Source organism: Vipera ursinii (genome assembly GCF_947247035.1).
Source record: "Vipera ursinii genome assembly, chromosome: 12".
Lineage (NCBI taxonomy): Eukaryota > Metazoa > Chordata > Lepidosauria > Squamata > Viperidae > Vipera > Vipera ursinii.
In genome coordinates, this window is record NC_139525.1 from 18,309,382 (window position 1) to 18,379,933 (window position 70,552).

At 46.7% G+C, this 70,552-nt stretch overlaps 2 protein-coding genes across 3 annotated transcripts; both read left to right on the top strand.

The window, feature by feature from the left end:
* The first annotated feature begins 17,885 nt into the window (after positions 1-17,885).
* Positions 17,886-33,094, top strand: EDA2R (ectodysplasin A2 receptor). Its single transcript, XM_083371847.1, has 8 exons — positions 17,886-18,117; positions 22,437-22,521; positions 24,597-24,713; positions 25,326-25,504; positions 27,206-27,291; positions 28,672-28,830; positions 29,928-30,068; positions 31,690-33,094. The coding sequence occupies exons 2-8, from the start codon at positions 22,474-22,476 to the stop codon at positions 32,178-32,180; spliced, it is 1,221 nt and encodes a 406-aa protein (XP_083227973.1). The 5' UTR covers positions 17,886-18,117; positions 22,437-22,473; the 3' UTR covers positions 32,181-33,094.
* A 3,662-nt stretch (positions 33,095-36,756) lies between these two features.
* YIPF6 (Yip1 domain family member 6) lies at positions 36,757-49,165 on the top strand. 2 transcript variants are annotated; one of them, XM_083371836.1, is made up of 8 exons: positions 36,757-36,859; positions 37,800-37,928; positions 38,553-38,631; positions 38,806-38,848; positions 39,487-39,612; positions 41,268-41,425; positions 44,289-44,409; positions 46,965-49,165. In XM_083371836.1, the coding sequence occupies exons 1-7, from the start codon at positions 36,803-36,805 to the stop codon at positions 44,402-44,404; spliced, it is 708 nt and encodes a 235-aa protein (XP_083227962.1). In that variant the 5' UTR covers positions 36,757-36,802; the 3' UTR covers positions 44,405-44,409; positions 46,965-49,165. The 2 variants fall into 2 exon arrangements, with proteins under 2 accessions (XP_083227962.1, XP_083227961.1); XM_083371835.1 differs by lacking the exon at positions 46,965-49,165 and having other exon boundaries at positions 44,289-45,496.
* The last annotated feature ends 21,387 nt before the right edge of the window (positions 49,166-70,552 follow it).

Consider the following 70,552-nt stretch of genomic DNA (forward strand, 5'->3'; position numbering starts at 1 on the left):
AATGGAACAGATCGCCTTCAGAAGTTGTGGGAGCTTCATCACTGGAAGCTTTCAAAAAGAGACTGGACTGCCATCTGTCAGAAATGGTATGTCAGGGTCTCCTGCTTGGATGGAGGGTTGGGCTACATGACCTCCAAGGTCCCTTCCAATTTTGTTATTCTAATCTAATGCTGGTGTGAATGAAAAAGTCCGTCCCTCTCAGGAGAAGGGGAAACCTACCTAAATATGGAAATGCAGATCAAATAAAGGAGCCCAATTTTCTAGCTGCTGCAAAGTAGCTCTGATTTGTGTGCTTGCAAATGTCTAACAGAAGAATGTGGACTCTGAGAAGATCCCATGCAAAGGACAGGCACAGAGCAGCCTTCCTCAAAATATGGTCCCAGGATGCCTTGGGGGCCACAAGACATTCTTGGGAGGTCCGTGAAATCAAAATCATTTCTATTTAGAGGTTTAAGTTGTTAGATTTTGTTTCAGTAAATATCAGTAACTATAACCCGTACAAACAAAAGATCTTTTGGGGTTCTCCATAATTTTTAAAAGTGGTGTTGTGTAGTGAGTTCGTTGTGCAGGAATGAAGACGAAGTAAGTGAGTTCAGCAATGGTCATGTTTATTTGCTTGTAGGATCTGAACTGAGGAACTGAGCTGCAGCCTGAAGCAATTTATAGCCTGGCCCCTAGGCGGCAGCCAATAGGTTTAAAGCAACCCATTGCCGCCTAGAGGCAGCCAATAGCAGCACTGGAGACGGGGTGTCTGAGCTGCTGGGAGCCGTTAGCTAGCTCCAGCTTACCACATGGTGTTACACTTAAGCCAATACCTAACACCCCTCCCCTCTTAGAACGAACAACATCATAGCAACAATAAGCATAACAATACAACTTACAAGATTTAACACCAGTATGAATGTGCTCCCATTATCAGTACAATAAGACAATTAACAACATTATAGCTCCATCATTGTTTCAGTACAGTATCAAAGTCATCAATTTAACACAAGTACATACAACATTATAGTTCTTTATTTTACTATGTAATCTGCTAAATAAGCAGGAGGCTTGCGTGCCCTTGTAGAACGCCTCAGGGGTTCAGTCACTTTCTGGTCTACCAGCTTACCCATCGGGCCGGGCAGACCAGTGTCCTTTGATGCACTTGAGCCAGAAGGATTTGGTGCTCTCTGGCTGGCCTCTCCACATTGGCCCACCCCAGAGTCAACTTGTTCAGCAGAGTTAGCACAGCAGCTGTGGAAATCAGGTTGGCTTGCTCCGTCAGGGGATCCATGTTGCACTTCCGGACCCCCCTCCTCTATGGCCAACTTCTCATTGCTTGTGCTGTGATAGTCTTCTGAGTCTTTGCAAGGGCCGGCTTGGTTGCCAGTTTGGGGACCTTGGGAGGGACTTATGACGCAGTCTTGCTTAGTGGCCGTTCTTATTTATTTTATTTTTATTTTAATTCCATTTATATCTCACCCTTCTCCGAAGACTCAGGGCGGAAATCACTTTCTAAGTTGATCAATGTGGCATCTGACAACTCGCCCACCCTCCAGCCCCACTTCATAACAGAGGGGACCACATGATTTAGTTATTTTTCCAGGAACCCACAGATTCCCATGACCATAGTTCCTAGCCCACACCCCATCACCCACTTGCAGCCCCCTTGGGGGTTTTGGTCAAGAGGCTTCTGCTGCCACTCTATCTGGATGCAATCTGTCTAGTTTCGTGATCAGGCGTCTCCCCCAATGTAGTTCTGCAGGGCTGTTCCCAGTGGCAGTGCAGGGCGTAGAATGCTGACAAAGTAAAAAATCTGCCAGTATGTGATGCCAGTCTCCAGTTACTATGCGTTTAAGTGACTCCTTTGTGGTCCTTACCATACGTTCAGCTTGACCGTTACTGGACGGATGAAAGGGGGCAGACATTGCATGTCTGATGAGGTTTGCCCTTAGGAAAACCTGAAATTCAGCATCTGTGAATTGAGCCCCATTGTCTGAAACTAGGACATCTGGCAGCCCATGTGTGGCAAAGAGTTTTCTCAGCACCTGGATGGTCCTAGCAATAGTCATGTTTGCAACCGGGATTACTTCAAGCCATTTAGAATGGCTGTCTACCACTATGAGGAAGAGCTGTCCCTGAAAGGGCCCAGCGAAGTCTATGTGAATTCTAGACCAGGGAGTGTGCGTTTCCTCCCACCGGTGAACTGGAGCATGTGGCATTTCAGGCCTCGATTGCTGGCATGTATAACATCCATGCACCTGTACCTCGATGGCCTTGTCTAGGCCAGGCCACCATAGGTAGCTTCTTGCTAAAGCTTTCATTCAGACAATACCTGGATGGCCTTCATGTAGTGAAGTGGGAAATATGACCCTGTTCCCCCATAAGATGCAACCCTTGTGAGCTGATAGCTCATGTCTTCTAACAAAGTAACTCTGGAAATCAGAGCCTGGGCTTTTATCTAACCACCCTGTGTGCACCCATGGAAGCACTCTATTAAGTGTTTTATCAGTAGCTGTTTCTGCAGCTATGTCCCCTGCGTGTAGGGGAAATTCTGGCAAATCCTAAATGGACAGGATTCTGGCCGCTGGGGCTGGATCTGGTTCAATTAGTGTCAGTGCGAGTCTGCTCAGGCCATCAGCATGGCCCATTTATTTGCTGGGTTTGTGAACCAGTTTAAACGTGTAGGCTGATAGAAAAATAGACCATCTCAACATTCTTGGGGAAAATATGTGGGGTGTTTGTCTGTTGTAAAGAGTCCCAGTAGTGGTTTTTGGTCTGTGAAGACCGTGAAGTCCCTGCCGTATAAATAGTCATGGAATTTTTTAATTCCTGCTACAATGGCTAAGGCCTCTTTGTCAATTTAAGCGTAGTTACACTCAGCAAAGTACAGTGTCCTTGAATAAAATGCAATAGGAACTTGTGTTCCATTCTTCTCTAAATGACTCAAGACTGCCCCCACCCCATAAGGGTGCTAAACAGACTGGTTTAGACTCCCTAAAATGAGTGACAGTAGATTTAACTGACAAAAGTGCCTTTAGGTCTTGGAAACTTTTCTCATGAATGCTGGTCCATTTCCATGAAGCTTTTTTTATCTAAGAGCCTGTGAAGTGGCTCTGCCAATGCGGCCTTGTTAGGCAGAAACACATGGTAGAAGTTGAGGAGGCCCAAGAATGCTTGTAGCTCTCCTTTTGATTTAGGGCTAGGTGCCAAATGAATGGCCTTCACTTTGGACTCAGCTGGGTGAATGCCATTAGCATCAATGCGAAATCCCAAAAATTCAGTTAAAGAAACGCCAATACTACATTTACTCTTTTTTAATTTGAGGCCTGCTTCACGCAGCCTCTGACCGCTCTGAGCCTGCTGGCTAACACATCTATGGATTCCCCTGCAATAAGCACATCATCAAAATAAGGGCAAACACCCTGAATGCCTTTAAACATGCGTTCCATGATTCCCTGAAAAATGCCTGGTGCAACACTAACCCCAAATTATAAATGCTTCACTTTAAAAGCCCCCGTGAGTCATGATCATTTGAGCAGCGGCTGTGGCCTCATCAACCAGCAGTTGCTGATAGGCCTGTGCCAAATCTAACTTTGCGAAAATGGTGCCCCCTTGCAAAGATGCCAAGATGTGGTTCACCACTGGGACAAGGTATGCGTGTTGCTTAAGGGCTTTGTTAATTGTGCATTTGTAGTCTGCACATATTCTAATTTCTCCGTTGGCCTTAAGTGGTGTTACTATAGGAGTTTCCCACTCCCCACCATCAACTGGGGATGGGACAGGGATACCGATCCCCACAGTAATTGGGAATGGCAGCAGATGGAGGAGCAGAGGGCCATATCGTATTCTGAGATCACGCCCACGCTATCTTCTTGCTGTGGCGCGCTCTGACCCTCTGGCTCTCGCTTGCTGCCCTGGGGAAGAGGGAGGTCTGACTCCTGAGCTCAGGCTGATCTATTTTAATGCCAGGTCTGTTGTGAATAAAGCTCCCCTCATCCATGACTTGATCGAGGAGGAAGACGCAGACCTGGCATGCATCACGGAAACCTGGCTGGGCCCAGAGGGAGGGGTCCCTCTGACTGATTTATCCCCTCCAGGTTTCCGTGTGCTACATCAACCTCGAGCTCAGGGCAGGGGAGGTGGCGTGGCGGTCGTTATCAGAGAGACCCTCCATCCGCGGGAGGCCACTGCCCCTCAGATAGACGGATGTGAATCCCTCCTCTTAAGATGGGGTCCTGGTGGTCAGTTGGGCCTACTTCTGGTATACCTCTCTCCAAGCTGCACAGCAACGGTTCTACCCAAGCTACCTGACGCCATCTCAGGATTGGCGGTCGAATTTCCAAAGCTTATGGTACTGGGAGACTTTAATCTACCTTCCCTGGGCAGTGCATCAGAGGTGGCCCGAGAGTTCATGGCCTCCATGACGGCCATGGACCTTACTCAAATTACTCAGGACCCAACTCACGAGGGAGGAAACATGCCGGATCTAATTTTTGTCTCTGGGCAGTGGCTAAATGGGCTGGGTGGGGTTACTCCAACATCACAACCCCTTTCATGGACAGACCACTACCTCCTGCGGTTGGGCCTCCGTCACGTCACCCCCCGATGTCAGGAGGCGGAACCGACCAGGTGGTTCCGCCCCAGGCGCCTGATGGACCCAGATAAATTCCAGATGGCGCTTGGACCGATTCCCACCTCCCTCTCCCACAACCCGGTCGAGTCCTTAGTTAATGCCTGGCAACAGGCTGCTTCGGAGGCGCTCGACCGCGTTGTCCCTTTGCGGCCTCTGACCCGGCGCAAGTCCCGACTCGCTCCTTGGTTCTCCAAGGACCTGCGGGAGATGAAGCGCCAGAGAAGGGGCCTAGAGAGCATTTGGAGAGCCAGTCGGTCTGAGTCTGACCGAACACAGTTAAGATCCTTTTCTAGATCCTATCTTGTGGCAATGAGGGTGGCAAAGCGCACCTACTTCACCACCCTCATTGCGCCCGCAGATAATCGCCCGGCCGCCCTATTTAGAGTGGTCCGCTCCCTTTTAAGTCAAGAGACGGGAGAGGACCCCCTACATGGACGAGCTGAGGAATTTAGTAAATATCTGGTGGACAAAATTGCTCAGATTCGGGCTGGTCTGGACTCTGACTGGGCAGTATCTAACGAGAGGAAAACGATGAAGTTGGCCGAGTACATTTGGGAAGAGTTCGATCCTGTGACTCCGGATGAAGTGGACAAGATCATGGGGAAACTAAGTGCCGCGACATGTTTGTTGGACCCGTGTCCCTCCTGGCTAGTCTATGCATCTCGGGAGGTTACACGAGGCTGGCTCCTAGCAGTTATCAATGCCTCACTGAGTGAAGGGTACTTCCCTGCTGCCTTGAAAGAGGCGGTGGTAAGGCCCCTCCTCAAGAAACCGGCACTGGACCCAGCTGTTTTAAACAACTTCCGTCCTGTCTCCAACCTTCGCTTCCTTGCGAAGGTCGTTGAGAGCGTGGTGGCACGACAGCTCCCTTTGAACCTGGAGGAAGCTGAATATCTAGATCCGTACCAATCGGGTTTCAGACCAGGGCACAGCACGGAGACAGCATTGGTCGCGCTGGTGAATGATCTCTGGCGGGCCCGAGATAGAGGTTATTCTTCTGTCCTGGTCCTATTAGATCTATCAGCGGCTTTTGATACCATCGACCATGGTATCTTACTGCGTCGTCTTGAGGGGCTGGGAGTGGGAGGCACCGTTCTGCGTTGGTTCTCCTCCTACCTCTCAGACCGTTCGCAGACGGTGTTGGCAGGAGGGCAGAGGTCAAGCCCTAGGCCTCTTAATTGTGGAGTGCCTCAGGGTTCGGTGCTCTCGCCCCTCCTGTTCAACATCTATATGAAGCCGCTGGGAGAGATCATCCGTAGCTTCGGGGTGAAATATCATCAATATGCTGATGATACCCAGCTATTCATCTCCACCCCGAACCAACCCAGTGATGCCCTTGATGTGATGTCCCGTTGTCTGGAAGCGGTACAGATTTGGATGGGAGAAAACAGGCTTCGACTCAACCCGGCCAAGACTGAGTGGCTGTACATACCGTCATCTCGTTTAGTCCAAGAGGTTCCATCTCTGACTATAGGAGGAGAGATGTTACCTCCCATTGATAAAGCACGCAATCTGGGCGTCCTCCTAGATTCACGACTCAGTTTTGAAGATCACATTGGAACCGTGGCTAGGGGGGCATTTGCACAGATTCGTCTTATATACCAATTGCGCCCCTTTTTGGACCGAGATGCCCTACGTACAGTCACCCACGCACTCGTTACCTCCCGTATCGATTACTGTAATGCTCTCTACATGGGGCTGCCCTTGAAGACCACCCGGAGGCTTCAGCTGGTGCAGAATGCAGCTGCACGGGTTGTGATGGGAGCTCCCCGATACTCCCATATTACACCCCTCCTGCGTGAGCTGCATTGGCTACCGGTTGCCCTCCGGGTGAGATTTAAGGTGCTGGTACTTACCTTTAAAGCCCTACATGGCTTAGGTTCGGGATACTTGCAGGACCATCTGCTGCCGGGAACAAATTCCCATCGTCCAGTACGCTCACACAGAGAAGGCCTCCTCAGGGTACCGTCAGCTAGGCAATGTCGGCTGGCGACCCCCAGGGGGAGGGCCTTCTCTGTGGGAGCACCAACCCTATGGAATCAGCTCCCCCCTGAGCTTCGGATAGCCCAAAACCTCCAATCCTTTCGCCGCGGACTCAAAACACACCTGTTCCACCAAGCTGACATAGACTGACAGGCATTTTAATTAATTTATATTTAGTATTTTAAATTCATTTTTAAATTCTCTAATTTTTTATTGCACTGATGTTCTCAATTTCATTTTATCTTGATTTATGTACTTATTATATGTTTTATTGTTAGCCGCCCTGAGTCCTTCGGGAGATAGGGCGGGATATAAATCCCATCAATAAATAAATAAATAAATAAAACGCCCTGTTCTACAAGCTTGTCTATTTCTGTGTCAATTTTATGTTTGAGGGCAAAGGGAACTCTTCAAGGCTTAATCATAATGGGGACCATGTTGGGGTCTAGCTTGAATGATACAGGCGGGCCTGTGTATGTTCCTAGGGTTGGATCAAATATGTCTGCAAAGTCCTCGCAAACTGACGTTAGATTTGCGGCTTGTGTCTGGTTGATACCGATTACTTGGATGCCTAATGCATCAAACCAATCGAGTCCAATTAGACTCGTTCTCTGGCCCCCTACTACTACGACATCCAGGTGTCCAAAAAATCCCTTAAATTTAATGGCCAATGTAGCTTCACCCTTAACTGTGACTTTAGCTTTTTGAAAATCTGTTAAAATTATGTTGGAGGGCCTTAGTGTGGCCCATTTTCTAGTGCAACTGCACACGAAATTAAATGTGTCCTCATGGTGGACGGCTTCTTCGTGAGGTGTTGTTTTGGTGGGCTGGATTGTTCGGACGGCACCCCCAGCAGCTTCGTCTGCCATGACTTCATCCTGGGCTTCAGCGAACGACAGATTTGCTCTAGCAAAAAGTTTTTGCTGCAGCTCTCGATTTCGTAGGCCGCAGACGAGCCGGTCTCAAAGTCGCTCTTCGACATTTGAAAATTTACACAGGCGTGCGGCCTGCCTCAAGGCCGCGATGTACTCCGATGCGGTCTCAGCGGGCTGCTGCGTTCGTTGTTCAAAGGCATAGTGCCAAGCAGTCACCGACATCTTCAGTTGGAAGTGTTCTCCGAGCTTCTTCTTTAGATCAGCATAGGAGACCGATTCCATTGGCGTTGGCGCAAACAGGTTTTCAGCCAGATCAAATGTTGCTGGACCACACACACAGAGCAGCATGGTGGCCTTCAGTCCATCCTCTGCAACCTGGTTTGCCTGGAGGTAGTTTTTGACCTGGGACAGGTACGATGGCCATCCTTCTGGTCACTTGATGTCAAACTCCCACAGCTGTCCAGCCTTGGGCATTCTTCTGGTCTTCTCGGCTAGTTCCTGCGTCTTCTGATTCTGCTTCTCCAATGCCCAGGGACTGATCCACTGAGCGTGTGGTCACTAGCGTGTCTGGCTAGCCGACCGTAGGTGGGGGGGGAAATGCCTTTCCCACCAGGCGTGCGCTGCCTCTCCCCTAGTGACTTTCAGCTCCTTTGGAGAAGCAGGATCCCACCTTCATTGGCAGTGTTGTGTAGTGAGTTTGTTGCACAGGAATGAAGACGAAGGGAGTGAGTTCAGCAATGGTCATGTTTATTTGCTTGTAGGATCTGAACTGAGGAACTGAGCTGCAGCCTGCAGCAATTTATAGCCTGGCCCCTAGGTGGCAGCCAATAGGTTTAAAGCAACCCATTGCCACCTAGGGGCAGCCAATAGCAGCACCGGAGACGGGGTGTCTGAGTTGCTGGGAGCCGTTAGCTAGCTCCAGCTTACCACATGGTGTTACACTTAAGCCCAATACATAACAAGTGGGAAGGGGTCCTGAGGGGGGGGGGAAGTTAAAGAAACACTGGTGCAGATTTTGTGTTGGATCCTCTGTGTCCTTAGGAGGCTCTTGCAGAACCTAAAGAAGATAAAGAGGAGCTCTGAAACTATTTCCAAGTTGTGTTTTCTCTTTTTCTTGCTGATGTCTGTGATGATGGGGGAGGATGTTAGTCTTCTTTTAAGGGATGGGTTTGATTAGGTATTTAAGAGATTGGAGGTGGCTTATTTTCACTTGGGGGGAGGTTGAAATGCCCCGAGGATGTTTTATTTTATTGTGGAAGGGAAAGAGTAATTTTAGGAGACGGAAGATCAGCCCTGCATCTTTTGTCTCTTAATAAGAAAGTACTTCAGCAACCTCTCTTCTTTTCCCCTCTTGAAACCCAGGTCAGTGGCAAATAAGACTCACCACATGCATGTTCCTTAGTAAAGTATAAATGATCATTTTTGTCATGCTGAGAGCTGGTGAATTCCTTCTGGCCTTAGCCAAGAAATAGCACAAATTAATACCCAGGACTTTGGTAGAGTTTTAAAGGCTTGAATACCAGGTAAAGGTAAAGGTTCCCCCGCACATAGTCGTTTCCGACTCTAGGGGCCGCTGCTCATCTCCGTTTCAAAGCCGAAGAGCCAGCGCTTGTCCGAGGACGTCTCTGTGGTCATGTGGCCGGCATGACTAGACGCCAAAGGCGCACGGAACGCTGTTACCTTCCCACCGGAGTGGTCCCTATTTTTCTACTTGCATTTTTACCTGCTTTCGAACTGCTAGGTTGGCAGAAGCTGGGACGAGTAACAGGCGCTCACTCTGTTACGCGGCACTCGGGATTCGATCCGCCAAACTGCCGACCTTCTGATCAACAAGCTCAGTGTCCTAACCCACTAAGCCACCGCGTTACCGTGAATACCAGAAGTCACCTTAATTCATCAGGTAATCTGATGCTTTGGCTGTTTTAGGCCAAGGCTTGGGCAATATATTTTAAAGTGTAAGTGCCATTGTGTTTGGCTATTTGTCTTGTGTAGCATTTTAATATCCCGAGTTGCTTCATAATTGGTTGGATTAACCCAAGTATGGCAGAAACGCCAGTTGTGTGTTTGGGCAATTTATGTCCTTTGAACATAGAATGGGTCACTGGAGTGTTCCTACACAACAGTGAAACCAAATGCAATAGTGTGCAATCCACTGCCAGTCAGTAATTAGAGCACAGGGCAGAGAGGAGATCCCTTCCCTCCGCGGAGTCTGCAAAGAGGAGATCCAACCATTTCATTTTACAACCCGGCATTTTCCAATCACCCTCTGCTTGGGCTGAAGAAGAATTCTGCTCTGCCGACGTGTCCCCCCACCGGTTTGCAGCATAAAAAGATTGTAAAAGAAGCAACAGAAGCAAAACTAGAACAGAAGCCAAGGTTAAGTTCACAAACATTTTTTTAAAAAAACAAAATCCTTCAGGCACGAATAGAACATAGAATAATAGACTTGGAAGGGACCTTGGAGATCTTCTAGCACCCCCTGCTTGAGCAGGAAACCCTATGGAGATACTTTGGACTACAGATCCCATTAGCCAGCCTTGGAGATGGGGGGAGTGATGGGGATTGCCTCTCTTGCAACAGATTGCCCTTCTGGTTGGTGGGTCGAGAAAAAAAATCCAGGACTGGTTTGTTTTGCTTTGTTTTCTAGGGATTCTGCTAAAATGTTATAATAGAGTTTCTGAGACATAGTGTCTTGCTCAGTGAAAGAAATTGACTCATATCTGAAACTATTTCTTCCTTTTTCTATTATTGGAACTCTTTCCTACCCACAGTTAAATGTTTTCAAAAGAGGTCCGATAGATTTATATCCCCATCATAAGGATTTTAATAACTTTTAATGAGACCCCTCTCAACATTTTCCACCAAGTTGCGCCCTCCAGATAGGGTAGGACAATGACCTGCAGAATTAACCAACCGGCTTTGTTTTTCTTTATTCAGAAAAATATTCCAGCAGTGTTCAACAATCACTGTTAAGAGACAAATACCTTCTTGTTAAGCCATTTTATTTGGATGGGTAGAAGAACATTTTGCTAGTAATTGCAGAGACCACCACATCAAAATATTCTCACAACTTCTGGGTCTTGGCATGAAGGCAACACTTCTGAATTGGTTCTGACAAGTTCTTGTAGATGATTGGGTGGGCGTGGCTGCGGTGGTAAGAGCAGACTGGGTGGGACTAAAAAGTTCAATCAATCAATTCCAACTCTGCGAGATGTCCCCCCTCCCCACAGAAGTTGAAATTGATTGATTGAACCTTTTTTTCCCACACAGTGGCGGAGGCCTAAAGCGAAAAGGATTTATAAAACCTAGCTGAAGGCCATAGGTTCACCACCACAGGATTAGATGAAACCTGGCTTTATAGTATTAACTGCAAGAGGGATTTGGGAATCTAAGTGGACAGTCACTTAAATATGACCCAATGATGTGCAGCAGCAGCCAAAAAACCCAATACAGTCCTAGGTTGCATTAACAGAAGGACAGAATCAAGATCACGTGAACACAGCATCAAGTGCTAGTACTGCTTTATAAAGCATTGAATTTCTACATCACATTGTCTTTTCCCCAATGTTGCCACAACTTCAACCCTCTCTATCACTTCTGCTCTGTTAGTAAGAATTAAGTCCGGTAAAGCTGACCCTCTAATTCAGAGGTCCCCAACCTTTTGGGCACCAGGGACCAGTTCCGTGGAGAAAGGTTTTTCTGTGGACTGGAGAGTGTGTGGTTTTGTGTACTTCCTGGTATCCCACGGATGGGGCTATGCTTGTTTGTGCGGACCAGTTGCTGGCATGCCATGGCCTGGTACCGATCCACGGAGGTTGGGGACCCCTGCTCTAGTTCAGAGGTCTCCAAACTTTCTCAGTTGACAGACCAGAGGAAAAGGTTGTTGTTGTTGTTGTTAGCTGCGAAGTCGTGTCCGACCCATCGCGACCCCATGGACAACATTCCTCCAGGCCTTCCTGTCTTCTACCATCTTCTGGAGTCCATTTAAGCTCACGCCTACTGCTTCAGTGACTCCATCCAGCCACCTCATTCTCTGTCGTCCCCTTCTTCTATTGCCCTCGATCTTTCCCAGCATTAGGCTCTTCTCCAGTGAGTCCTTCCTTCTCATTAGGTGGCCAAAGTATTTGAGTTTTAGCTTCAGGATCTGGCCTTCTAAAGAGCAGTCAGGGTTGATCTCCTCTAGGACTGACCGGTTTGATCGCCTTGCAGTCCAAGGGACTTGCAGGAGTCTTCTCCAGAGGAAAAGGTAGGGGAAAGCATTTTTTGTGCACGTGGGCACACAGACACAAACGGGCCAAGAGCACGTGTGACGCAAATAGGGCAGTGCTAGAGCCCACGTGACACTCACTAGTGCCACCCCGTTTTTACCACGCAGCACCCCATTTTTGCCTCATGGCATGGGGATGAGTGCGTGCATGTGTGCGCACACTGGCCAGCCTGTTCCACGGTGGCCTGGTAGTGGGCCGTGGCCCACAGGTTGGGGACCCCTGCTCTAGTTCCCTCTTCTATCCTTTGGATGACAAAGTTGTCAGCCAGGCTTGTCAGGAACCTGTTTGATCTCCAACTTGCTCCAGAGTTTGTCTCCCAGATGATGTCAGGGTAGTCAAAGTCCCCCATTACTGTTGCGGTGTGCTTCCTACATACCGTAGTTAACTGATTAGCAAAAAGTTCAATTTCCTCTGCTTAGTTTGTTAATTAACACTAACTTTCCAAGTGACTTTTTGGGACTAACTTGTTTCTTGCCTATTTCTTGCACAAAGATAACCAAACAACAGTTTATTCCCTCCTTTGCAAAGTGGGTCACAAGGAATGAAAAGTTCCAAATTTGTACTTGTATAATGTGTAGCTCTTGGAGGCCTGAGTGCTGGTGCTGGAAGTGATCTGTCTCTCCTTTGCATCAGTCTGAGGGATGGACCGGCTTGAAGTGGGAATTGGAAAACTTGAAATGACTGAAGGTTTTCTTCTGCTGAGGAAGGATGTGCATCAAACAAACTTTTGCAGTTTGTGGCTCACGGTTTTAAAATTTGGTTTCCTGAACTTTAGTTTAGTTTAGTTTAGTTTTATTTAATTTATATACCGCCCTTCTCCTTGGTGGGGACTCAGGGCGGTTCACAGGGCATATATAAAAAAGACAATACAAAAATTAAAAAAAGATTAAACCCATGCCGTTAAAAACAGTGAACAAGTCTAAAACAACTATTAAAACCCATCCCCGTCAGGCCAGACCAGCTATTTCGAATAGGTGGGTCTTCAGGTCACGACGGAAAGTTCGGAGGTCTGGTGCCATCCGGAGCTCCACCGGCAGTTGGTTCCATAATGCCGGAGCGCCCACAGAGAAGGCTCTCCCCCTGGGGGTCACCAGTCGGCATTCCCTGACTGGCGGCACCCTGAGGAGGCCCTCTCTGTGGGAACGCACAGGGCGGAGGGGAGTTGACGCCGGCAGCAGGTGGTCCCTGAGGTATCCCGGACCCATGCCATGTAGGGACTTAAAGATCGTTACCAAAACCTTGAACCTCACCCGAAAGACAACTGGTAACCAATGCAGCTCGCGGAGCAAAGGTGTAACATGGGAGTACCGGGAAACTCCCAAGACAACTCTCGCGGCCGCATTCTGTACCAGTTGGAGCCTCCGAGTGGTCTTCAAGGGAAGCCCCATGTAGAGAGCATTACAGTAGTCAAGGCGAGAGGTCACGAGCGCATGAGTGACCGCACACAGGGCATCCCGGTTCAGATAGGGCCGCAACTGGCGCACCAGGCGAACCTGGGCGAAAGCCCCCCTAGTCACGGCCACTATATGATCTTCCAGGGTAAGCTGTGAATCTAGGAGGACTCCCAAGTTGCGAGCCCTATCCACGGGGGGTAAGAGCTCACCCCCCATAGAAAGAGATGGAACATTATGAATGTCCCGGGATGCCGGAATGTACAGCCACTCAGTCTTGTCAGGGTTGAGTTGAAGTCTGTTCCTCCCCATCCAGACCCGAACCGCCTCCAGGCAACGGGACATCACAGCGAGGGCATCACTGGGGTGGTTTGGGGTCGAAAAGAAAAGTTGGGTATCATCGGCATACTGATGATACCCAACTCCAAAACCACGAATGATCTCACCCAGCGGTTTCATATAGATGTTGAACAGGAGAGGCGAGAGAACCGACCCCTGAGGAACTCCACAAACGAGAGACCTAGGGGCTGATCTCTGCCCCCCTGCCAACACCGACTGCGTGCGTCCCAGGAGATAGGAGGAGAACCACTGAAGAACTGTGCCTCCCACTCCCAATCCCCTGAGACGCCGCAGCAAGATACCATGGTCGATGGTATCGAAAGCCGCCGAGAGGTCTAATAGGACTAGGACAGAGGAATATCCCCTATCCCGAGCCCTCCAGAGATCATTCACCAGAGCGACCAATGCCGTCTCCGTGCTGTACCCGGGCCTGAAACCCGATTGGTAGGGGTCCAGATAATCCGCTTCATCCAGGACCAGAGGGAGCTGATGCGCCACCACACTCTCGACAACCTTCGCAAGAAAGCGAAGGTTGGAGACTGGACGAAAGTTGTTCAAAACAGCTGGGTCCAAGGCAGGCTTCTTGAGGAGAGGTCTCACCACCGCCTCCTTCAAGACGGTGGGGAAATAACCCTCACTCAAAGAAGCAGATATAACCGCCTGGAGCCAGCCTCGTGTCCTCTCCCTAGCTGCATAAACCAGCCAGGAAGGGCACGGGTCCAATAAACATGTGGAGGAGCTCAGCCTCCCCATAATCCTGTCCACTTCATCAGGGGTCACAGAATCAAACTCTTCCCAGATAACATTGACAAGACCGCCCGTGTCCTGATCGCCTGACTCTGCCCAGCTGGAGTCCAAACCGGTCCGAATCCGAGCGATTTTATCCGACAGATGTTGACTAAATTCCTCGGCACGACCCTGCAAGGGATCCTCCCTCACCTCCTGATTAAGAAGTGAGCGAGTCACCCTAAACAAGGCGGCCGGGCGATTATCTGCGGACGCGATGAGGGTGGAGAAGTAATTGCACCTCGCCACCCTCATCGCTGCGAGATAAGACCTAATATAGGTTCTTAACCGCAACCGGTCGGGTTCGGATCGGCTAGACCTCCAGCAGCTCTCTAGGCCCCGTTTCCGACGCTTCATCTCCCGGAGCTCCGCAGAAAACCATGGAGCTCGCTGGGATCTGCGCCGGGTCAGGGGCCGCAAGGGTACAACCCGGTCAAGTGCCTCAGTGGCTGCCCTTTCCCAGGCTTCCACTAAGGCAGACATGTCAAACACAAGGCCCGCGGGCCACAAACGGCCCGCCACATGATTGAATCCGGCCCGCACAACTCTCCCAGAAATTACAAAGGTCCGGCCCCCACCACCTTGGCGCCGGCCCGGCTGAGCACTTGCTCAGTAGGAGGCAAGTGCACGTGGGCTGGTGGAACCCAGCACTATTTGCATCTTATTAGTCTCCTGCGGCTCCAAAAAAAAAGTGGAGGAGGAGGAGGTAGGAGGGAGTGAGGTGGGATGCGGGGGGGGGGGAGGACGAACAACACCCAGCCGGTGAGGGGGAGAGATGCCCAGGCCAGCCCCAACCTCCGCAAGTGAAAGCAAGGGAGATTGCAATTGGCTCCTGCAATCTCCCTGCGGCCCGGCTTTCTCTTGCAGAAGGCAGGCTGAAGTGGAGCAAGTAATGTGAATCGGCCGATCTCGCGCTCCTAGGATCTCCTCTGCTCGGGTTCAGCTTCACTTGCTACAAGAGAAAGCAGGCTGAAACAAAGCAAGGGAGATTCCCTCGCTCCGTTTCAGCCTGCTTTGTCTTGTAGCAAAAGAAACTGAAACCGAGAAGAGGAGATCGCTGAAGCGCGAGATCGGGCGATTTGCATTCCTTGCTCCGTTTCAGTCTGCCTTCTGCAAGAGAAAGCCGGGCCGCAGGGCTGCCTCCGTAGGTACTGCTCTAACGCGGAGAGGGAAGGACAGAGAGGGAGGGAAGGAAGGAAGAAGGAAGGAAGGAAAGAAGGAAGGGACAATGGGAGAGGGAGGGAGGGAGAGAAAAATAGAGAGAGAGAAGGAGAAAGAAAGAGGGAGGGAAACAGAGAAGGAGGGAGAAATAGAGGGAAAGAGAAAAATAGAGAGGGAGAGAAAGGGAGAGAGAGAAGGAGAAAGGGAGGGAAATAGAGGGAGAGAGAAAGAGGGAGAGAAAGAAAGGGAGAGAGACAAGGAGAAAGAAAGAGGGAGGGAAACAGGAAGAGGGAGAAATAAAGGGAAAGAGAAAAATAGAGAGGGAGAGAAAGGGAGAGAGAGAAGCAGAAAGAAAGGGAGGGAAATAGAGGGAGAGAGGGAAAGAGGGAGAGAAAGAAAGGGAGAGAGAGAAGGAGAAAGAGGGAGGGAAATAGAGGAAGAGGGAGAAAAAGAGGGAAAGAGGGAGAGAGAGAAGGAGAAAGGGAGGGAAATAGAGGGAGAGAGAAAGAGGGAGAGAAAGAAAGGGAGAGAGACAAGGAGAAAGAAAGAGGGAGGGAAATAGAGGAAGAGGGAGAAATAGAGGGAAAGAGAAAAATAGAGAGGGAGAAGGAGAAAAAGGGAGGGAAACGGAGAGAGAGAAAGGGAGAAATAGAGGGAAAGAGAAAAATAGGGAAAGAAGGAAAGGGAGAGAGAGAAAGAAGGAGAGGAGAAAGAAAGAGGGAGGGGGAGAGAGGGAGAGAAAGAGAAGGAGAGAGAGAAATTAAATTAGTAACATGATTGTTAGGTGAATCTGGTTTCCCCACTAACTTTGCTTCTCAGAAGGTTGCAAAAGGCGATCACATGACCCTGGAACAATATGACCATCATAAATATGAATCGATTGCCAAGCATCCGAATGTAAATCACATGACCCTGGGGATGCTGCAACGGTCATAAGTGTGAAAACTTTTTTAGGGGGGGTTAAGTTTTTGACACGTTGCTTCAAGTGCACCTACCTACAAGGGTAACCCTGGTGTGATTGCTTGATTTGCTGGTATAGTAGAGCTGAGCGCTAAAAACTGTTTTTGCCACCCTGCCTGCCCCTCAGGGGCACTGCTGCCAACTTTCATTGAGTAAGCTGCGCTGAGTGAGCAGCATTGAGCTGGCCACGCCCACCCGGCCATGCCCACCTGGCCACGCCCTCCCGGCCCCCCGAGGGCAACCGTAATGCTGATGTGGCCCTCAATGAAATTGAGTTTGACACCCCTGCACTAAGGCATCCGCCGAGCTTTCCTCATGCTTTTCTTGCATTTTAATTATGGTAATTAAGTTTGAGAAATCTAGGCCACCACCAGAGATGAAAAATGCCCCAAATTATGAAAATAGCACAGGGATGTATTCAACAATACAATAAGAACATCCCAAATAAATACATACACAGCACCCAAGATGCTTGGCCAAGTTAGCAATACAGCTGGGGTGTCTGAGTGGTCCCTACTTCCAGTGGTGGGATTCAGATAGGCGAACAACTGATTCTCTGTGTGGATGCCACTTCCGCAAGTCCATTCCAGGCCTGGGCAACAAAAAACGAGCTACCGCTTCTGCCGAAGGGTTGCGAACCGGCTGGATCCCCCCACAGCCTCCTTCTCTCTTTTCAAGAGAGACTGGAGTGAAGGTATGGGGAGGTTCCACGCTGAATTGGGAAGAAAATTGGCTGCAATTTCAAGGTTTTGCTTTGTGTCCTCTTGCTAGGCCAGGGGTAGGCAACCTCGGCTCTTTTATGACTCATGGACTTCAACTCCCAGAATTCCTGGCTCAGGAATTCTGGGAGTTGAAGTCCATGAGTCATAAAAGAGCCGAGGTTGCCTACCCCTGGCTCAGGAATTCTGGGAGTTGAAGTCCATGAGTCATAAAAGAGCCGAGGTTGCCTACCCCTGGCTCAGGAATTCTGGGAGTTGAAGTCCATGAGTCATAAAAGAGCCGAGGTTGCCTACCCCTGTGCTAGGCGGTATCCAAGGTACAGGGCGGTGGAAGCGAGCGCTTTGCTCAGGATGCGGTCGAGCCCGCTTTGCCCTTCGATCCTTTTTGCCGAGTCTTGCGCGGGGAGGCCCCGAGTGAGGAGGCGGGGGACGGGCGGGCGCGGGATTCGCCTCCCTTCTGGGAGACGCGCCTTCCATCGGGGACGCCGCGAAGGTTTGCCCGGGAATTGCGCAGCTGAACCGGAGGGAGAGCTTCGGCCGGGGCTGGAAGGGCTCGTCTGCCTGCCGCGAACGCTCCGAGCAGAGGCGGCCGGAGCTATGCCCGCCTGCGCTCGGCCACCGGCCGGGACCGGGCAGGCGGAGCCGGTCGAGCCTGCGGCGAAGTGGCGCTGCCCCTCCGGCCGACCCTCTGCCCTGCCGAGCCTCCCGACGGCTGTCCCGGACCCTCGCGCCCCCTCGCCCCCGCTCCGCTGACCCCACAGCCTCGGGCGCGGCTCCGTGGGCTTCCCCGGCGCCCTCCGCCTCCCCCGAGGGGGCGTGCGAGCCGGCCGGCCCTCCCTCGCCCCCTGCCGGCCGGGCCGGGCGAGCGGCGGCGGCGGCGGCGGCGGCGGGCAAGTCCGAACACGTCCCGGGCTCGGCGCGGGCGACGGGGCTGCCGGCGCTGGCTGGGCGAGAAGCGGAGCCGAGGCCGCGCGTCGCCTCCCGGCCAGATCCGGCGAAGTCGGCGGGGCTGGGCCGGTGAGTGGCCGTGGGCGGGCGGGGAAAGCGGCTGCCGGCTGTCTGGCGGGCACCCCGGACGGGCGCGCGGCTGCCGAGCCGAGCCGGAGCGGGTGCCGGGTCCGTGCAAGGTGCCCCGGGCAGCCCCGGCCCCGATTAGGGTAACGTAACAGTACACTTTTTCCTCGGGTCGGTCAGGCTTGCTCACTTGGCTTTCGGGGCTCAGTCGGCCGGAGCCGCGTCCTTGTGACGGCCGTCGAGGTGCCTTTCTTCAACAGGCTCCGAAGCCCCCTCCGCGGGGGCGGCTGCATGCCGGCGCTTTTCGGGGGGGGCGTGAAAAGGGTGAGCGGGTTTTCCCTCCGCTTCCACCCGGGCGGAAGAGGCAAAGGGGGGTTTTGCAGCGCGCCTCCCGCAGTCCCGGAGCCGCTGCCAGCGGCGCGTCCCCGCCTCGATCCGGAGCTGGTAGTTGGGAAGGGGAAGCGCGCCCGGGCTCCGCTCGTGGAGAGCCGGCCTCCTCCGCGATGCCCAGGGGGTCTTTCTGCATTTTTCCTGGCTTGATATTTTCTTATTAGGTTATCCAAAAACGAAATATAAAGAAACATGGAAATGGGAAAATACGGGAGGAAAAAAAAGTGTAAAGTAAAGAGAAAAAGAAGAAGAAAGTATTGACTTCGGATTCCTTTTGGAATCCTTATCCTTTTAGAATAAGATAATAACAACCTCAACTTTTTAATTTTACATAATACTGTCCTATATATTAGCCTTTTCTATTCCAACAAGCCCATCTAATCGGCAAAACCCAAAAACGAGAGTTTCATTTTTTTCCGCTTCATGCACAAAGTCCGAAAGTGATTTCCAAGTAAAACCAAAATTATTTGTCTTCTTTACTTTAATTAAAACAGACATTTTAGCCATCTCTGCTAACTCCATCAACTTTTCCAGCCATTGATCCGTTGTGGGAATCAAAAAGCATCCTTCCATTTTTGTGCATATTCTTGCTGCTGCCAGCATATATTATCATTAAAATTCTAAAAAAAATTCCAGTTCTTTCTCCATTAAGTCCAAAAGAAAACTCTCTGGGTTTAGCTTTAGTTACACTTTCAGAATCTTCTGTATTAAGATGTGCATCCTACTCCAATTATTTCTTTGCTTTATCATTTTTTTTCCTTCTTTACACATTTACATTTCCAACATTCACTAGAAGTACTTTTATACATTCTTGACAATTGGTCCACTGTTAAGATACCAATGGTACATTATCTTATAAAAATTTCTTTTAATTATAATTTAATTTAAATTTTAAATATTTCATCCACATGTTTTCCTATTGTTCAAGCATTATATTTGGCCGTGCTTTACATCAGGCATGTCAAACTGCCACAGAAATCGTGCCCACCCCATTGCCAGCAATGGGGGGAAAGTCACGATACACCATGTGACGTTGCGAGTTTGACATGCCTGCTTTACATGCTCATTCTCCAAGTTCAATTTCAATAGCCATGTATAAACTTTAGCAATAGAATTTCCAATTCATTTCTTACCAAATCAAATTCATAGCTTTTTCTCTATTTGAAATCTTTCTTTCAGTTGGTAAACGTGTATTCCAATGACAAACACATCCTTCTAATTCCAACTGCTCTTTAGATTTGAAGATAGGGTCACCATAAATGAAAAATATTATTTTACCATAAGTCCACCTGTCTGGCCTCGGCACTGTTCCTTTTCTTAAAAAAGGTTCCTGGGTTGACACCCAAAGGAGCATCTTTGCAGAGAACCTTACTTTATATTTATTCCAATTCAATAAAAAAGTGGTTGTTGAAATCAACATTTACTTGAACCTTATTGTACAATAAATAGGCATGCCATCTGAATGTTAATTCTTAATCTGAATCTTAAGTAACGTCTTATTTTGGAGAGTCATCCACTCTTAGCCAGACCAAACGACAAGTATCAAAGTGTAATTTCAAATCTGGTGAACCCAAACCTCCCTTTCCTTAGCATCTTGCAATAATTTGTATCTAATTCTTGGGATTTTCCATTGCCATATAAATTTAGAGATGTCCATCTGCCGTTATTTAAATGGGATATTGGTTATAAGTACTGGTAGAGTCTGAAACAGAAAAAGCATCTTTGGTAAAACATTCATCTTAATTAACTGGCTGGGGAATTCTGGGAGTTAAAGTCCACAAGTTGCCAAGTTTGGAGACCTCTGCTGTAATCTAGTGCAGTATTTCTTAAACTTTGTTTTTCAAAGATCCCTTTCCACTTTTAAAAATTATAGAGGACTCACAAAAGCTTTTGTTTATATGAGATATTTAGCAATATTTTCCATATTTAAAATTACATTTGACCCATTTGTAGAACATTTATTGAAATGTAAAAATAACAATATTAACCTAGTGGATATTAATATAAAAATTCATTAAAACTATTTTTAACAATAAAAAGATTAGGAAGAGTGACATTTTCGCAAATATTTTCAATATCTAGCATAATAGAAGACAGTTGGATTTAATCTACTGAGAAATGTAGTTTTTGTTGAACTATATAAAGAAAATGCAGCTTCACTCATATATATGTACTTGGAAAAGGGACAAGTACTGTATATGTTGACAGCCTTCTCAGATAATTGTGGATATTCTTCTTTGATACTACACCAAAACTCGACAAGTGGTAGTTTCTCAAGATTAGCTGCAAGTCAATGAACTTTTCCTATTTTGTTTACATTAAAACTTAGTGGTTACACTTTAAATGGATCTTTGCCAGCATGCTTTGATTATTTGGAAAATATTGAGTTTCATGGAGTTTCACTGTAGATCTTCCAAATATTGGCTTATCTTGCAGGCCGCACTGCCACAAAACAGTCTAAAACCCACAAAACCCTTGCCATTCCCAGCCTTCCCTTCAGGCGATCAGGCACCCTGACCAACTCAAAGCAGTCTTGCCAAGTCCCGGGTGCCACAAAGAGGGAAGCAGGGATGAGCAAGGTGGCTGCTGAACCATGGCCATCTCCCTGCCCCCGCCTGCTCCTGCTGCTGCCATCCCCCAAGTCCTCCCTTCAGCCAGGGTCGGGTCCCCCACAGATGGATGGCCCAGCCAGCCACCGTCCTGTTTCCAGAGTGGCCAAGTGCCAGCTGGCCACCGGCTGCCTCCCCAGGGACTGGCCAGGCGCTGCCCCGACACCAAAGCCAGCCAGTCTGTGGTCCATCATTCACTGTGCCGTCCCTCCAGGCCCTGCCCAATCAGCCCCGCGTGCTCAGATGGGGCCGGGCAGGCCTCGCGGTTCCTCTGCTGCCGCCCGAGTGTTTGGTGGGATTTTAATGGTGTATTATTTTCAACATAGGCTGGCAAATAATTTCAATTTTATGGACTCCTGAGAGGTCTTGTCTGAAGATCCTCAAATCACACATAGAGAAACAGTGATCTGGTATAATAGACACAATCTCATTAAAATAATATTTAGATTTAGCAGATGTCAGTAGGACACATTCTGCTTGAATGAGCTTAATGCAGATAATCCTGAATTTACAGCCATTCATTTAGTGATGGTTCAAAGTTACAACGGCACTGAAAAAAGAGACTTATACTGTAACTTGGTCCTCGCACTTAAAAGCATCACACCATTTCCCCAGTCACAACATTTGGGTGCTTGACAAGCGGTGTACCTTTACAACGGTTGCCGCTTCCCAGGGTCCCATGACTGCCATTTGAAACCTTCCGGGGGGCTTCAGACAAGGAAAGTCAGTCACTCAACAGCTGCGTGATTCACTGAACAACTGTAGTGATTTGCTTAACAACCATGGCAAAAAAGTCACAAAATTGAGCATGGCTCACTTAATACCTGCCTTCCTCAGTCAGGTAAATTCTGGTCTCAGTTGTTGTAAGTCAAGGACTACCTGTAACTCAATCCTGAGCAAGGATTATTAACATAATCCCTCTTTGTATCTAAGTTTTGTTTTTAAGTCTCCCACGTTTTTATTATATATTTGTTTGTTAAATTTATCCACCACCCATCTCGCTGTCCTATGACCCTGGGCGGATTACTGTCTCCTTCTGCCATCCAGCTGCCTTCGGTATTCACGCGGAAGGTCTCCTCTGAGTCTTTCCTGGGCTGTGTGGCCAAAGAGCTTTGCTGTTGCTGCTGCCTCCTGCCCATCTCAGGTCAGCCCGAAGCCCGAGGATTTCTCCTGTTCCCCCGCAATTCCTCAGCAGGGCTCAGGGGCGTCTGTGACTCTTTCCGGGGAAATGAAACACTGTCTTGAAACTTAAGAGATTTATCCTGTGTGGGAGGAGAAGAAATGGGGCTTTGGGGAGATACCCATGTTTTTATTTCTGTGTAGCTTGTATTCCAGATAGCGACAAACGGAGCAGTTCAACATGGAGAAGGGAGCTGCGCTGCGTCTTACGTTGATCATCATGGCCGAGGTAAGAGTCAGCCTGTGGATAAGACAAGTCACCAACTGAAGTTGCAGAAAAATGGGATCTAGGGCAAACCAAAATGGTGATGCTCCCAGCAACGTTATGCTGCAAATGCCACTGTTGGGACTTGTGTCCCTCTGTCTGATGCAGGCAAGGAAGCCGCAGTCTTTGCGTGTTGATGTGTTACAACCAGGTTGCCCTTGACTTGCCCACAGCGACCTGACTAAGGGTTGGGGACTGCCTCTGCGTCTAGGTAAAGGTTCCCCTGCACATACGTGCTACTCGTTTCCGACTGTAGGGGCCGGTGCTCATCTCCGTTTCAAAGCCGAAGAGCCAGCGCTTGTCCGAGGACGTCTCCGTGGTCATGTGGCCGGCATGACTAGACGCCAAAGGCGCACGGAACGCTGTTACCTTCCCACCATGGTGGTCCCTATTTTTCTACTTGCATTTTTTACGTGCTTTCGAACTGCTAGGTTGGCAGAAGCTGGGACGAGTAACAGGCGCTCACTCGGGATTCGACCCGCCAAACTGCAGTTCTTCTGATCGACAAACTCAGTGTCCTAACCCACTGAGCCACCACGTCCCTTGCCCCTGCATCTCCCTTGCCCCAGTTCAGCACTGCAATGGTGGTGAAACCTCCCTGTTCTGTTCAACTTCAGAGAGACTTGATGCAAATCCTGTTCCTCTTGAAAAGCGCACAATTGTTTGTCAGCAAGCAGAAGTGGGGCTTGAGGGCTGTCTGGCTTTTCCTGAGGAAATCATTGCACCAAAATGGTGGCTGTGCTAAGTGATCCTTTGGGTTCAGGTGCCAAGGACTCTCTGTTCTCTGCCCAGGTCTCCTGTGTTGATTTAGACTCTGAGTTCTCCTTCCACCCCCAGGGACCATCTTGTACTTAAAACTGTTTTTAGGGGCAACTACATTTTTTTCCAAGGGACGCGGTGGCTCAGTGGGTTAAGACGCTGAGCCTGTTGATCAGAAGGTCGGCAGTTTGGCGGGTCGAATCCCGAGCGCCGCGTAACAAAGTGAGCGCCTGTTACTCGTCCCAGCTTCTGCCAACCTAGCAGTTCGAAAGCATGTAAAAATGCAAGTAGAAAAATAGGGACCACTACAGTGGGAAGGTAACAGCGTTCCGTGCGCCTTTGGCGTCTAGTCATGCCGGCCACATGACCACGGAGACGTCCTCGGACAAGCGCTGGCTCTTCGGCTTTGAAACGGAGATGAGCACCGGCCCCGAGAGTCGGAAACGACTAGCATGCATGTGCGGGGGAACCTTTACCTTTACCTTTACATTTTTTTCCAAAGGGTAGAATTATCTTACTTATGTTGTTCCCTATGATTACCTGAAAGGACCTATCACTCAGAATATTAATTAGTTTATATTTTGCAGGGGATAATATGGCGTAGTTTGTATAACTGTATAACCCGTCCTTCCAAACTGTCATATGCTGCACTTCGGTCTATGAATGCGGCCGTGGTTTTGAGGCCTTGTTGGAATTGTACTTTCATGTAGCCTGTTAGGCTTAACACATCATCCACGCCACTCCGGTCTTGTCGGAAGCCGGCTTATTCCAGGGGCAGATGTTCATCTATTATGGGACCTATCCTGTTTATAATTAATCTTTCCAGGAGTTTAAGTTCCTCTGCCTCTTTGAAATCCTGCCTGTATTTCTGGTAGTTCTTGATCCACATACTGGTGGAGTCTAGCTTGTAGGATTTTAAGCATAACTTTACTAGCATGAGAAATGAGTGCAATGGTGCGATAGTTTGAACATTCTTTGACACTGCCTTTCTTTGGAATTGGAATGTAAACTGATCTTTTCCAATCCTGTGGCCACTGTTGAGTTTTCCAACAGTGGAAAAGAGATCAAATTGCCAACATACGCTGGATCATGGAGAAAGCTAGAGAGTTCCAGAAAAACATCTACTTCTGCTTCATTGACTATGCTAAAGCCTTTGATTGTGTGGATCATAACAAACTGTGGCAAGTTCTTAAAGAGATGGGAGTACCAGACCATCTTATTTGTCTCTTGAGAAACCTATATTCCTAGTTAGCTGGCTCTGAAGGTGTATTTCCCACCAGGCTCTGGCGTCCCAGTCCATGGCAAACCCCGTGGAATGCCGAGAGAGCGAATACCTGGACAATCACGGCAAATGCAGCCCCTGCAAGGAGTGTGGCCCAGGATTCGAACTCTCCAAGGTAATGTGAAGATGGACTTATTGTGCCTTCTCAGACATTTGCATAGGAAACTCTTTGAGTCTCCCACAGCAGTTTATGTCTGTAGTTTATTTCAAATTAAATCAGCCAGGCATTTCAAAAATTAAACTGTTGCTCCACTTTGTTCTTTTTTCAAAATTGCCATGCACTTTAGAATCAAACGTGTTTTTTCCTGACATTTTTAGTCTGTGGGATAAGCCCCAGTCCTGTCTTTCCATAATCTCTTCCTCCAAAAATATACGTATTGTATTTACCTGAAAAAGACCATTTCCTCCCACCCCAAAATTCTTTAGCTTTAAAGCTGGCTTAGATGTTGTGTTTGCTGAGAATACAGTAAAAGTGGCAGATGGTCCAGGTGGGCTTCTTTTAGCCAGGTGAAAAGAAAGCTGTGAGGAGCGTGCTAGACAGATTGTAATCATGAACATATCTTGTGAGAATGTTGGTGCTAAATTACCCTTATAGGAACAGGTGGAAGTTCATCACCTCTGAAAGGCATTTCCTCTATAAAAGCTCCTTCATAGCAATCTGCTCTCTGCCGTGACTTTTCTGTATGCGTAGCCAGAACAACAGCCTCGGGATGCGTCTCTCTTGCAGGAGTGTGGCTATGGGGAAGGAAGAGGGGCCGAGTGCAGCCCATGCCAGCCCAGGAGGTTCAAGGACAGCTGGGGACCACATGGCTGCAAGTCCTGCCTCTCCTGCGCACTGATCAACCGGGCCCAGAAGTCCAACTGCAGCGCAACCTCCGATGCCACCTGTGGAGGCTGCTTCTCCGGGTAAGGCTGTCCAGCTCCACAGCACAGGGGCCTTTGATCAGAACAAGAGCTCAAACGGTAAATGCAGAATTGGGCAGCTATTGAAAGTCCATTTGTGGTTGTGACAGGATGCTTGAGTAAGTTACCCTATAAAATTACTTTTTTAAGACCATCACTAAGAAAATAAAATCCTATGAGGGAAAGATGGTCTGGGTTCTTTGAGATCTCCCAGCTTATTATACCCCTTGTGTTTAGTGTGATCATGATTGCTGTTCACAGTGGTGTCGAATTGCTCCCATTTGTACACAATCTGCCTGGCAGTTGACCGAGAGAGTCCAGACTTTGGAAATCCCTTGGTTAACTTTTTTTAGCTTGATGAGCAGCCAGCAACCAGATTTCCCAGAGGCTTCAATTTAATAATAATGTGAACATGATCATTACTCCAAATTTTCAGTAGTATGTTGAGTACCATCTGATACGAGGGGCCTGACACAATATTGTCAATCACTTTATATTATTTAACCACATGATTTTCTTGACAAACTTTCCTTGGAGTGGTTTCTCATTGTCTTCTCCCTTGCACTTGAAAATGGGTGCTTGGCAATTGTCACGTTTGCCTCCAGTGTCTTGCCAGCCCAGTTTCAATCGTCTTCACAACTGGGTGATCTTGTTGGGAATGGATAGTCATGGCCAGGGGTAGGCGACCTTGGCTCTTTTATGACTGGTGGACTTCAGCTCCCAGAATTCCTGAGCCAGCATGGCTCAGCGTGGAAACCTCTCCCTTTCCCCTCAGCATGGCTGGCTCAGGAATTCTGGGAGCTGAAGTCCACCAGTCATAAAAGAGCCAAGGTTGCCTACCCCTGGTCTTGGCTCTCCTGTTGGTGTTCCTCCCTTGTCCCTCACAGGAACCTCCCCTGCCCTGCAGAGCTTGAGGAGTTCATAAATGTAGCACTATAACTATTTTTAATTTTTAAGAGACTAGACTGACTCAGGAGAGACTCAGTTTCGAGTTCAGCCTCAGCCACAGAAACTTCCTGATTGACTTTTCAGTCATTCTCAGCCCAGCCAGAAGCAGAACTTGTTTTTTGTGGGGGGAAAACAAGAGGAAAGGAATATTGCATCCTGAAAGAAAGGTGCGATGTGGATTTGAAGAATGAATAAATACAATCATCACATTTGTGGGGCAGCAGTATCAAATCTGGGAATCCATACTATGTTCAGAAAGTGGTTAGTTCACTCTGTGGGCTGCTCATAATCCTGCTTTTCCACATGCCTAAGATCCTTGTACCAAGGAGCAACATTTGCGTGCCGAGGACTGGTTGAGCTCAGGAAAAGCAGATGGACATGGGAGCAGGGTTAAAGCCAATTATTCACTTATTTCCTCTGCACCTTGATCTTGGCACCTCCCTGTTAATTCAGTTCACTTTGGGCTGCTCTTTGGTATATTAAATATGAACTGGCTTTATTTAATTGAATTTGTTATGGATTATGAGCTGCTTTCATGATTAGATAGTCAGTGCACTGGAAATGATTTTGGTGTATGAACCAAGTCCTCAGTGCAGCAGGGGAGCAAGGTCCCAGACGTGGCTGTAGTTAACTAAGAGTAATGGGCTTTGCTGACTTTGGGAAGCCTTTGGTGCCCTCTGCCCATGTTCAATTGTTAAATAGCCTTCCACAGCTCTTCCGTATTAAATAATGGCCCATTTTTCTTCCTCTTTATAGCTTTTACAGTAAAACTCAGATTGGTGGATTCCAGGACCTTGAATGTGTACCCTGCACAAAGCAGACCCCATCCTCTGAACAACAGTGTACGTACTAAGTAGGCTTCTAGGAGCTACTTGTCCGCATTTTGCTTCAGGCCTCATCCTCCTCACGGAGTTCTACACCAGGGTCCCCAAACGTGGCAACTTTAAGACTTGTGGACTTCAACTCCCAGAATTCCATGGCTGGCTGAGGAATTCTGGGAGTTGAAATCCACAAGTCTTACAAATTGTCAAGTTTGGAGACGCCTGTTCTACACTGCAGGAAGATTGAGGCCTGCCGAATATTTGGGCTCCCTGCCTACATGTAGGTCAAGGTCAAGGTTTCCCCTGTCCAGTCGTGCCCAATGCTCATCTCCATTTCTTAGCCAAGGGAGCCAGCATTGTCCGAAGACACTTCTGTCGTCATGTGGCCAGCATGACTATACGCTGAGGCACACAAAACACTGTTACCTTCCCACCGATAGTAGTACCTATTTATCTACTCGCATTTGCATGCTTTCGAACTGCTAGATGGGCAGGAGCTAGGGCAAGTAACGGGAACTCAACCCCGTCACGTGGCACGTGGGTCTCAAACCTGGACTGTCCGCTTTCCAGCTGACAAGCTCAGCATCTGTAAATGCTGAGCCATCGCGCCCCCAGCCTCCATATATGAAATTGCCTATCGGGAGTTTAATTCTGCAAATGATGCATTGGCATCGGGGTAGAGAGCAAATCAATACCACTGGCGTTTATTAGGAGTGCTGCTGGATGCTCAAAGGGCAAATTCTGCTTTATTTTCAATAATACCCTGCTCCTGTCAGCGTTGTGAAATATGTGGAAACCCTGCAGAGCCTACCAGTGCTGACTCCTGATCGATAGGAAGAACACCCAACCGAAGCTGCCTGACTTCATTGCCTAAAACATTTGAGACCCGGTGGCATTTTGAGATGTTCCGGTCAAGAGGGCTAGAAACATTTATTCCTTTGTTTGCAATGGTGATTTCAGGTTCCAAGCACACATTTTCTGTCTGAATGGAATCAGCATTGCCCTGGCAAAATGCTTTCATTTAGTTTTAATTTCCAATATATTCCAGTTCAATTGCAAGGCATGCTAACACTCGCTTTACACAGTCCTCTAATTAGGAAGACTCGAAGTAGTAGTAGCTATGCACTCACAAGAGCAGAGCAGGCCTGCCTGGTCGGCAAGTTAGGAAGTGGTGCAGCAAGGGAACTTCTGCAGTTGGTAATTGCTGCAAAATTGGAACATCCAGTTGGGCTTGTAGCAAAGCTCATTTTGCACTTGGGAGATGGAAATGTCCCATTCTGCATTACGGAGCACACGTCCTGCCCAGCCCAAGACAGGCTCCTAACTGGGATTTGTTGCCCACCAAATAGAAGACAGGAGCTTGTTCCTTCCTGCTTTGAATGATGTTTTTGATCTTGGTAGGCCCCTCTAGAATTGGCTTAGGAGAAAGTTCCATGGATCCCGTCCAAGACCCGGCTCTGGTGGTGCTCATGAGCAGTGCCCTGGTGCTCCTGGTGCTGGTCCTCCTGACGGTCGCCATTCTCTACTGCCAACAGTTCTGGAAGAGCCAGTGCCAGCACGGTGAGTGGGCCCTGTCTGCCCCTCCTTTCCCTAATCTTGAACTTCACTGGCTTTAAGGGTAACCACAACTGCCTTGAACTGCACCTGAAAGCACATTGGAAGCTGCATGTGCCAAAACCCAGTGGCATTAACTGCCTGTACCACCAAATTCTGTACCAGCTGAATCTTCCGGGTGTTTTCAAGGGCAGCCGCATGTAGAGGTCACAAGTTCTCACTATCAAGAAATTTCTCCTTAGTTCCAGGTTGCTTCTCTCCTTGGTCGGTTTCCATCCATTGTTTCTTGTCCTGCCCTCATCTTTGTGGCGGCCCCTCAAATATTGGAACACTGCTATCATGTCACCACCAGTCAGGTCATCCAGTCTAGGTTGAAGCCGTGAAGTTCCAGTGCGATCACCATCTCTACATTTTTCCTAAAAAGGGATGGTTGGAAGTTGTCCAGGAGAGTGGAGTCTAGCAATGGCCCCTTGACAGAGGGTCTGCTCTTTGAAAGAAGAATTAACCCTAACCCAAGCACAAGTCCCTTCCCAGGTAGCCCTGAACATCCAGGAAGGAGATGGATCTGATACAGAGATGGTCGAGCTAACAGCGCAAGAATCCTGTCCATTTCCCTCAAGCCAAACGGGATCAAATTCTTCCCAGATAACTGAGCCAGATCTGGTCCCAGCAGCCCTCCAGACCTAGCCAGATTTTGGTATACATCCTTGATGAAGGCAGCCTTGTTATAGACTGACTTGGCATTCTCCAGCAACAGTTAAAAACCTTGAAGATCTGGCAATGGTGCCAGAATGTGCCACTGAGGCCATATATCTATGGGGTGTTCCCCAAGAGCAGCTCACCCCGTTTGCTGGCATATCTCTTACGTGGCCTATCCCTGCAGCCCTGAGACTTTCCCCTCAATCCCACAATCCTGGCCCGTGCACAAATCCTTACGAAAGTGTATCCAACATCATCTACATATAGGCATTCAGTGGACAGATTAAAACAACGAGCATGTTTACAAAACGTGATTCAATTATGAACAATCCCAAAAAGCTGTACAGAATTTTTTGCAAGGTGTGTAAACTCACGTTTCTTCTTCTCTGTGTATGTTTTTAAAGTGTTTTTGAGAAGTCAGACCGTCTCTGGTCAGAGAGCGACATTTCGGACGTCTGCTGGGCTGACTGGTTTCCATGAACTGCCACCGGATGCTTGCTCCTTGGACATCAATAACTGCAGATCTCCCTACAGACCCACAGAAGGTGACTTTCTCTGGTGGTTTTCGTAGAGTAACAAGATGGAGTCTGTGTCCATTCAGAGCCTCTTTCTTGTGGCTTACCGTGCTGTGAGCTGGAGATGTACCAAATAGCCTAGTGAACCTTGAGGAGATGTTCTGTGAGACTCAACAATGAGTCCTCAAGTGCTTTGCATAGAAGCCCGATGCTCCTTCGCTGGTTGGAAGAGGCGTACAAACATCTTCAGAAGGCGCTTCCCATGTTTGGAATTCAAATGTCAATTCCATAAACGGGGGCGGGAGGGAGGGGAGATAATGCTTTGATCTGCAGAAGAGGTTCAAAACTGTCATCTGCCCAGACTTACTAGGACATCTGCAGACATGCTGGGATGGAAGACAAGACAAGCATGTTCACATCTTGTGTGCAGAATGTTTTGTATTTTACGATTCAGCTTAATTAGGTGTAAACATAATTCAGTCCTCTTAACATTATACATCACAGGGAGTCCTCGACTTACAACAGTTCATTTAGTGACTGTTCAAAGTTACAACGGCACTGAAAAAAGTAATTTATGACCGTTTTTCACACTCATGACTGTTGTGGCATCCCCATGGTCAAGGGATCATGATTTGGGCGCTTGGCTACTGACACCTACTTATGACGTTTGCCGTGTCCCGGGGTCCTGTGATCCCCCTTTTGTGACCTGTTGACAATCAAAGTCAATGGGGAAGCCGAATTCACTTAACAACCAGATTACTAACTTATCAACTGCAGTCATTCATTTAACTGTGGAAAGAAAGGTCGTAAAATGGAGCAAAACTTAGTTAACAAATGTCTCACTTAACAACAGAAACGTTGGGCTCAGTTGTGATCGTAAGTGAAGGACCTCCTGTATTACTTGTTAAGGAGGAACAGAGAGTTCAACACTGGTGAGGAACGATGGGCCTCCCGAGGGCTCTCCAGCCTCCTCAGATATTTGGAGGTTTTGCCCCGTTGCAGGTCTGCCTTTGGCTCCCTCTGGCCTTCTGGAAGCCTCTTGGGTGGAATTGGGTCCTTCTGGCCCCGAGAGAAGGAGGGGTCCAGCAGGAGCTGTTCCGGTGGTCTTCTGGCCTGATGAAGTTTTAGTAAGAGGAAAAGGGGTCTTTCCTCCTCCTCTGGGGTGTTTGTTTATTTAATAGGAAAATTATTTGCCACCCATCTCGTATCCAACGGCACTGGGCAGCCTACAACAGGGGGTATTGTGATATCAACAATGAAGGTTATGGAATAAAAAGGAAGAACTTGTTGATTTCAAGCTGCTTTATAATTGCCTGCCCATTGCATTTGTGGTCTTTATTTTCCGTAATGCTTTGTTCTAGGTATCATATCTTTTGATCCAATTTCAATTTTCAATTGAAACTGATCATTTTCATTTTTTTGCAAGGCTTAGGGAGTGCAGCACTTTGAACCTGAAGGCAAAAGAGATGCTTGGGGGGGGGGCAGCTGCACCAACCCAGGACAGATGCGGTTTCTTTTTTGCGTTCAAATCTGTCTTTTGTGGCTCTGACCTTCCTTTTCCACGAGTTGAGCAAGCAGCTGTAGGACTTTCCATCTTCATTTGAATGGATTGAAGAAACTGGCAATCTTAACTGCATTTTCCTGATTTCAGGCCCTGTCAGAGCTCTTCAGCTGATCCCAGGAGTGGACGTTTCTGGATCTCACCTCCCCCATCCACAGCCTGATACGGATTCGTCCAAACTGATGATAGTCACTTCCAGGAACCCCCCAGCCAGGAGCCCCTTGAAGACGCAGCCCCTGATCGGGGCTTCTGGGCTCCAAGGCTACTCCTCCCCTGGGGGCTCTTCCGAGTGCAGAGAGGCCCACAGCAGAGGCCCTGGGGGCCCAGCCCAGCCCTCTTCCTGCGCCAGGGAATCGCAGCATTTCTGGCCTCACACCCCGGTGGAATGCACTGAGCTGGATCTGCAGGCCTTCTCTGCCTGGACCAGGAAGGGGACAGCCAAGACAGAAACCCCAGGTGAGCAGACGCCACCACCTGAAGTGCTTCCATCATCTGCCTGTCCAGCAGCCCAGCCTGGGCTCCCTCTGGAAGCAGCTTTGGTCCCGTGTTCCTCCTTCCAAAACCCGGCACCAGAAAGTTGAGAACTCCTGTGAAGTTCCTCTAGCAATGTTTCTCTGGAGGAGCCACCATGTTGAATATTTACAGTTTCACTCTCTCCTCTCTTTCGTATACTTCTGCCCTTGCTATTCTTCACATCGATGTTGTGGCACTGGCAACACTGGTCAAGCTAAAGAGGCTCCACCTTCCATGTGGATTTTGTGGCATTGCCAGGCTGTCTTCTCTTTAATGCCATCCAGCCGCACCCCGAACTGAAGAGGTTGGCCCATCTCCACTGACTGATGCAGGAGGCTGGCACTGATCCAGACGTCAAGGTTACGAAAGCTTATCGACTTCCAGGCCAGTTTTGGAAGAACGTCTTCCTGCTGTCTTCTCAGCATAAAGCTCTGCAGAAGATTTAGCATTTTGATGCTTTTTGACTTTGTGACTAATTTATTGGCACTTCAGCCCATAATGTCCGACTCTGGAATGTTTTCTACTCATCCGTGAGAAGACTCGTAATGGCCCATCCAAGTCTGCTGGGAGCCGAGTGGCTTCAGCTGAGCAAGACACTACCCTGTCTCTTGGAGTAAAATCTTAAATGGAGAGCAAAAAGAGTTTACTAATGGATTGGGGGGGGGAATCCAAGGAGAGACCTGGGCTATCATGTGCCTGCTTGATTTCTCGATGAAATTCACCTTCTGATCAGCTTTGCAAGAAGGTTGCAGATCAGAGGAGAGCTCCCATTGGTTATCATTTGGCTGCTTGAACTGCATGGCTGTACTTGAAAACCGTGGAACTTAAGTGGGTTTCTTTGTTCATTGTTTAAAAAGTGGTTTATTTCCAGGGCATGGAGGGAAGTTACAATACTCTAGTAATCCCTGAAAAAAATTATCTTACATTGCTGTGGATTTGAGGTGTTCTTTTTCCTCTGGACATTTATAATAATTTCAAGATGGCTGTTTTCAAAGTCTGCCTTGATCATTCTGAGCTTCTGAGCTCTTCAGCAAATGTAAAATACTGCTCCTTCCATCTTTAAGGGACACTTTCAGGAAAGGGTTCTGACCACGCTTATTTCCCCTTTGAGTAGAATTGTAGCAGAAAAGGTACTGTAGGAAATTGTTGTTTTTTTTAAATCACAAAACTGGTAGCAAAGGAAGGCCTTGACAGATTAGGCCCATTTTTTAAAAATCCAGAAGCTCTTGAGTGTTATGTATTTTTCTCTCCACTAGTAGTGGGGCAGTTCATTCAGTGTTCTTTCCTTGCCTTTTTGCATGGTAAAAAGTCCATCTGGAATGCCTTCCTTCCTTCTCAGATATGGCTTTGTTATCTCAGGGATGTATCTGACAATCCATCTTTATGTTGTCAATTCCAGTTCCCTGTATAAACAAAGATAGTCCTCACTTAATAACCCTAATTGGGACTGACAGGTCTGCTGCTAAGCAAAGCAGTTGCTAAATGGAAAATCACAGGATCAGGACTGTGCTTTCAGGCTGGGAAGAGACAAAACTACTCAAGTTTCACAGCTTTGGCTTTTGTATGCCTCCTAAACACTCTCTTCTCCTCCCCCCTCTCCCCAGCCGTTGTCACCACCTTTGGAACACTCACAAGTTCCTGCTTTCCGTCTTGTGCACATTGAAAGCAAAGCCATTGCGTTGCAGGGGTGTGTGTGTGTCCTGGGAGCCATGAGGACTACCTGTAGTTAGGAAAACAACGGAAGGAAGGCAGGCCAAGATTGCCTTATTGAGTCAGCCTTAACCAGGCTTCATTGGATCTGGACATTTTTCCCCCTACATGGTTAGTATTTAATTAACTGAGCCTGGAGGCATCCTAGTAGCTCACCATCCTGACTTGGTAATGACATCTCTGTCAAGAATATAAAGATGTATCTGGGGATCTCCTGCCAATCAGAAATGGAAAGGTGTGTTTCTTGTATAATATGCTGAAAGGACTAGTAAGTGTTTTGTGTGGTCATTGTGGGTTTAAGATAGGAGGGATCAGGACGGGCTTTGAATTGCCAATTAGGGTAATTGTATTTTGGACCTCACTATTAAGACAATAAGTACTGGGCCAAATGTGTGGCTTTTCTTTCAGCTAATACTGCTGTGACTGTTGCTGGTTGTTGACTTGAACTGCCACAGGGACTCCTGATGAATGCAATTTTACTCTGTAACATTTCAGAGTCTCTGGTACAGACCTTTTTTGTAATAGAGCTTCAATATCTCATCTCATTTAATAGATTATAATGACTTTGGGTTAGTTAAATTGCTCTTTATTACACCATCATTGCCACATTTGCCTGAAATGCAGACACAATTGGTGAATTGGTTGATTGGGTTCTCATAGATTATGAGACTGCAGTTGGTAACTAAAAATTCAGGCTTCTCTGCAGCCATTAAGCAGATATGTAGCAGATTGTCAAAATTCAGCTGTCCTTATCATTGCATTTGTGTGATCAAGTGTCATGGGAATCTTTGAATAAACACAAATATAAGCCCACCATTTAGGGGTCCTTACAGTGATTTACTTCACTGATCTTACAAAATGTACAAGTTATTTTTAATGATTATTGAATAGGAATTTTCCTTGGCAAATTTTGTTGTGATTATTTTGTGAATGACATTCTGTTGGCTAAAGCAAGTTTAGAAAAGATACATCCTCTATTTTAACCAGAATAACCCTGGTGTGTATCTCTAATTAATTGCTCTTAAAGTCTCACATTTGTATTTTGTATATCATCCTAAGTTTAGGAACCATATCACATGTTCAGGGGTGAGGCCATTCCTTTTAGGAGTTATAGCAGGCATGTCAAACTCACGATGTCATGTGATGTTGTGTGACGTATCGTGACTTTTTCCCCATTGCCGGCAATGGGGTGGGTGCAGTTTTGGCATGACACATCCAGCCCATGGGCCAGCAGTTTGACAACCCTGAGTTATAGAGATCCCCTCAAAGCATTATATTGTCACTTGGTAGGTTGATTTATATAAGATCTAACCAGAGGCTGAGGCTGCAGAGTGGCCTACAAGCACCATGTAAAATAGGTAATTCCTCCAAACTAGGCTGGGTACTCTTTGTGAGTCAAGAAGACTGATGTGAGGAAGTTGCCATCAGATACCATCTGAAGCCTCTACAAATGATTCCCCTACCTTAAGACTTTTGTCATAAACAGAAATGGATCCCTCAGACCCATGCACTATTATTACCAACCCTTGGGTTTCTGCTTGGCATCAGTGTCCTGCAATGTACAAATTTGTGAAGATTTTACCTGTTAGCTGCCCTGCCTGAATAATGTGAAAAACAAGAATAGCATTTCAAAACTACTTTCTGTACTTTTGTTTTATATTGGGTATACTGTAAATGATTAATGTGTAGAAGACTACTGTAGTGATAAATACAGACTCTCTTAAGAAGTGAATGTTTTTTTAAGCAATGAGAATTTGTTTTGCAATTCTACAGTGGAAGAATCACTGCTGAATGTAATCTGTTTTTTCCTGTTTTCAAAATCTCCTGTAAAAGAAGCCACCATTTTTTATCTCATTCTCAATGCTTGTTCTTAACAAAGTAAAATATTGTTGATTTATAGCCTTGGAATAAATAGATTTTTTGAAAATTCAGTCACAGAACAGCTTAAACATTTGTGCCTTGTTTGCTTTTCCCAGCCAACAGCACTGGAGAACTGTAGGCAGGCAAAGGATATCAAGAGCTCAGGTTTAAAAAGGGTTGTATTTATTTTCACACTATCAAAAATATTCTTACCAGGCTGGAAATAGAAGCATTTTAAAGTATTGGGATTTATTTGTTCTTAGCTTTAGTTTTCATTTTTAATAAACCTCAACTGATGATGGAAACTTATTTTTAAAAGGAAGTTGTTTCCAAAACAGGAAAAAGGTAGGAACATCTTTGGGAAGTCAGAGTTCTTGCTTTTTTGCATTTATGTATTTTGAGGGGAAAGTATTTTTTTTTTGGATGTGAAGTTTTGCATTGATTTTCCTGTCCTTTTAAATGCCACTATTTTAGTAGTGATTTGGAGAGTCTTTATTTTGAATTTAAACAAGTATCCATGTGAAACATTTTGTAGTTGTGGTGAAAAGAAATAAAAGTATGTCTCCTGTAAACACTTTCCCTGCTGTGTCTCAGTATCACATTAACTACCTTACAGGTAGCTCTCGATTTAAAACCCTTCAGTGACTTAGTCTCTCAGCATTCCCCTGATCAGCTGTGATTCCCAGCTGATCAAGTCAATGGAAGTAGCTGGATTCGCTTAATGGCAGTGTGATTCATTTAACGTGGCGAAAAGGTCGTAAAGTGGGGCAAATCTCAGTATCTGCCTTGCTTAGCAATGAAAATGTTGACATCGATCGTGGTCGTAAATCGAGGACTACCTGCCCTAGCGAAGCGGGGGAGGGGGGGCCTTTCTAGCCTCGTCCTGGGCAGCCGGGATGGCGCCGGACCCTGAGCGGCTGCCCGATTTGCAACTGGGCCTCCGGGCTGCGCAGCTGTTGCCAGGCCGACTGGGGAGGCCTTTCCGGCGCCCAAACGCGGGGAGTCCCCGGATTCCCCTCGGCTTTGCATGACGTCACGCCCCGCCCATTGACGTCATCTCGGCGACGTCGCGCGGCGACAACGCCATCTCCACGTCGCCGGTCCACAACCGCGGTTCGAGATGGCGACGGCGGCGGACGGAGCCGCGGCGGCGGGCGACGGAGCCACGAAGCCGCTGGTAGGAGGAGGGGCGGCGGGGCCCGCGAAGCTGCCGGCCGTTCCGAGCGTGGTCCCGGGCGGCCAGGCGGAGAGCCGGGCCTTGCGGCGCCGTCGCTCCAGGCAGCGCCTGCCGTGCAGCCCCGTCCGAGGCGGCGTCGCCCGAGCCTCCGGAGGCAGCCCCGCTGATTGGGGCTGGAAGCGGCTGGTTGGGAGGCTGAGTTTCCGCCTTTTCTCCCCTCCGCCGTTTTAGGTTCTGTGTGAATAGGGTTGAAAAGGCGGCTTCCGTCTATCTTGGAAATTAGTTGGGGAACAGACTAGCAGCGCACAGAACCTTCTGAATAAAAGACGTTGAGATTCAACGCGTCTTTAATTCTGAGATACTGTAATTCATCTCCCCAAAATCTTCTTTGACCTGTTCATATCCCTCTCTGTAATATGCGGGTGGGAGAGAATATCTGAATTCAGATATGACAGTAAGAAGTGCATAAAATCATACAGAAATCAAAGCATTCTGATACCACAATGGCTGTAACGACTCTTACCATCAGGATTTAGACTTGTTTTAGATCCATTCCAACTGAAATAAAGTCACTTCAGGTCACTTCATGTTTGGGATGCTTAAATGTATTAGTATTTAGTATTTATTATATTTGTATACCGCCCTTCTCCCGAAGGACTCAGGGCGGTGAACAGGGCACATATAAAAATACAGAATACAAAAATTAAAAAAGAATTAAATAGCCCGAGCTAAAACAATAGATGGTAATAAAAAATCCACAATAAAAACCCCAACACATCCCCCATCAAATGTTAAGATATTCTGCATGCTTCTGGTTATATTTCCCATTATCTGGGATTGATCAGGTACAAAATATTTCCAAACGCAAATACTCCTGCGCTGTTTATTAATTGCTTGGTAGATATAGTTGAGTAAATGTTTTTAAACCTTGTATAAACAGTTTGCAGGTCTTGCAGATGTGTCAATATCAGAAGATATCCCTGTAGAAGGAGAAATTACTGTTCCAGTGGGATCTAATACCCCAGACGAAGACTATTCCACATTAGATGAACCAGTAAAAGAGACAGTCGTAAGTGTCTTGGTGAAGGGAAGAGATTTCCATCAGATTTATCTTGGTGTACTTGGCAATAAAGTGCAAAAATAAGTTCATCCAAGGATATCAACATTGGTTGATTTTGATAAATCAGTTTATTGTGGTAATATTAATGAAGCCATTAAAAAAAGCTTCAGTTGCTTTGTGCCAGATTACAGTTATCCTGTTTACAGTTATTTTTTTGTACAATTTTTCTCCTACCTGCATTAATTTGCTCTCATAAGCAATATTTAAGTAGTACAAAAATCATTTTCAAACTCAGTACAATATTCCAAGAAATCTCAAGCTTTCAGAGCTGGGATTTCTTAGAATATTGTGTTGAGTTTGGAGATTTATTTGCATATTGTTAATTACTGTAGTTTAAAAGTAATTCATTTGAGGTATCAATCCTACTTTTAATTAATCAGCAAGATTGAATAAGAAGCTGGGGTAGTGAAATCCCCAGATTTGGGGAAATTGGAATCTATGTTTAAATTATTTTTTTTACCAGTACTAGAAGCAAGAAAAGAGAAATTCACTTCAGTCATGGCATTGCTATAATTTATGTAAATGTATCTTATCTAAATTTGTTTTTGACTGAACTTTCATTGAATTTTTCAGATGCGAGATTTAAAAGCAGTTGGAAAGAAATTTGTCCATGTCATGTATCCCAAAAAAAGCAGCGCCCTCCTCAGAGACTGTAGGTGCCAGAATTAATGTTGAAAACCTTAAACTGTGCTAAATTCTGTGAACGCATATTTGCCTCAAAATAGAGTATAACACAAGAGGGAGGGAGAACTTTAAAAATAACCATTTGGGTTATAAATTCTGCATTCCCTTGTAGAAATTATCTGTATGATTTATTTATTTACAGGGGATCTTTGGGGTCCATTAATCCTATGTGTTTTACTTGCACTGTAAGTACTTATATTATTTCCCCTTCCCCCACCTTAATGCTCTAAAATTGTGTTGTTCACTGACAAAATATAAATGCAATGCAGTAGTTTATATTACAAATTCCGAGGGAGCACCATTCCAAGAACCAAATGTATGGGCTTGATTTAATAAACATGGATCTGAATATTGAAATCTCTACATTGCATAAGAGCCTGCACTTCATTCTTCCTGTGCTGAACATTTTAATTACAGATCTTATAACCCACTTTTCTTTTATAAACCCACCAATTTTTAAGCTGCTTCTATGCTAATGGCCTTAGTCCAGGGGATGGGACAATCAAGTGGAGCAGGCTTCTGCCACAGTTTTTATTAAATACTTCTGTCCCATATTTTTTGTCTGAGAAGGATACTCAGACTACCATGAAGAGAAATAAAAAGTGGCACAATAGTAAATAAAGATTATACTATTGTCTGACCAGATTGCTAAAACATTCTTAGGTGTCTAGATAACTTATGCAAGGATAATTCAGTTTAGCTGCAGTAGGTTGTCCCAATCCTAGCCTATAGGCACTGACACATTTGTAATGGGAAAGAGAAACCCTAATAAATCAGAAAAGAGGTATCTGCTGTTTTGTCCTAATCCATTTCTCTTCTTTAGAATGCTTCAGGGAGGAGCAGCAGATAGTACAGAAGACAGAGGCCCTCAGTTTGCAGAAGTCTTTGTTATCATCTGGTTTGGAGCAGTTGTCATAACACTAAATTCCAAGCTCCTTGGAGGAACCATGTAAGAGACCTGTGGAGCTGTCTTCTGGGGTGGGGGAAGAGTTGGACTACCTTGGTGATTCTCCAGATGACCTGTTGCTTTAATTGAGGGGCAGAAAATTTGTGCTTTAGGATGATAAAATGGCATACCTGACGGGCAATTTCTGGTCTTGGGAAGTAGACTGTTTTTATTCAGAATTTTTGAATTCAGAATTACTATTTGGGCCTTATTTAAAGCAAATAACACTATTTTATTTAAAAGAGCAGCAATAGATCAGTAGCATGCTCTTGAGAGCAGGGGCTCTGGAGCCCCAAAAGATATAAGTTGGGGCATGCATGTAGCCTAAGGATCCTGCCCTTTTAACCAGGCCCTTTTAAACAGCCTACATCAGTGATGCGAACCTTTAGCGACCGAGTGCCCAAACTGCAACCCAAAACCCACTTATGTATTGTCAGCTGCCAGGTGGGCCGGGCCAATTGGCTGGGTGTTGGCCCATTGAGTGGGCGTGGCTGCGGTGGTAACAGCAGACTGGGTGGGACTAAAAAGTTCAATCAATTCTAACTCTGAGATTTTTTTTCCCATGAGAAGTTAGAATTGATTGAACCTTTTTTTTTTTTTGCACATGGCAGCGGCGGCCTAAAGCAAAAAGATTTATAAAACCCAGCTGAAGGCCTAGGACTGGGGCGACGGCACACATGCCCACAGAGAGGGCTCTGTGTGCCACTTGTGGCACGCATCCCTTAGGTTCGCTTCTACAGACTTAGGGTTACGTCACCATGAACTCGGAGAGCAAAATGGACATTGCCAACAAATTCGGAGTGCTTGGGTATGGTTAGGAGGGCACTTACTTTTCTAGGCTGTCCTATCTATGTTTCCTGGTAAAATATATGGGAAAATCCCATTCAAGGAAAATTCTACTTATGTTTAGGGTTAGGTCACCATGAACTCAGTGAGCAAAATGGACATCGCCAACAAATTCGGAATGCTTGGATATGGTTAGGAGGGCACTTAGTTTTCTAGGCTGCCCTATCTATCTTTCCTGGTAAAATACATGGGAAAATCCCATCGGAAGAAAGTTCCACTAAGGTTAGGTCACCATGAACGCATAGAGCAAAATGGACATCGCCAACAAATTCGGAGTGCTTGGGTATGGTTAGGAAGGCACTGACTTTTCTAGGCTGCCCTATCTATGGTTCCTGGTAAAATATATGGGAAAATCCCATTCAAGGAAAATTCTACTTATGTTTAGGGTTAGGTCACCATGAACTTGGTGAGCAAAATCGACATCGCCAACAAATTCGGAGTGCTTGGGTATGGTTAGGAGGGCACTGACTTTTCTAGCCTGCTGTATCTATCTTTTCTGGTAAATTACATGGGAAAATCCCATTCAAGGAAAATTCCACTTACATGTTAATTTAAACATCTTAATTTTTAAAACAGCCTTTAAACATTTTAATTTTTAAAATGTTATTTTCCTGCTACTAGCTTGCTCATCAAGGAGAAAGCTAAAACAATTGATTTTGTGAAGCTTTCTAAAATCTTTTAATGACGGGCAGGTGGATAGCAGACAGCTTAGGGCCCATTTTGTCTGGCTGTAGTTGTGTAGTTCTCTACCCCTTTTTCTCTCCCATCTCTGCACATTATCATTTATCAAGACTTCTCTCTTTTTTGTCCAGATCTTTCTTTCAGAGCCTTTGTGTCCTGGGCTACTGCATCCTGCCACTCACCGTGGCTCTTTTAGTGTGCAGGCTTGTACTGATAGCAAACAGTGGGACTGCTGGCTTCATTGTGCGTCTTTTAGTCGTAGTAACAATGTTTGGCTGGTCAACTTTAGGTAAGTTGGAAATGGAAAGCAGCCAGAACTATCTACATACATGAGAACGAGCACCACTGGGTCCTCCCTGAGTTCATATGCATACCATAATCCCAGCACTTGTGTTGATCAGAATTTTGTGGGTTGCGTTACACATTTTGTTTAAAAAAAACAGGAGTAGCAGAAAATGAGTTCACTAACTGTAGCATATGCAGTGTAGGAGGAGCGCCATGTTAGTTTATAATAGCTAGAAATTAGAGCACCTTTCCTGGCTAACGTTATTAAAACGCATAAACTTTTGAGAGCTATAATTCACTTCATAAAATGCATGAAGTAGATGACTAAGATTGGGGTGTGGTAGACATGCAGAAGGGACGCGGTGGCTCAGTGGGTTAGGACGCTGAGCTTGTCGATCAGAAGGTTGGCAGTTTGGCGGGTCGAATCCCGAGTGCCACATAACAGAGTGAGCGCCTGTTACTCGTCCCAGCTTCTGTCAACCTAGCAGTTCTAAAGCACGTAAAAATGCAAGTAGAAAAATAGGGACCACTCCAGTGGGAAGGTAACGGTGTTCCGTGCGCCTTTGGCGTCTAGTCATGCCGGCCACATGACCACGGAGACGTCCTCGGACAAGCGCTGGCTCTTTAGCTTTGAAACAGAGATGAGCACCGGCCCCTAGAGTCAGAAACGACTAGCACACATGTGCAGGGGAACCTTTATCTTTAGACATGTAGAAATGAGGAGAAGGTGGTTGGTTATGCAGATTACAGACAAGCAGTGAAGAAGGAAACAATCACAGAACACCAAGAAAGAAACCAGATCCCCACAAAAACTGCCAGGGCAAGCTACTTTATATACTGAGGCAGAGAATCCCACATTTACTTAGTTGAAAAATAAAATGTCTACAAGGAGACGGCCAAGCTCAGAGAATACCAAGAACTCCAGGACAAACTTGGCATAAAAGAATTAATGAACAAAAGTTTGACACAAGGACTCAGGATAAGGATAAAGTAATACCAGAGCATTTCTACCTCCCAAGATAGACTTGAAGTTCTCAGAGCATCCTTTTGGGGGAGGGGGAAAAGATGGCACCAGGCACCTGATTTTGAACACTATTGCCCTTGAGGCTTTGTTTCCAAAAAAAGATCCTTGTCCTGGGAAGAATTGTTTGCTGGGATCAAGAATTCTATGGACTTGGGTTTATTTATATTTCCTGATACGAGCAAATACATTAATGTTAATTGAATAATAAAAGGAATGAAATGTATACCCTTCTTGCTTTCTATTATTATCAATTAGGTTATCCGGATTATGATTTTGCATACATATTTCCATCCCGTTTGACTTGTTTAATTGTAGAAGCACAATTCCCTTTTTCAGTCTAAGAGAGGGGGGGTGCTACAGATCAGGGACGAACTGCTTTTTCGCTTGAGGTCTGCCTGGATGGCCGAGCTGGGCTGGAGGAGGCACAGAGCCTCTTCTGCATTTCCACTTTGCCTGCTTCGTTAGCAGACCCGGTTTTTCTCTTTGCTCTCAGTTTTCAAGCAGGATTGTAAGGAGGAAAGGAGCTGAGTTCAGGCTTTTTCCCAACAACCCCTTGCAGATTGCTGCTTCCAACTGCAATTGGAATAAGTGAACCTGATTTTTTTTAAGTAGAAGTTGAGATTTTTAGTTTAATGGACTGGTAGCTCATTGGTATAAGAACAATCCATATTGTTTTACATATCTTATTCTAAAGACATTTTGTTGTTTTTGCTTTGGGAAGCTTTCCTTAGTTGTTAAACTTTTGAAGGAAACAAAGGTATTTACTGTATATATAATCCTGCCAATTCGGTATGAGTTCAGGGTGGCTTCTACAGGAACCTCGTTTTATGCCTGTAGCCACTCTTGCGAGGCAGGCTGGGCCAAAAGAGGGACTGGCCTAGGTCTCCCTTCGGCTTTCTAAGGCTGAGGGGGGGCTTCAATCTGGATCTATTCGGTACTAATCCACCTTTAATCAGTACATCACACTGTTTTTCAAAATTAATTAAAATTACACAAGCATTAATATTCCATTGAAATGCTGAACGGCTATCCAGCTTAATTTACAGCCTTGATATTTGGTTTTTGTAATGATAATGCCAGTTGGTCTCGTGCAGGGCTGGGCATCCTTGGCTCTTTTATGACTCGTGGACTTCAACTCCCAGAATTTCTGATCCAACCCTGCTGGCTCGGGAATTCTGGGAGTTGATCCACAAGTCATAAAAGAGCCAAGGTTGCCCACCCCTGGTCTAGTGGTTAAGGCGCCCGCTAGAGGCGGGAGATTGTGAATTCAGGTCCGGCTGGGTGACCTTGGGCCAGTCCCTCCCTCTCTCAGCCCAAGCCACCTCACAGGGTTGATGTGGGGGGAAAAGGAGGGGGAAGATGTATTAGGTATGTTCGCTGCCTTGATTTATTTATAAAAATAATAAAGGCGGGATGCAAATAAATACAAAATAAATGATTATTGTTTCCCACATTGGCTCTTGCTAATTCCATGAGGTAGACAGGCTTAGATTTTGGGAAGTCAGGAATCCTCGTGGTGAGTCTGCACTCCGGGTAGGCCCAGCCTTTCATCCTTGCTCCCGGGGCTTGTGGAGGGGATGCCTTTCTGCTTGCCCCCTGCCCCCCCTCCAACAGCCAATCTGGGCAAGCTGCGCAAAAGGGCCGGGCAGGCCTCTCCTGGCACAGATCCACTCCACAAAAAGCAAGCATGGTAGTTTGTACTCTCCCTCGGGGAGGGAGGAGGCGAGGGCTGGCAAGGAGACCTGGTTTGGGTGGGTATGGATGTGAGGCTGATTTTATTTGATCTGTTGTATTCCCGGTGCCTGTTTTGCCAACATGAGCTCTTTGTTGTTTCTTTTCCCAGCCTCTACCGCCTTCCTGGCCGACAGCCAACCCCCAAACCGCAAAGCTCTCGTCGTCTACCCCATTTTCCTGTTCTACTTTGTCATCAGTTGGATGATCCTCACCTTTACGCCGTAGCGAAGGTGCTCTCAGCAAAGACGGCAAAACCGAACAAAGGCGTTTTTGTTGCTTTTCAATGAAAACCTCTCTCTGTGGTTGGCCTGCCTGCCTCTTGCTCTGTTTCTGCCAATATTTATAATGGATGTTGTGAAAAGGCTGGCAGGATCCATGTCGGAAACCACAAGCTACTCTTACTCCTATTTCTTTGAAGAGCGCTACTGATAGCTCCTTGCTGAGTTCTGTTTTCAGCTGATTCTGTGTCAGGAGAATGGCTAAATGTAACCCTATCTTGGCCATCAAGATTGTTGACAAAACACTGACTATCTAGAGTTAACTGATTGATCAGAAGGCCACCCTTCTTTAGCAGAATACTATGTTACAGTTTCAAAACATTTGCTTTCTTGCTATCCAGTTTCACTTATTGTCCAAAAACTAAAAGGGAACAGGTGCAGAAAGATTTGTCTTTTTCAGTTTTTTCATCCGTTTTTAGTTGTTCAAATCAGTGCCGTCTCTTCACTCCCTGCCCATTGGTTCAAAAGGTCTTGTGGAAGAAGACAAGAAAAAAGCCATTTGGCCCAGATCACCCACAAGAGATCTGGCATCTCTCTCTAATGCAGGAGAAAAAAATAAGTTGCCCCAGACTAGTCAGCAGTTACGTGTAGAGATGCAGAGTGGTTCTGGCACGGGAGGCTTTGATTCTGGAAACATGGAACACACCGTTCAACTTCTGACCTCCGAGTGGAGCCTGGTCAGCTGCGTCAGATCTGGCACCCTGCCCCGTGTCTCGTAGGGATGGCCTTTCTTATAGAATGACTTCTGAAAAGGGCCATGGGTTTTCTCTGTGAGTTCTGGCTTTTTGATTGTGAAATGAGGAAACTGTTTAGCAAGCTGAGCTTTTGGGGTTCTGCACGTCCATTGTGAAGGTTCTGGAAGAAGCTCTCAAAATGAAATTCTTTGTTCTTGTCTAGCCAGATGTAGGCGGTAGTTGACAGCTTATACGTGATTTAATTCTCATGGTGTAATTAGTACCTTATTTTGTATTATTACCTATTAAATTAATTTTATTTTGTTGCATACTTGTGGTTTTGAAGAGTAAAAACTGTTCTATCTTTGTGTGTTTCTTACTGAACGTATCTGCTGTTTTTTCTTAACTATGAGTTTTACAGGCCCCTTTTTATTTTCTCCTAAAATTCCAGCTATTGGACTTTTGATTCTCTCAGTTAAATAAAGTCTGGGATAAATTGCTTTGTTCTTGCTCTGTTTGCCATCAAATGTTAAAAAGGGCAAGTTGATGTGAAATATTATTTCTATGCAAATGTAAAGGTATCTGCAGGGAGACTTAAAAGAGGTTTATAAGGTTATTTCTGCTTATAACAAACTGAATTAAAATAATCTCTGTGTAAGGAAAGTTCTTTTTAAAATACTTGCTGTTTTTTCCAGAGGAATTTAAGAAAAGGGGCCCTACATATCCATTAAAATTAATTTTCCATGTGAAATTTTATTTCATATATCATTCAAATTGGACACAAATGTCAGCTTTATCCTTCTCTTGACTAATATAATATTGTTCCAGGTTTGGCCTGGAAATAAAACTTTACATGGTAATTTAGAGGTGAAATGGGCAGCATATACATTTAATAGTTGAGTCGGACTTAATTCCATCATTATGTCTGGGTGCTTACAAGGTAATTAAGTAGGTTTGTTGAAAAGGAAATCTCTTGGTCAAAACCAGGGGTAAGGATCCTGCTTTCTTTTGACAACAGCAGCTTAAGCCAGTTTGGTTGCTTGAAAATATCTCCGCTCTTCCACATTAGGACAACTGGTATTGGAAAGGGACGCTGCTGTTGGTCTTCTGACTTGAATCTAGCATTCAAATGGCAATCGCCCTTAAACTTATATGGCCCTCTCCAAGCAGTCAGCATATTGTCCAGAAAAATCTGGGTCCTCACTTGGCTGACCTCGGAAGGACGGAAGGCTGAGTCAACCTTGAGCCTCCTCAGGATTGGACTCCTAGCCTGCAATCCTGCATTCTAAGCACTACGCCACCACGGCTCATTTGGAGTTTCATGGCAGAAGAATATCGCTTTGTAACCTCTGGTTGAGTTATGTCCTTAGGTTATTCTATTGAGACAATATGCTGTCTGTAAAAGTAGTCGATTAACCTGGAACAAAATAAGTTATTTGATGTAGTTAGTCCCACCCCTTTTGATAACATGATACATGACATGTAATATGGTGTAACCTTTTACATGCTTGTCACATCTAGTTGTGCTTTTTTCTTATTTTTTTCTAATGTTTCACTAAAACATTTGCGATGTAGTGTTAACTAATCCTTATTTGCAATATGTTTCAGTTACTGTGGTGAGACCTACAGAGGTTTTTATTTATTTACCTTTTGCTGGTTATATAGCAGCCTGTCTTTTCCCCACTTATGCTTGTTTACAAATAGTAAATTCTCTGCTCTGGTGACTGACTTTGTAATAAGTTTTTGTAATAAGTTTTTCCCCCCTTAATATTGAGATTCAAAAAAATAATAGTTAAGATTATTCTTTTTTTTCCTCTCTTGTGACCAACCAAGAAACTGGGGTTGAAAAGTGTCAGTAAATGATCTGATGCTATTACAGTGAAGCATCTGCAGCTGGCCAAGGCAGACCGAGGCGAAGCCCATAAACACAACATCTATATGCAGAATGCTGCTGTCATCATCATCATCATTGAAATTTGTAAGACCGCTTAACACCGATGACACAGGGCAGTGTGAAGTAAAAACAATCATACAGTGCAATTTTACAAAATTATAGAATGTGGTTGATTGGTTTGGAGGTGATGGATACAGAAAGGGCAACGTTACAGGGTTCCATACATTTTAGTGATGTTCTTAACCGTCTGCCATGTCTACATATTGTTCATCCTGTGGTGCAGCCAAAGAGGCCAACTGACAATATTGGTGGTGTACACAATATAATGCTAGTGTTTGTATTGGGGCAGGGCATAATATGTGTAAATTCTTTAATTGTTTTGTAAATGAATATTGACAGGCATATGCAGTATAAATCTATGTAGCTCACAAAGTCTTTCAACTGTCACTTCCAATCCTTAAAATACTAAATTTTAAAATGTTATATAAGTAACTAAAACTATGGTATGAGTAGGAACTTTGACTGACTCACAGATTAGAATTGAAAAGTTGCTGGCATTTGACACTACTTTTTAATAAACTACGAATAGGAATGATGCATTTCTAAGAAATTTTGAAATTGCAGGATGCTGTATTTTATCAGGGAGAGATGCAAGGACAGGTTTTGGATGAAATATATATTTAATAAAGTGTCAATCCTAACATTCTTTCATCATCTTAATATAAAAGGCATCATTTTATATGTTTCTGTATTAGAACTAAAAGAACTAAAACATATCAAGGAAGCCCTCAAAAAGTGTGGCTGTCCCAAGTGGACCTTCATCAAATCCCAAAAAAAGACCCAGCAGGAGCTCCTCCATAACAGAGGAGAACAATAAACGAAGCAATGTTGTCATTCGATACGTTGCAGGAATATCTGAAAAGTTCAGGAGGATCTTCAGACAACATAACACGTGCACACTTCAAATACACTAAGGCAGAAGCTTGTCCACCCCAAGGATAAAACACCCAGACACAAACTGAGCAACCTGGTATATGCAATACAATGCAGTGAGCCATGTGCAGGTCTGTACATTGGAGAAACAAAACAACCACTTCATAAACGCCTGGCACAACATAGGAGAACAAGCCCATCAGAACAAGACTCAGCAGTCCATCTGCATTTAAAAGAGAAAAGCTACTCTTGAAGACAGCAAAGTCCACATTTTGAACAGAGGATACCGCTGGTTTGAAAGGGGCCAAAGAGGCCATCTATGTCAAAATTGAACAGTTCTCCCTCAACAGAGGGGGAGGGATACAACATCACCTATCCCCAGTCTACAACACAGTCCTTTCAGCAGTTCCAAAGAGGCTCCACACCAGAGGTCTTCAAACTCGGCCCTTGAGGAATTCTGGGAGTTGAAGTCCACAAGTCATAAAAGGGCCAGTTTGAAGACTCCTGCTCCACACCCACTTACACTATTCAGGTGATCCTGAGGACACTCTAAAAGAATGCAAATGACCAGCTGTCTACAAGGAGTATAAATCCTTCCATTCCCCCCCCCCCCATTCAGTCAGAGCTGAAAAAGCTGCTTGGATGAGAAGCGAAACATCTTCAAAGAAAAACAAGTCCAGTTGCATCTTGAAAAAGCACATTTGGGATAGCTATGACCTGGATGACTGAGAATCTCCATAGACTTCAAAAGTTCTTGTTTTTTGTTTTGTTTTCTTTTTGACATTTTTTTTAGATAATATCCCTTTGAGAGCCAGCTTGGTGGAGTTTAAGGCAACAGGTGGAAACTGGGAGAGTGTGTTCTAGTGGCACCTTAGTCACAAAGCCAGCTGGGTGACCTCGGGCCAGTCACTGTCTGCCCTAGGAAGAAGGCAACGGCAAGCCACTTCTGGAAAACTTGACAAGGAAACTGCAGAGACCTAGAATCAAAAACTGTCTCAAGACCCTCCTCCCACCTGGTTGGAGGCTCCTTCCAGGGTTTCTTTCAAAGCTCTGCTATCTGGCATTTTCAGGATGAGCCTTGTTTGTTCACCCAGGAATGCCGCTTATCCTGAAGTAGAAGGGCTTCCAGTCAGGAGGCCATTTTGCTTCTGTTCTCCTGTCTGTGAAGAAAGATGAAAAAACAAAAAACCTGTGGGAGGTTATAAATGGAAGCCGATGTCATTTGAGACTGGTCTAGTTTTATGAAATCAGGAGAACCAGCTAAAGCATTTTCTTTCTTTGGCAGCTAATAGAAAACATGAAAAGAAGGCTACTTCCTGTGCAAATGCATTTCCTCTTTTCAGTTCTAGTTTTGCAATAGGGAATTTGCCCAGTCACTTCAGTCAAGGCTCCACCACCTGGGATGCAGGAGAAGGCCTCACTTGAGCGGCGCCAGGGAATGGGAAGGGAAGGGAAGGGAACTACTGTACATTTGGGGAAATGGCAAAAACATGTCTTTCATCTAGCTTTTAAATGTTGATTTACTGCATTGTAAACAGGAGATAGGCGATATTTACAACACAGTCCTTTCAGCAATCCCGAGAAGATTCTACACAGGCTTGTGCTCTGATTCAGGTGACTTTGAGGATACAGTTAAACTCCCAACTCCTCAACAACTGTCACAGGGCTAATGACCGGCTGACTGCGAAGAAAATCAATCCTTCCATTCCCCACCAGCCAGTTAGAACTGAAGAAGCTTCCTGGATGAGAAGTCAAACATTTTCAAAAGAGAGAAACCAAGAAAGTCCAGTTGTCTTTTTTTTTGGGGGGGGAAGCACCTGTGGGACAACCATGACCTGGATGATTGAGAATCTCCCTAGCCATATCTATGGGAAGGCTAATTTCTCCCTCATTTGGGGAAATCCCCTCCTTTTAGCTCTTTGCTTCCATGCTTCTGTGAAAAGCTGCATTGGCCAATACTTTCTAGCCAACACCCCACAACCCCCAGCAGAGCCTGGAAACATTTGGACAGTAGTCATCCTTAGTTCATATTTCACTTTTATCATGTGATCACACATGCATATATGTGCACATGTACACATGCACATACTTGGGTGAGTTGCCCAGGCTGCAAACTCTGTCCCCCATGTGGGGCTCTCCTAATACTGCCTGTTCACCAGGCTGGCTGACTCTGGCCAGAGCAGGCAGCTTTCTTCTGCCTGGATTCTCATCCCGCACAGCAGTTTTGTGTAAGAGAAGCATGGCTGACAGCCGGATGTGACCCACTTGGTGCCAGTCAGAGTTTGTGCCTGGGAAACATTCCTTTCTGGTCCTGGTTTGCTTCCCGCATGGGGAAATGGTTTTTCCAAGTGGGTATTTTTCAAATGGAATTTCTCTGCCTGCCACACAGAGAAAAACAAATGACATGTCTGTGTTGTTTGGAAGACATTTGAACACCAACACTGGGCATCGTTTTATACCCAAATTCTTAAAAAATAGCTGAGTTCGAATCAGTTTATTACAGCCTTAAGGCCAGATGCAATAACACTCATATAAATCTTTCTTTTAAAAATGATTTGAAATTGTCCTTCAGCCATCTTCCCTCAAAGAGAAGTCCAGAAAATGGCATTCAAACACTGCCTCGTCCCATGAGGGCAGCAATTCCCAAAGGATTCCCACCAACCCACTCACATTCTTTCTGCCTCCCCTTCCTACTTTTCAGCGTATTATGCCTTTTGCAAAAAATTATACTGTATGTTTAAATATAAAACTGATCATTTGCTTAGAGGGGGACCTATTCAAAGGCAAAAGCATCATTTCTCATTTTGTTTAAAATGTGATGCAATGTTGGCATTTTGGTATTGGACCTTTTTCACAATAGTTCTAATCATCAGCCAGATTTTAGCCTTCATGATCCTTCTCTCCTTTGGGCTATAATTAACAGGATGTTGCTTGCCTGCTTGTTGTTTTTGAGATGATTATGTTGAAGTGGAAATCCCCAGAAGATACATTCTTAATCAAGGTTCTTGAGGTAGAGTCCATAGTAAGACTTTGACCTCAGGAACTAGGAGGCAGAGTGAGGCCAGTTTCCACTAGTGCGGAAACAAGGCCACTTGCAAGTTGAATCTTGCCAAATAAAACCCAGATGAGTGAATGGACCACAAGGGTCCAGAACCATTTTTAAACTGTAATGGAGTCCGACATGTGAGAACAACAGTTAAGACAAGAGCACCACCTCGGTTTTCTACTCTGCCATGAGACTCCAGTTCCTGTGACTGAGAGGCAGCTTTCTCAGGAGTTGTGGATGCCTGTCATTGTGAGGGATCGATTCTTACATTTTGCCCCTCACACAAGAAGGGATTGACATCTACAGGAAGTGCTTGCAGAGTAGCAGGTAGTCCATTAAACTGGTAGCATTACTGACCAGCTTCAGGATAAAACTAATCCTATGTGCAAAGCCCACTATTGATGTTCTAATTCAGCTGGATTTTGTTAACAGAAAATAAGGACGGGAAAGGATTCCCCAATGAAAATGTGCAGTCAAAAGTGATCTGATCCAAGTCAGACTTTTTGCACAGTCAACATCAGAATGCCCCGATGTTCTCTCTTCTCTTCTCCAGAAAAAGCGGAGCAAATAAGGTCCGAAACGGAGATCAGACTGAAAGATGTGCGTCTCCAAGACCGGTGTGTTTGTGCAAACAGGTTGTGCACAGACCCATTTGCTGCCCCCTTTCCCTTCCATCTAGCTGCAGCCATCTTCTTGTAGCTTTAATTTCTCAGGTGCTGAGTGGGAAGACCAGTTTCTGGCAGGAGATCCTACTCCAAGGAATATTCCCTGTTCCTTCCTATTTGGTGGTGGAAAGTGAGGCACCCCATTGATCATTTGGTGCAAAGAGAAAGCAGGACGAGGGGGCAGTCCCACAGGTGCTTTCCTGTTCACTCTTCCAGGAACGGGGCACAGGGAGTAGGGAAGGAGACGGACTCTCTAGGGGAATTCCTGCAAGACTTTGCCGCCCCCTCCCTCCCAACTTCTGCTCTGGGCAAGAACTATATTTTCTCTATGTTTAAACAGCCACATATGTGTGATTCAAAAACTTATCACCACTCATCTGGATTGCTGCTGTCTGCTGTGGGAGAAGTTGCCTTTGAAGTCTACTTGGAAGTTGTAACCGGTGCAGAATTATCACGGTTTGTGTATTCAAGATCAGGGGAATATTTAATTGTCTTCTGAGTGAAGTTCAGAGCGCTGGTTTTCTCATATAAAGCTTTACATGGCTTCGCAGGGCGTTCTTGGCACAGAAGCCGCCTGCTGAATTGGTCATGTGTCCATGTTGCCAACACCTTTTAATGGCTCCCAGGCCATTAGGGTGAAGGGATGGGGGGCTTCCACACAAGTTTTTCAGCTGCAGCTTCCTTGAAATGGGACAACCTTCTGGAAATTGGTCTAGAGCAGGGGTAGGCAACCTTGGCTCTTTTATGACTTGTGGACTTCAACTCCCAGAATTCCTGGGAGTTGAAGTCCACGAGTCATAAAAGAGCCAAGGTTGCCCACCCCTGGTCTAGAGATTCCAAAAGCTTCTAAAATCTGAGTTGTTCTGGGAGCACTTCAAGGAATAAATTGTGTGTGTTGTATTATTTTAGAATGACTTTTTAAGTTTTATTCCATCTTTATAACATGTTTTGTTTTTATGATGTAAACTTCTGGTAGTTATTTTGGATGTCATCAGTTGACATCAGTTGACATCAATTCATCCAACGACCGTTCAAAGTTATGCAGCGCTGGAAAAGTGGACGTGCAACGGTCTTCGAAGTTCTGACTATTCCAGCTCCGCATGATGTTGACCATGCCCTGAGTGCCCGGTGCCCGGCTCACAACTGCAATATTGAAGGGGAACTGCAGCCCTGGCAAAGCCATTTGCCACCTTCCCCAATAGCTTCCCACAAGAAATCAATGGGGGAGCTGGCAGGGAAGGCCACAAGTCCCTCTTGTAAATCTCTCCCACTTTCTCTCCCACCCAGCAGCACCTCCAGCCTGCACTGCCCCTTCCAGTCTCCCATACTTGCGTATGACCCCATGCTCCTTCCCCGAGAGTCCCCCAATTCCCATTAACCTGTTACAACGGCAATCAGGACTGCCAGTTTGTCATTGTGAAGTGATGCAGTCAGGTGATGTCATGCTTTATAACTGCATCACTTAACGATGGCAGTCCCAATCTCAACTGCCATCATAACCCAGGCACTACATGTACAACAATGCATAAAGGAAGAACTATGTGAGTTGTGGCAGGCCCTGTTTGGAAGAGGGGGGAGATGAGATGCATTGTCTAATATAGTGCATATTTAAACTTTCTAAAATACTTGGCTTTGTTATTCATCAGACCACCTTTTTCAGGGCATGTTTGGGTACCATAAGCCATACTTTCAGTTGGGATGTTCAGCTCCATTCCCTTACAGGTTTACTCAGTTCAATGGGACTTACTCCCAGGTAAATCATAGAAGGCTGGATCCAGTGGTGGGATTCAAATAGGTAAACCACCAGTTCTCTGTGTGGATGCCACTTACAGAAGTCCATTCTGGGCCTGGGCAACAAAAAATTAGCTATTGGTTCTGCCAAACTGGTGTGAACCGGCTGAATCCCACCACTGGCTGGATCTTTAAACATGGCTAAATGTTGGTAGGCAAATAGGATTTTTATCATTTCAGTGTGCGGCTTTTGATTTTGTTGGTTGTCATAGGTGCTTTTGGTTTAGAACAGAGGCTTTGGACTTCTCCCAAGCAAGACTCTGTGGAGATGCCTTCCTAGAGTAGGAATACTAGAGTGAAGAAAACCAGGGCCTCTCAGTCCAGGACAGGGGTCCCCAACCTCCATTTGGAAGCAGACTGTGCAAGCGGTGGGCAAGCCACTCACACAAATGGAGCTGTGCATATCTAAGTACTCGCCTGCCACTCACACAGAACCATCCCCTCTCCTTCCCCGCGCCAGGCCGTCAAGCCAGAAAGGTTGGGGACCGCTGGTCCAGGAGATAATACAGGTTTCAATAAAGGAGAATATTTGTAACTCACCGAGTTGAAATGAGGGGTCCTTGGTGCTCTCTGAGCGTGGCTGTTTTATTGCAGACATTTCATTACCCAAACTAGGTAACATCATCAGTGCTAGATGCTGTTGTTACCTTGTTTGGATAATTAAACATCTGCAAGAAAACAGCCCTGCTCAGAGAGCACCAAGGAACCCCTCATAATACCAGTTTTTATAGGGGGTGCCTGCATAGGTGGCTACAACACAACTTCAGAAGTGTATTTTTTTAAACTTGATGAATACTATCCAGTATGTATGTCAAAAGGCAAAGCAACTGCATTGACCACAAGGGGGACTACTCCAAATTCCTTTTTGAGGACAGCTCAAGTTTTTCAGAATAATTTATTTGCATCTTGGAGCAAAAAAAGGGGAAAGCAAACATGCCTAGTTAAATCTCGCGTGGGATCCTGCAGAGATGGATTTGGTCAAGTATGGAAGCAGTCTTAGCACCAAGCGTCTTCCTACAGTTTTAGGGACAGAAGAAATAAATAGTTGGTAGTCTAGCTTGTTTCAGAAATGAGAAATCAGATCTGCTTTCCTCCTTTGTAAGATGCAGGGAACCCTGGGTGAGAAAGGGGCATGAATAAGAGGAGACTAATCAACTGGGCACTCTTTCTAAGAGGCTGCCTTGAAAGGCAGGACATAAATTTGATAAATAAAGAAGAAGGGGGGAATAATGGGGGGAGGGAGGGGGACTAAGGTTATCTTAAGGCAGGATCCTCTTGGCATCCCGTGTGTCAGTTTAGAAGGAAGCCAGCTGGCACATGGGCCCTTCTTGCACCCATGACATAGATCCCTCCTGGCAAACCTTTTTTTTCTGCCGTGTCCATCTGAGACTGACCTCATCACCTCCCAACCTGCACCTGAGTCAAGTTAAAGTCATTCTTGGCTGATCTGGGGTTAAAGAAGTATCTCTTCCTTAGGATGGGGCTGGGGGGAGGCAGGATCCACCAAATCCTTCTTGGCTGTCTTGGCATGGGAGGCCTTTCATCAGGGCTGTCCCTTAACTGCCTGGTTTCTGGAAAAGAGAAGCCCCCGCTGGGTGTGGAAGCCCAGCTAGCAGGAAGAAGGTTACGTGGTGCAGCAGCAGAAGGGAGCCGAGTTGGGCAATGCCCCCTGGGCCTTCGTCTCTTGCAGCTGGTCAGGATCTGCCTGGAACCTGATAGGCAGAGGCCACCTCTCTCCTTTCACCTTCCGACTGTAGTTCTGCAGGTTCAGACCTCTCTCAAAGGGTTGCCAACCAGAGCAGCAGCACTTGGCTTGGGAAGCCCATCTTCCCCTGCCTGGTGGCAGCAGAAACTCTGGGACAGTAGCCTTTTGGACCTGCAGCTGTGCACTCAGGTTAACCGAGTAGCCGGATTTGCAGGCTATCTAGTGGGTACGTTGGAGAAAACTAAAATGATGAATGATATAATTGGGCAGTGCCTGTTGATAGTAGTTAATTTTATGGGGCATGATGGCCTAGCAGTCAGGAACCTGGGTGTTGACTGAAAGGTTGACAGTGACAAGGTGAGCTCCCATTTCTGCCTCAGCTCCTGCTCACCTAGAAGTCTGAAATCATGCAAGATGAAAGTAGATAAATAGGCACCATTTTGGTGGGAAGCTAACCGTGTTCAGTGGCTTGGCGTATAGTGATGCTGGCCACACGATCAAAGAACATGTCTTCGGACAACACTGGCTCTCTTGGCTAAGAAATGGACAGGGGAAACCTTCACCTTTTGGGCAGAAGTGCAAAGAGTTATACATAAATCCCACTTCTTAATTTTCCTGTAACAACCACCTAATATGTTAGGCTGAACTGAAAGTAAGTGGGCTGATGGGGGATGGAACGTGGGATAGGGGGACACAAAGTCAATTTGCCAGAATTGAGAATGGGTGTCAAGGCACGAACTCTGGCCTGAGACCCCTTTATGTGGACACACACAACATCCCAGGCACAACCCTTCGGAATGTGGAATTCTTGTCTCTCTCCAGAGGTTGTGGCTGCTCCATCACTGGAGGCCCTTCAGAAGGGACTGGACAGCCACTTGTCAGAAATGATACAGGGCCTCCTGCCGGAGCAGGGGGTTGGACTAGAAGACCTCCACGGTCCCTTCCAGCTCTGTTAACCGGGGCAGAGTTGCACAACTGGGACGCTCCTTGCCCCGGGGGACCCGGCCCTCCGGTCCTCTTCCAACCTCTCCACCGCAGCCAAGGCTAAGGCCCCTTCGGCGCTCAGGAAAGCGGCCCGGGGCGCGGGGCGGAGGCGGCCCGGGGAGCAGCCGGTTGGGGCGGGCCGGAGTCGGGCGCCGCGTCCGCCCGCCCTGCGCCTCGCAAGCTCCGCGCGGCTCTCAGCCCGGCCGACCGCGCAGGGTCGCTGTGGAGGAAGCCGTCGGGCTGCGGGCGGGGCGGGAGGCGGCCTCATCCGGCCGGCCACCTGCGCGCAGAGCCGCTCGCTCGCTCGCTCGGACCAGGGCCGGGAGCGGCACCCGCGGCTGCTCTCGCTGCCTCGCCGGAAAGGGCCCCGCGGCGGGCGGCCCATGCCGGGACGGGGCGGCTGGCAGCGCGCTGGCCTGCTCGGGGGACGACGGCGAGAGCGGGACGCGCCGGGCGAGGAGCTCCGGGGGCCCCACGCGGCCTCGGGGTAAGAGGCGGCGGCGGCGTTTCTCGGCTCCCGCGCGGGCTGGGCGGCTGGGCGCGGGGCCCTCCTCCCCTCCGGGGCAGCCGCGCCTCGGACGCCCTGTCGATGCCCGCTTCCCGAGGGGAGGCCGGCTCTTCCCAGCGGCTGCCGCGGGAGGGTCCGTCCGAGGCGTCGGCTGCAGCTGCTCCCGCGCGGCGCCAAAGCTCGGCCGGCGCCGGGGACGTTTTCCTGCCCTGGGACTCTCGCGGCTCCCTCAGCCCCGCCGGGCGGAGGATCCCGCGCAGCCCCGCTCGGACGCCCCGGCTCAGCCGCGGCGCGCGGCTCTCCCGTTGCCTCGGGCGGGGAGAGGTGGCCGGCGGAGCGCAGCCCGCCCGGGAGCCTCCCCGCCCGGCCGGGCAGCTGCAGCCTTGGCGGGTCCCTGGGCGTCCGGAGCTGCCCCAGGGAAGGAGCGGCCGCAGCGGAGAGGAGCCCGGTTGCCCAGCCGTCTCAAGCTGAGGTCCGGCTGGGTGAAGTGGCCGCTCTTCCGTCGAGGCGGCCCTTGCACTGCCGCGAACGCCCAGGCTCTCCAGGGGGCTCTTGTGGCCTGGAGTGCCGCGGGCTCTCTGCCCTCGGCCCGGGGCCTCGAGGGGGCCTCGGTCTGCGAGTCTCTCGCCCGGCCTTAGGCCCAGAGGCTCCGCACGGCCCGCTGGAAAGTTTGTGGGCTGCCCGGCTGGTGTGGCTGAGGAGCCGGCCGGGCTCTTTGGTGTGCTGACTGAAAGGCCCCCAAAACGGGAAGGCAAATGAGGGGAGTTCAGGGAAGCCCGTTGCTGCTTGTTGCTGCCTTCCTGAGTGTTGGATCAAGTCTCAATGGCATATTTGGAGAGTGAGCAAGTCTCCCACTCTTAGCTTTATTTAAGCTGTAACTTCCTCAAAGGGAAGATTATCTGTGCGGCTCATCCTTTCTGGTACTTACTTTCAAGGGGAAGATCACCGTTTATTACCTAATGTTGGGCTGCTGCGTGTCTAATTTCTCCTTTAATATTAAACCCTTTGATTTGCTGGTGTATCTACGTGGTTAAGGCTGCGCGTGCTACGATGAGTGCATGGGAGAATGTAAGGGCTGTTTTAGAGAGATAAGAATAGAAGTTCTTGGGTGGGCCGTGTCTTGCCGGGTTCCTAAAACGGACGGGTGGCACTCGGGGCTTTTCATTCTCCCAATAGAGCTTGAAGGGAGACTGAGCCGCCCCAAATGGTCCTTCAGAAGTGCAACTCACGCTTGGCCGTGCAGCCTGTGCGAAAGCGAAGTAGAAAGAAAGTGAAGTGAAATCCTTGTGGACTCTGGCAACCCTCAGATGGGCAGCTGAGCCGCTCCTGCACGGACTGCTGGGGGGGGGCTCAGTGGCAGAGGCCTGGTGGGTCTGAGCTCAAGCCTCGGTTCCCACTGAGCTGCTTCTCCCCACTGCCAGCTGCCAAGAGACCCACCTGTTGGCACAGCCTCAGCCGTCCCTGGGGGGAACGGCTTTTGTCATAAGCTCAGGAGGGTCTTGGCCAGTCGGAGCATCTGCTGAGCCCGGGGTGTGTGTGTGTGTGGTGGAAGGCATCCCCAAATGCCGGCCCCCAGGCCCTTTCAGGGCAGGAAACGGTGCCAAGCACCAGAGGAGCTGCTTTTCTCTCTCTTTCCACGCTTGCTGTCAAGATATCTAAACACAACTTCATGTGTCGCCTTTCTTTCTTTAACCTGGCACCTTTTTAAGGATTTCTAGGTCTCATGAATGAAGACAAATCTACATGTCCCAGGATAATGTTGTAAGATCCAATCTGGGTCGGTCACTGGGACCAGAGGTTTACTCTTCCTAACTCTGCCCAGCCATGATTTTGTCTGTCTTCTCCTTCCCAATTCTGTCCTACATTTGTTTTCGTATTTGACCCTCACTGCTTTTGCATGTCCCAAGTACCTCAATATGCGTCTTTCAATGCTGTATTTGGTTCATTACTTGTTCAATTCCATTCATACTGGATCCTGTCTCTTTTAGTTTCACCACTCATCTTTCTTAACTCGCCCATTCCCTTTCATTGTACCCAATTTATTTTCCTGCTGCTCTTAATGTGAACCTTATTTCCTTATAACCCAGAGTGCAGAAGGACCCTTTTACAGATAGCCATTTTACAGTTTATAACAAGCATGGATTCCTTGCAACAGATTATATGGTAGCTGCTAGCTTTGTATTATCTTATTAGCATTTCTCCATGTATTTCCTCATCTTTAGTAAATATTCGTTGAAGATACGCCAATTTATCTACCTGCTTCAGTCTGTCACTATTTATGTATAACTTGTAGTTATTACCTTAGAATTAGAATTAGAATAATAGAGTTGGAAGTGACCTTGCAGATCATTTAGTTCAAACCCCTCCCCCACCCCCGCCACTGCCCAAGCATGAGAGCTCACATCATTTTCCCTGTCAAGTAACCTCTTTTTTATCATTATTGTTTTATTATTCTTTCATTAGCTAACTACAAAAACCAAAGGGAAAAAATAAACAACATTTCTAAAAGAAGAAAAAAAAGCTTAAAAAAGAAACATAAACATATATATAGCATATACTATATACTCCCAGACATAGAAATATAAAGTGGTAGAGTGAATGGAAGGCTTAATTCATTCTCATCCATAAGTAATCTATATTGATAAGTTATTGATTTGTCAATGGTCAGTGTCATGAATTCTACTGACCACTGAATAGTTGGGGCCATATGTTTGTCTTTACAATACTGAACAATAGATCTTATAGCTGGAAGTAAGGTACATAAAATATGCTTTCTTTTTTCATGTAATAGGAATTTACTTGTATGTTTATTGTAGTACCAAGATTGATTATTGCCCCACTTGGCATACATCTTAATATATTGTGGGGGACTTCCGGTGGCGGCGCGGCGCCGAAGACAGCCTCTCCGGGCTGCCCGCGGCTCAGCTGAGTTATTTTCGCCCGAAACAGCGCCGATCAGCTGTTCGGGCGAATTTGAAGCCCCCTCCTCTGGAGAAGAGGAGGGGGTGAGCTCCCAGGTAGGGGTAGAGTTCTCCAGAGCCGCCTGAGCTTATGGCTTGGGCGGCTGAAGGATTGAACTCCCCCGTAGCCTGGGCTGCTCCCAGCTGGCCAGCGCCTCTGCTCCTGATTTCTTGGAGCAGAGCCAGGCGTCTGCGACCACCCCTGCCTGAAGGAATGACTATGGATTAAAGGAACAGGCAGAGCGATACAAGAGGAAAAGGTGAAGAGGATTATTATATTTTACTCTCCAGCTTGATGGACTTTTTTTGGATTATAAATCTGAAGTGAAAGTGCGTCACAATTGGTAAAAGATGGCGGCTAAACCACCCCCTAAAACTCTTCGGAGTGCTGGAACTTCTCTGGTGCAACAATCATTAATGCAGGCGCTGCATCCTCCTGATGTATTGACATCAAAGGACTTACAAGATGCTCTTGAAAAACACACCCAGGTAATTTTGGAATCAATTAATGATAGATTTGCACAGATGGAGGAGAAATTGGAGAAATTGGAGGAGAGAATGGAGGAGAGGATGGAACAGAAGTTCAGAGTGATGAAGGTAGACATCTTGTCTTCAGTGTGTAAAGTGGCTCGTTGTGTGGAAGAATTGGAGGAAAAGCTAGAAGATTTGACTCAAAAGAATGCTATATTAGAAGCAAAAGTATTGGAGAATGAAGATAAAATGGAAAAGGAACTGAGTCTTGCTCAATATTACCAGATGCAGTTTGCCATTAGAATTAGAGGCTTAAAGGAGAATATTAAGGAAGATCTAAAGCAGCTGGTTTCTGAGGCTTTTGAAGTAGTATTGAAACAGCCAGCATCTGAAATAAAAGGAGGCATGGATAAAGTGTTTCGTGTGAATTCATGGATTGCTGGACAGAGAAAGTTGCCTAGAGATGTGGTGGTATATTTTGCAAAAAGGGAAACTAGAGATGAAGTTATGATACTAAAGTTGTGATTGCTAATCAAGAAGTTTTGGTCTTAAAAGAAATTCCTCCAAAGATTCTAAGGAGAAGGAAGGATTTTACATTTCTTGTGCAAGAGCTCAAGCAACGAGATATAAGGTTCAGATGGGAGATCCCAGTTGGGTTGATGGTGACGCACGAAGGTAAAAGGTACCGTCTGGTTACTGTGATGCAAGCGCGTGATTTCTACAATAATGTTTTAAATGCAACGCCATTAACACTTCTGGAAGCTGAAAAGGGATCTGGAGAAGGAGTGCATCAAGAGGCCGAAGATGGTCAGATAGAAGACAACAGTGTTGGAGGAGATCAAGATATAACCTCGTCGGATGATTCTATAGAACAGAGGGTGACGCGTGCTGCTGCAAAACGATCTAAGAAGAAAAAATAGCAGGATTTGCAGAAGTCTATGGAATTTCTACGACGTATTTATAGTCAAGTATGGGAGGTGGGAAAAGGTTTGGGTGTAGACGCAATATATTTTTATATGTGGTGGTTTTGTGGAAAGGGTGAGCTTTTTTTGGTTTAAAGTTTGGTGGAATATACAGAAGATTCTCAAATGGAGGTTAAAGTTTTGTTCGCAATCTTTTTTTTTGTTTGGAATAATTATAGATGTGGCACTGGAAGAGGAACGGCCGATTATAGAAGAGTTGACTTTAAAGTTTTCTGATTTGGTTGAGGTGGCGAAGATTTTGGTTAATTTGAAAGATTATCTGTAAGAACGTTATATCATGGAATGGACAAAATGGATGGAGTCTATTTAGGATAAGTATAGGGTTGAGAAGTATTATGTAGTATTTGAATAACTCTTTTTTCCTTTTTTTTCTTTTTCTTTTTCTCTTTCTATCTTGGGGTTTTTTTCTTTTTTTTTTTTGTTTTTAATATATATTTAATACTATTAAGGTTTGTTTTATCCTATATAAGCTAGAGAGTGTTTCTTTTTTTATTTTAGTTTTTTATATATATTTAATATTGCTAAGGTTTGTTTTATCCTATATAAGTTAGAGAGTGATGGATTTTAGAATTTATAGTTGTTAGTATATGGTTGTTTATGTTTGCTTTTTTTATATATATACCTTGTATTTAGCTCTGGGAAGTCGGGGGGGAGGGGGGGAGGTAGGGGGGGGAGGAGGGAGGGGGGGAGGGGGGAGGTAGGGGGGGAGGAGGGAGGGGGAAGGGGGGTTTTTTAAAGGAAAATTGTATCTTAAAACTTTTCAATAAAAAAAATATTGTGATACTTTTCATTTATTTTTTCTGGGATCATACCTAATAAAAATATTTGATTTTAATTTTAATTTGAGTTTCAGAACTTTTTGAATGTTTTGGTGTATTTCTACCACTTCAGAATCTTTTTACATAACCACCAGATAGGTTAAAAGGTTTCTTCTCTGGATGGTATTTCCAACTTTTAGCTTTTCAACCAACAACACAGCATCTTTCTATACAAAAATATGTGTATTTTTATGTCACCAACTAAGACCTCTAACAATAGTGAAAGTGTTCTTTATATATTAACCATAAATGTATGCATCAAGGGAATATTACACATCCTTGTCTTACTATGTGCTTGAATCGTATGCTAAGTAATCCATTGATTTTCACACGTGCTTTATTTTCATCATAAATCCCTCTTACTGCATTCAGCCACCAACTTTCACCCTCTCAGTTATATCAAACATTTGGTGATCCAAGTGCATTTGCTTTATCATTTGGCTTGTGTAAATCAACAGATGTAAACTTTCTTATATCCGCACATTTCTCAGGGACCTTCTAAAGAGGAAACGTAGCCCAGGTTGCTCCAATGTTGCCTGTTTCCCTTCCTCTTTCACCTTCAGGTGGAATTCTTCCAGAGGCCCCTAGGCACAATTCACAGACTCACCTCCCTTCGGCTTTGCATTCACTTTCACTTTGCACAGGGGAACAATCATCCCGCACCAGCGCAATCCTCACACCCTTTGGCAAATTGCACAGTTATTCCCCAAACAAATCACAAGCATATTTTAGTATATAATTGTCTATACCATCAATACCTGCAGCCTGCCATTTTTCAAAATTCTCAAGTATTTATGATTTTCTTTCTATCACGTTTTCTTGAACGCTAACATTTATAATGTTTGCTTCGTATATCTGCACTTTAATTTTCAATTCAGTCTTCCATGTTGGAGTATTCTTGTTCAGCTCTCTTCACATTTTCAAAACATATTTTAATTTCCATCAATAACTAAGACCATCTGTTGACCTCTCCCTAAGCTTTTCCAGATTTTGTTGGAGCCGGGATGGCTTTCACATTTGCTGTTGGAATTAGGTCGGCTTGTTCCCACTCATTTTGGATTATCTGTTTTATGGGGAGGGGGACCATTTTTTTCGAACTTGCCTTTGTCTTCTTGCCTGGCCAGTTATTGGGAACAGCAGTGATGTTTCAAGGATAGAAAAAGCTGGTCCTTTTCTCCTTCCAGGCTGTGGTCTTTCATGCCGACTCTGGGAGCCGCTGATCCATGGAAGATGTGGTTTTCCAAAGGCTCCTGGCATTGCAGGAGGAGGAATGGGAGGAGGAAACAATTACTTAATAATCCTCGACCAAGAGTCTGGCCCCAATGCCTGGGGGAAGAGTCGATTCTTCCTACTCTTGGAAAAGACCAGTAGGGTTGACGCATGTCTCTGGGGAGGGCGTTCCGTAGGGCAGAGGCGGCCTGCTTTCTGGGCCCTCTGCCACACAGGACATCTGCCCACTCTGCCAGATCTAGTGAGATGAGCAGAAGCCCCCAGGGAGAGGCAATCCTGTAAGTTACCCAGCCTTGGCATGAAGGGTTTAAAGGTGACAACCAGCACCTTGAATTGTGCTTGGAGCCTCCTGGGAGCCAGCGTGGCTCATGTGGGTATACCAACTAAACCTATTCTCAGTCTTTCCTGATAAAAGCATTGCAGAAGGAATGGCCAGCCAGCATCCCCTTTGCAGCTCTGAAACTAACTGGGGACAAAATTCAGTTTGTATGAGAGGAGGAAGCAAGGAGCCAAGTGGAAGATTCATGCATCCCTTAAGATGTCCACTGATTCCTTAAAAGCGGAGAAGGGAGAGAGGCTACAGCTGGAGGGGGCCAGTTGCTTCCAGGGATCCTGCCCAGCCCAGGAAGAAGCCCCTGCTTGGGCAGCCCCACCCTCGGGAAGTGGGCCAGGCTCCTTCCTAGGCTGAGCTCCATCCGAATCCCAGCCAGGCTTTGGAGTGCTTTGAGCTGCAGTTGGCCGTACACTGGTGACCATTTGGTGCTTGAGTGGAATTTTTCTGGTAGGACGTGTGATTTCAAGTTTTATTTAGTCTGCAAATCCTTTATGAATGATCATGCGGAGTGTTGCATTAATTTAAGAGCAATTTTACAAGGATTAGTGGGTGTTGCATTCTAATACAAACTCCTCTGGTTATACTGACATTAGCCAAGAAATAAAAACAGTCCAAGAAATGAAACATTAAAAGGAAGAAATATTAAAAAGTCTTTCTAGTGTTCTCTTCCCCCCCCCAAAAAAATCTTCTTTCTATTAACTTTCTATTAACACCAGCTGCCTGCAATTAGTGCAGGTTCGAGTCCCACCAGGCTCAAGGTTGACTCAGCCTTCCATCCTTCCGAGGTAGGTAAAATGAGGACCCAGATTGTTGGGGGCAATAAGCTGACTTTTTAAAAATGCCGCTTGGGGGCCCCCCAAAAAGCCCTAATAAGCAGGCATATACATAGAATGAAGGCTATTGCTAAGCACATTGATTTGTGCTTTAGATTGTAAGCCGCCCTGAGTCTTTGGAGAAGGGCGGGATATAAATGGGATTAAAAAACAAAAACAAAAAACTTGTTTCTGGCTGCTTTTGCAGCGTAAACTTCCCTGCCAAAGTTGAACTGAAGGAAGAGAACCAATCACTCTCTCCATTTCGCAGGGTCTAACTCAAAGATGAGTATAGTTCAGGCTTTGAAGACGGAGGCGAGGGTCCCAATATGTGGCATTAAACCCTGAGAAATGAAACCCAAATTTGCTTTTCCATGGGTTCCTTGGGGGCAGAATCTTTACATGCCTTCTTCCCTTGTCGGTGAGTAGCTCTACAAGTCCTCATGCATTTGAGAACAGGTCCCAGGCTGCCCTTTTCTCATATGCTTGGGGTTATTTCTTTTGGAGAAGCTCTACACCCCTGGCTCTTTAAGCCTGTTTCCTCCTGCCCGGAGGAAGTGCAAACAGAGGCTGGTGAGCAGGATTTAACCTTCCAGAGAGCAAGGACCTCTTTGGGAATGACTGCTGGAGGACCAAGGCTAGCTCAGAGAAGGAATGCATTAACCTTTGTGCCCGGTCTCGCTGCCTTCTGCAGCAGCTGAATGAAGCCTCGCTACGGAGTTAGACCACATTCCGATCAAGTCAAGGGTCTTCCCTCCCCCAGCCCAGTTAATAATTGAGCCACAATAACCCTCCTTGTGCTGCGTCTCCGTCAAAGTCACGGCACATAATTATATTAACTTCTGCAGGCATTTGGGACTCAGAGCTTTAAAGAGACAGGTCCCTTTTAATTTTGGGCAGAGAATATTTCTTCTAAAGTTATCTTGGTTCTGGGTGTTAGAAATCAGAGGCATGTTTCAAAACCTTCCCGTGATACTCATAAAAGCTTTCCAGTGTTTCATTATGCAGAATAGCTGGAAGCAGCTGGAGTTCGGATAGAGCAAGGAACAGCAGGCTGAAATGAAAGAAATGTAGATTTTAGGTTAGCCACGGTGGGAATTCAGCCATGTAATCAACTGTATACTGAAGTTGGGGAATTCCAATCTTGAATGTTCAAGAAAATGATTCAGGATTTCCAGATGATGTAGGGCACCGCAGTAATGCCATGGGAACCTTGCCTTCTTCCTAGAAGTCTTTTTTCTAAAAATATCTGTTTTGATGCTTTCCCTGTTGCCTGCCTCGCCAAGGGGTGCAATAGCAACTGTCCAGAGTGGCTCTCGGCCTGGGGCGTCTGCAGGGCCTTGGACACGTTTCATAGCTAGTGTTTTTTTTTGCCTTTGGCGTTCTCTTCGGGTCACACCATCTACCCTTTTTAAAACTGCTCATTTATTTCATTGTTTATATAGCAATAGTACTTGTATACCCACTCCATAGTGCGTTAAAGCCCTCTCTGAGCGGTTTGCAGATGTCTGCGTATTGCCAACAGTCTGGGTCCTCATTTTACTGACCACGGAAGGATGGAAGGCTGAGTCAACCTTGAGCTGGTCAGGATTGAACTCTTGACTTGTGGGCAGAGTTAGCCTGCAATGCTACATTCTAACCACTGCGCCACCACCGCTCATACTTTTACCCCTTCTTTATAATTTTTACAACTAAGGGCAGTGAATATACTCAACCCATCTTCCTCCTCCTATTTTCCCCACAACAACAATCCTGTGAGGTGGGTTGGGCTGAGAAAGTAGGACTGGCCCAAAGGCATCTAGCGGGTTTTTGTGGCTAAGGTGAAACTTGAACTCAGGTCTCCCCCCGCCCCTTCTAGCCTGGTGCCTTAACTGCTAAACCAAACTGGCTTCCTTCTTCTTCTTCTTCTTCTTCTTCTTCTTCTTCTTCTTCTTCTTCTTCTTCTTCTTCTTCTTCTTCTTCTTCTTCTTCTTCTTCTTCTTCCTCTTCTTCTTCTTCTTCTTCTTCTTCTTCTTCTTCTTCTTCTTCTTCTTCTTCTTCTTCTTCTTCTTCTTCTTCTTCTTCTTCTTCTTCTTCTTCTTCTTCTTCATTTGCCTGCTTCTCAGAAGCCAAGTTTTTCTTCCTCTGTAGCTGGGTCAATAAAATCTGCCCCTTTTGATCCTCCTCCTTCCCAGACTGTAAGATTAAAATCTGAAGCAATTGACCTGCAACATTCTCACCAGCTGCCATCAGCCTCTTTGGAACAACTCCAGGGACGATCAGTATGAAAATGGCTGGGCCAATTCCAGAGCTCTTTGGGGCTGAGAACAAGGAGGATGTTTGTCCTGGCTCATGGTTTGTATAGTGGGCATCAGCCACACAAGCCTTAGCATAAACGTCCACTAATCCTGTCACCCTTGTTTTGACATTTCTGTCCCTGGGCTTGGAAAAAATGGCACAGAGTGGGGCTGCAGCCACAAGGAGAAAGCTGTCAAGGGGCTGGAGATCCCCCCCCCCCCGTCCTCCTAGTCATCTCCCTGTCACTTTGCTGGACTTAACGTGGCAGCTGCTGTGGCAGCTTCTGGTTGGTTGGCACAGAGTGAGGCAGTCCGCCTCTTTGTTTTCCTTGGATGGCAAATCTGTATTTCCTGTTGGTTGCAGGAGCTCGGGAGGAATCAGGACGTTACCCCAAGATATGAATGAAGGAGTTCTGAGCTGGATTGGGGGAAGATTGTGCACCAGGCAGCTCAGAATTTCACCCCATCCGCTGCTGCTTTTGGCACGACTGGCAGAGTTTTATCTTCGCTGCCACTCAATAATGATGCATTATTCTCCCAGGCGGCGTGGGGACATTTCCTGGCACTGATTATCCATTTTATCAGCTGCTTATCGGGCCCTGTGCTTGGCATCTGAATAAAGGGAGAGGCAACAGGACCGGCCAAGGCTGGAGGCTGCTTTGGTTAAGCCAACAACGGCTGGTCTGACCTTTTCGAATCCATCATCAGATAGAGCTTCCCGAGGTGTGCATGTTTCACACCTTCTGTTCTGGAGCTTTGTGCCAGTTGAAGCGGCAGAGAAAAGAGCCCAGTTTTTCCTGAGGACTAGTTGGTTGAATAGGTTTGCTGTAAAATAGCTAAGAATGGCACCTCCAAGGCCAGAGGCAGTGATCTCTTTTTTAATGTTTTAAATGAAGATGAAAGTTTAGGTTTAAAACCTTGTATACAGGCATTCACAGGTTGTGCTGAGGAAAACAGCCAACCAGCCTTGGAACATTCTGCCAAAAGAAACTTGCATCCGACGGCCGGCCCAGCATTCCCAGAGGGCTGACAGCAGCCTCTGCTTCTTACGCAAAACCGGTTTCCTGCTGCTTCTTTCTGACATGGCCGTTTCAGAGTCCTTGGGGGGGGGGGGCGGCAAAGAAGCCACCAGGAAGGCCCATCCAGTCCGAAAAGCTTCAACGTTTGTTCTCTCCAGAAGTGATGTGAGCAGTTGGGATCCTGACGCAAGGGAGCTGGGACATCTGCCCTGCCCTTCCCCTGAATCGGCCCAGATGCTCAGCCTCTGCTTTCTGGTCAACTGCTTCCTCGGAAAAGGGGCTCTTGCTGCCATCAGTTCTCAGGGCTCTCCTCTCTTCACCTGGAAGCGTGTCCTCGGGACAACGCCGGTCTTCCAGCAACAGGAGCCTCCTGGAAGTGCCGAGGGTTGCAGGGCCTGACTTCAGCACGCACAGAGGGCAGCTGCTGCTTTTCCACAGCGTTGCTCACCTCTCTTGTGCCTTCCAGGTTCTTCCTTCACCTGCTTTCCTTGTGTGGGGGAGAGACTAAATTTTGCAATAGCTAGACGTACACACCAAACATGCAGTTAGACAATCTTAGCGCAGAGACCGAGAATGCGTGTGGAGCAGCGAAACGTCTTCAAAGGGAAGTCCAGTTGCCTCCTGAAAAAGCAGCTTTGGGACAACCGTGACCTGGATGACTGAGAATCTCCATAGATAGTTTCAGTCATGTGTTTTGGCACAGACAAAAATACCCATTTTTGGCTGTGCCAGTCTTCAGTTGCTGTGGATTCCCCTTCTCTGCATCAAGCACTTTGGCTGACACGTCTTCTTCAGAAAAGGCGAACTTCGATGAACTTCAGAGCAGGCTTTTTTCCTGTTTTGGGCTGACCGCCGGAGTTGGGCCAGAGGCAGCTCCCTGACATCGGCAGCTCTGCATGCAGGGTCTTGTCCCCAGCTCAGGGCTGGCCATGTGGTTTCCTGTCATTCATCACAGCAAGAAACACATGATAGGCGGGTGGGGGGAAACAGGCGCAGCTTGTGACCACCCTGTGCAATTGCAGCACATTGGGGTTGCTGCCTTGAAGTTCCTTCCCCCCCCACCCAGCGTGGCACGTCTGCAATCCGTTGCTCAGTGTGGGAAGGACGGGAACACGCCGGGCTTTGGCGTGCCCAGCCATTAATGTAGCGTGTGCTGTGTGGGCAGCTGGCTCTGCCCTGGACCTGCTCTGGCCTTCGGGGAGCTTTCCTTCGAGTTCAGTCAGAATCTGCTCGGTTACTTACATCCGTTCTCTTGGGCGTGCAGTGGAACGTGAGAGCTTGTGTGCTGTAGGGTGTCCCAAAGACAGGCCCGCTTTGGGGGGCCGCCGAACCCTTTAAGAAAGGGCTTGGCCAGGTCGCGCAGGCTGTGGAGGTGCACTTTTCATTTACAGGTAGTCCTCAACTTACGACCACCATTGAGCCCAAAGTTTATGTTGCTAAGTGAAAAATTTGTTGAGTTTTGCCCCATTTTATGACTTGTCACATTTGTTAAGTGAACCACTGCAGTTGTTATGTTAGCCACACGGTTGTTAAGGGAATCTGGCTTCCCCCCTTGACTTTGCTCGTCAGAAGGTCGCAAAAGGGGATCAGGTGACCCCGGGACACTGCAACCATCATAAGTGTGAGTTATCAAGTATCCAAATGTAAGTGACATGACCTGGAGTTGCTGCAATGGTCATAAGTGTGATAAATGGTCGTAAGTCACTTTTTTCAGTGCCATTGTAACTTCAAACAGTCACTAAATGAACTGTTGTAAGTTGAGGACTACCTGTACTTATTAAAGTTATGTGCCACCTATCTCACCACCGAGCAACTCTGGCATTCACCCCATCATCCGGCACGCCGAAGCCTTCCCTCTCTTCTTCTGCTCCCATGTTGGACTCTTTTCTCCCCAGAAGCAGCTTGAACGTCTTTCCTCTCGGGTTGGGGCAAAGAGGAGCAGAGGGTCTCGTAAAACAAAGACAAGAGATCAGCTCTCCACGTTGTGGGAACGCAGAGGAGCAGAGCTGCTCTCCAGCCGGGGCAGGATCTTCACCTGCATTGTGGGAGGAAAAGGGAAATGGCGGCGCTTCCTTCTCTCCTAGCAGAAGAGAAAATGGCTGCAGCGGAAGCCGCTGACTTCTCCTTTATTTCTAGGATCACAAGCGGTTGGTCGCCCAGCCCGTCTTTGAAAATTGCAGCAGAAACATTTTCAGCTTGATTGATTCAACTTGGGAAACCTTATCTCCAGGTGTAGGTCTCCTCCTCTCTTTGGCTTCTAAACGTGTAAGCAGAATGATAGAATAACAGAATTGACTTGGGAGGCCGGTGTGTGGTGTAGTTGGTTCACATGGTGTAGTAAGATGGAGGGTTTGTTGTCACTGTGTGTTGGGGGGTGGGAGCACAAAGGGAGGCTCAGCTAATCTCAATGTATACATAGTTGTACTTTGACAATAAAGATTTGTTCGTTCATTCATTTGGAAGGGACCTTGGAGGTCTTCTAGTCCAACCCCCTGCACAAGCAGGAGATCCTATTCCAGGGGTCCCCAATCTGTGGGCTGTGGTCCACTAGTGTGCCATAAAGGAATTGCAACCGAGCTGCGGAAACAGCTGGCAGCTCGCATGGAACCATCCCCTCCCCCCCACCCGCTGGTCCGTAAAGCCGGAAACTGAGAAACTGCCCTATACCATTCCAGACAAATGGTTGTCCAATCTGTTCTTAAAAACCTTCAGCACCCACAACTTCTGGAGTTGTTCCACGGATTAATTGTTCTCACTGCCAGGAAATTTCTCCTGAGTTCTAGGTTGCTTCTCTCCTTGGTCAGTTTCCATCCGTTGCTTCTTGTCGTTCCTTTGGGTCCTTCAGGGAATAGCTTGACTCCCTCTTCTTTGGAGCAGCCCTTGGAATATTGATATCATGTCACTCCTAGTCCTTTTTTTCATTAAACTAGACATCCCTGGTTCCTGCAACCGTTCTTCATTAGGGTCTCCAGGACCCTAATCGTTTTTGTTG

Bases quoted from the DNA above. Each gene is read 5' to 3' on its own strand.
- EDA2R (XM_083371847.1), top strand. From the start codon at position 22,474: ATGGAGAAGGGAGCTGCGCTGCGTCTTACGTTGATCATCATGGCCGAG. The intron at 22,522-24,596 runs GTAAGAGTCAGC...ATTTCCCACCAG, and splicing joins CGTTGATCATCATGGCCGAG to GCTCTGGCGTCCCAGTCCAT. The intron at 30,069-31,689 runs GTGACTTTCTCT...TCCTGATTTCAG, and splicing joins TCCCTACAGACCCACAGAAG to GCCCTGTCAGAGCTCTTCAG.
- YIPF6 (XM_083371836.1), top strand. From the start codon at position 36,803: ATGGCGACGGCGGCGGACGGAGCCGCGGCGGCGGGCGACGGAGCCACG. The intron at 38,849-39,486 runs GTAAGTACTTAT...TCTCTTCTTTAG, and splicing joins CTATGTGTTTTACTTGCACT to AATGCTTCAGGGAGGAGCAG. The intron at 39,613-41,267 runs GTAAGAGACCTG...TTTTTTGTCCAG, and splicing joins AAGCTCCTTGGAGGAACCAT to ATCTTTCTTTCAGAGCCTTT.